The 71,771-nt window shown below is 43.1% G+C and overlaps 3 protein-coding genes and 3 long non-coding RNA genes across 9 annotated transcripts; all 6 read left to right on the top strand.

Moving 5' to 3' along the window:
- Window positions 1–8,367: 8,367 nt before the first annotated feature.
- Window positions 8,368–12,949, top strand: LOC309714773 (uncharacterized protein; the record flags this gene model as incomplete). The annotated part of the gene is made up of 2 exons (XM_082547472.1): window positions 8,368–8,453; window positions 12,226–12,949. Exon 2 carries the CDS (start codon window positions 12,317–12,319, stop codon window positions 12,947–12,949), a length of 633 nt encoding a protein of 210 aa, XP_082403598.1. The 5' UTR covers window positions 8,368–8,453; window positions 12,226–12,316.
- A 15,073-nt stretch (window positions 12,950–28,022) lies between these two features.
- Window positions 28,023–36,169, top strand: LOC309713908. 2 transcript variants are annotated; one of them, XR_014278732.1, is made up of 4 exons: window positions 28,023–29,073; window positions 30,844–30,968; window positions 32,721–34,415; window positions 34,494–36,169. It is a non-coding gene; the product is annotated as an uncharacterized lncRNA (long non-coding RNA). The 2 variants fall into 2 exon arrangements; XR_014278733.1 differs by having other exon boundaries at window positions 30,844–30,973.
- A 43-nt stretch (window positions 36,170–36,212) lies between these two features.
- Window positions 36,213–39,248, top strand: LOC309713894 (uncharacterized protein). 2 transcript variants are annotated; one of them, XR_014278723.1, is made up of 3 exons: window positions 36,213–36,454; window positions 36,588–38,162; window positions 39,085–39,248. XR_014278723.1 is itself a non-coding variant. In XM_082545826.1 (2 exons), exons 1-2 carry the CDS (start codon window positions 36,248–36,250, stop codon window positions 37,155–37,157), a joined length of 777 nt encoding a protein of 258 aa, XP_082401952.1. In that variant the 5' UTR covers window positions 36,213–36,247; the 3' UTR covers window positions 37,158–39,064. The 2 variants fall into 2 exon arrangements, 1 of the variants encoding a protein (XP_082401952.1); XM_082545826.1 differs by lacking the exon at window positions 39,085–39,248 and having other exon boundaries at window positions 36,588–39,064.
- Window positions 39,249–39,589: 341 nt separating this feature from the next.
- LOC309713910 lies at window positions 39,590–40,437 on the top strand. The gene is made up of 3 exons (XR_014278735.1): window positions 39,590–39,830; window positions 39,959–40,067; window positions 40,187–40,437. It is a non-coding gene; the product is annotated as an uncharacterized lncRNA (long non-coding RNA).
- Window positions 40,438–63,227: 22,790 nt separating this feature from the next.
- LOC309714536 (piggyBac transposable element-derived protein 4-like) lies at window positions 63,228–65,313 on the top strand. Its single transcript, XM_082547083.1, has 2 exons — window positions 63,228–64,708; window positions 64,820–65,313. Exon 1 carries the CDS (start codon window positions 63,439–63,441, stop codon window positions 64,474–64,476), a length of 1,038 nt encoding a protein of 345 aa, XP_082403209.1. The 5' UTR covers window positions 63,228–63,438; the 3' UTR covers window positions 64,477–64,708; window positions 64,820–65,313.
- Window positions 65,314–67,986: 2,673 nt separating this feature from the next.
- Window positions 67,987–70,407, top strand: LOC309714834. 2 transcript variants are annotated; one of them, XR_014279047.1, is made up of 3 exons: window positions 67,987–68,699; window positions 68,836–68,941; window positions 69,007–70,407. It is a non-coding gene; the product is annotated as an uncharacterized lncRNA (long non-coding RNA). The 2 variants fall into 2 exon arrangements; XR_014279048.1 differs by having other exon boundaries at window positions 68,836–69,295; window positions 69,372–70,407.
- Window positions 70,408–71,771: the final 1,364 nt, after the last annotated feature.

Below are 71,771 nucleotides of genomic sequence, written 5' to 3'. Positions count from 1 at the left end.
TTCTGTTGTAGCTTGATAGCTGATGTTTCCTCAGTTAGAAAGTCCAATGACTTTTTGATGTCCTCAATTTCATCGGCGTTCGGTGTTCTCTTAGGCCCCATTGAGCTTGTTGTGCTAACGTTAGCTGCTCGCCGACGCCGCAGAATCGCCTTCCGAACAAATGTTCAAAATGTCCCGTGATTAGGAGGTCTGAAGAACGGACAGACTTTTACAGACACAGCTGGAGGTGACCATAAGTCTCCTTGCTACTGCGCTGAGTGGTTAAGGGCTCCATTATGAAGCTTGAGGTAACTATTTATTTTCTACTGTTCTGTGATTGTAAATCCAGGCCTTCCTGGTTTCAGTCAGTGGGCTCTATGCTTCAAGTTCTCGTAACATCGTTATGGTTCACCAAAGGGTTTTCCACAGCAGCTGAGAGGTATTGTAAAAGGTGTCTCATTTGTGCGACCAACAATGTGGGACGCCTAGTACAGGTAAACACTGCAGCACACCCCCCACCAGACATGCCTTTCGACCATCTAATGATGGATTTCATTGAATTGACACCAGCCGAGGGAAAGAAGTATTGTCTGGTAGTAGTGGACATGTTCTCTAAGTGGGTAGAAGCTTTCCCCACTAAAAGTGCAGAGAGCAGTGCAGTGGCAAAAGCCCTCCTGTCAGAAATCATTCCCAGGTGGGGCATCCCGGGAAAAATCACAAGTTATAATGGTACTCACTTTGTGAACCAGGCATTGAAGGAGATTAGCGAGCAACTAGGTTTCAAATTGCAAACACACTGTGCATATCACCTACAATCTGGAGGTGCTGTGGAGAGAATGAACGGCACCTTAAAATCCAAGCTGGTAAAGTGCTGTGAAGAAACTGGCCTCACATGGCCAAAAGCACTTCCCCTCGTGCCATAGTGCGCATGCGCCAACCAGCGTGCAGCCTGTTACAGTTGCTCCTGCTTTTCTCTTCGTTTAGCTCTTTTTTCTTACGTATTCTTTTTTTTTCTGACTTGTATTTTCCTCCGTTTTCTATCTCTTACTCAATCATGTGGATTGAGAGAGTTTTTGTTCTTCTGGTGGCCGTGGAACTGTTACTTTTATCATGGAACGGGACCGCGGCACATCTCCTACACGCACGGACTGTTTACTCCAGAGATCAGCTGATCGCCCTGATGCCGGCCGGCTCGCTGGCCAGGCCCGCAGAAGTACCAGCTGAAATTTGGAGGAAAACACATCGGGGATGCAGAGGTCAAGGACAGAAGAGAAGAAAAAAGGTGACGGTGAGACAGCGGAGGCTCAAAGCGAGGAGGAGGTTTAAACCGTGTCTGCCGTCTATCGTGATGGGAAATGTGCGATCGTTGGCAATTAAAATCGATGAGCTCTCAGCACTGGTACGGAGTCAGAGGGAATACCGAGAGTGTAGCATGATGTGTTTCACCGAATCATGGCTGCACCAGGTCATTCCCGATGAGAATGCTTCCGTGGAAGGCTTCCACACTGTTCGGGCGGACAGGGACAGCATCGCTAGCGGTAAGCGTAAAGGAGGTGGGCTTGCTGTTTTAGTTAACAACCGGTGGTGTAACCCTGCCAACATAACAATCAAAGAAAGGATTTGTTGCCCGGACACTGAACTGTGTGCTGTTGGACTCAGGCCGTATTATTTACCCAGGGAATTCTCTCACGTCATTTTGGTGGCTGTCTATGTTCCCCCCTCTGCTAACCCCACAGCTGCATGTGACACTATCCACTCTGCCATAGCTCGGCTACAGACTCAGCACCCGAGTGCCTTTATTGTGATCTCGGGTGACTTCAACCATGTATCACTGGACAATACACTACCAACATTCAAACAATATGTGGACTGTCCCACCAGGGGAGAGAAAACTTTAGACTTACTGTATGCTAACGTCAAGGATGCATACAGCTCCTCCTCCCTCCCCCCACTTGGTAGGTCAGATCATAACCTGATTCACCTCACCCCCCGCTATGTGCCAATTGTGAGGAGGGAACCTGTGACCACCAGGACTGTCAGGAGGTGGTCAGAGGAGGCAATAGCGGAACTACAGGGCTGTTTCGAGGTGACCGACTGGGAAACACTCTGTGAGCCTCACGCCGAGGACATCAATGGGCTTACTGAGTGTATCACAGGCTACATAACTTTCTGCACCGACTCCATTGTTCCAGCTCAGACTGTTCATTGTTACCCAAATAACAAGCCGTGGGTGACTAAGGACATCAAAGCCCTCCTCAACAACAAGAAGAGGGCTTTCAGAGGGGGCAACAAAGAGGAGGTGAGGAAGGTCCAGGTGTTACTAAAGGACAAGATCAGAGAGGCTAAGGACAATTACAGGAGGAAGCTGGAGTGGAAACTCCAGCAGAACAGCATGAGAGAGGTGTGGAGGGGCATGAAGACCATCACTGGATTCAGGCCAACCAACAGCAGGGGAACTGAGGGAGGTGAGAATAGAGCCAATGAGTTGAATCTGTTTTTCAATAGATTCGACACCACAGTGTCTGCTCCCACCCCCACAACCTCACCTGCAGTCAGCCTGGAATCCAGAGCCACACCACTGTGCCAGCCTCTCTCTTCACATGTTGCCTCCTGTGAGATTCCTGACACCCCTCCCCCACCCATCACCTTCACTCAATACCAGGTTGAGATGCAAATGAGGAGACTTCACTCAGGCAAGTCTGTTGGACCAGACGGAGTGAGTCCCCTTGTCCTCAAGACCTGTGCCCCCCAGCTGTGTGGAGTCTTTCATAAACTGTTTATGCTGAGTCTGAGTCTGCAGAGGGTCCCGGTGATGTGGAAGACATCATGCCTCGTCCCTGTACCAAAGACGCCTCGTCCCAGTGGCCCCCAGGATTACAGGCCCGTGGCACTGACCTCCCACATCATGAAGACCCTGGAAAGGCTCATCCTGGACCAGCTGCGACCACATCTGGATCCCCTTCGCTTATCAGCCTCGTCTCGGAACAGAGGACGCCATCATCTACCTGCTCAATCGTGTCTACACCCAACTGGACCAGCCGGCGAGCACTGTGAGGGTCATGTTTTTTGACTTTTCCAGTGCTTTCAACACCATCAGGCCGACCCTCCTGGGTGATAAGTTAGCAGCGATGCAGGTGGATGCTTCTCTGGTGTCCTGGATTGTTGATTACCTGACAGGAAGACCACAATATGTACGTCTCCCACAGTGTGTGTCTGACAAGGTGATTAGCAACACAGGGGCACCACAGGGGACTGTCCTCTCCCCCTTCCTCTTCACCCTCTACACCACAGACTTCAGCCACTGCACAGAGACCTCCATCTTCAGAAGTTCTCTGATGACTCTGCGGTGGTTGGATGCATCAGCAGGGATGATGAGACAGAGTACCGGGCTGTGGTTGACTCCTTTGTCACGTGGTGTGAGCAGAATCATCTGCAGCTCAACGTGGCAAAGACCAAGGAACTGATCGTGGACTTCAGGAAGACCAGGAAACACTTGACCCCTGTTTCAATCCAGGGGGTCAGTGTTGACATTGTGGAGGACTATAAATACCTTGGAGTACACATTGACAATAAACTGGACTGGGCTAAAAACACCACAGCACTTTACAGGAAGGGCCAGAGTCGTCTCTATTTTTCTCCCTGTACAACGCATCCACTTAACACACTGTTTGCTGCTACAGCTACACATGTTTCTTTTCCAAATATTTATTTATAAGTGACTTACAGTGGGGCAAAAAAGTATTTAGTCAGCCACCGATTGTGCAAGTTCCCCCACCTAAAATGATGACAGAGGTCAGTAATTTGCACCAGAGGTACACTTCAACTGTGAGAGACAAAATGTGAAAAAAAAATCCATGAATCCACATGGTAGGATTTGTAAAGAATTTATTCGTAAATCAGGGTGGAAAATAAGTATTTGGTCAATAACAAAAATACAACTCAATACTTTGTAACATAACCTTTGTTGGCAATAACAGAGATCAAACGTTTACTATAGGTCTTTACCAGGTTTGCACACACAGTAGCTGGTATTTTGGCCCATTCCTCCATGCAGATCTTCTCGAGAGCAGTGATGTTTTGGGGCTGTCGCCGAGCAACACGGACTTTCAACTCCCGCCACAGATTTTCTATGGGGTTGAGGTCTGGAGACTGGCTAGGCCACTCCAGGACTTTCAAATGCTTCTTACGGAGCCACTCCTTTGTTGCCCGGGCGGTGTGTTTTGGATCATTGTCATGTTGGAAGACCCAGCCTCGTTTCATCTTCAAAGTTCTCACCGATGGAAGGAGGTTTTGGCTCAAAATCTCACGATACATGGCCCCATTCATTCTGTCCTTAACACGGATCAGTCGTCCTGTCCCCTTGGCAGAAAAACAGCCCCATAGCATGATGTTTCCACCCCCATGCTTCACAGTAGGTATGGTGTTCTTGGGATGCAACTCAGTATTCTTCTTCCTCCAAACACGACGAGTTGAGTTTATACCAAAAAGTTCTACTTTGGTTTCATCTGACCACATGACATTCTCCCAATCCTCTGCTGTATCATCCATGTGCTCTCTGGCAAACTTCAGACGGGCCTGGACATGCACTGGCTTCAGCAGCGGAACACGTCTGGCACTGCGGGATTTGATTCCCTGCCGTTGTAGTGTGTTACTGATGGTGACCTTTGTTACTTTGGTCCCAGCTCTCTGCAGGTCATTCACCAGGTCCCCCCGTGTGGTTCTGGGATCTTTGCTCACCGTTCTCATGATCATTTTGACCCCACGGGATGAGATCTTGCGTGGAGCCCCAGATCGAGGGAGATTATCAGTGGTCTTGTATGTCTTCCATTTTCTGATGATTGCTCCCACAGTTGATTTTTTCACACCAAGCTGCTTGCCTATTGTAGATTCACTCTTCCCAGTCTGGTGCAGGTCTACAATACTTTTCCTGGTGTCCTTCGAAAGCTCTTTGGTCTTGGCCATGGCGGAGTTTGGAGTCTGACTGTTTGCGGCTGTGGACAGGTGTCTTTTATACAGATGATGAGTTCAAACAGGTGCCATTCATACAGGTAACGAGTGGGGGACAGAAAAGCTTCTTACAGAAGACGTTACAGGTCTGTGAGAGCCAGAGATTTTCCTTGTTTGAGGTGACCAAATACTTATTTTCCACCCTAATTTACGAATAAATTCTTTACAAATCCTACCATGTGGATTCATGGATTTTTTTTTCACATTCTGTCTCTCACAGTTGAAGTGTACCTCTGGTGCAAATTACTGACCTCTGTCATCATTTTAGGTGGGGGAACTTGCACAATCGGTGGCTGACTAAATACTTTTTTGCCCCACTGTATGTATGTATGTATGTATGTATGTATATATATTTATATATTGTACTATTCTTAGTTAGCGTATTGTCTGTCTTGTCTTAATGTTGATTTAAAATGGAGCACTGTAACAAAAAATAATTTCCCCCAGGGATCAATAAAGTATTCTGATTCTGATGTATGTGCGCACGCGAACCAGACCTCCAGCACACCTCAGCCCTTATGAGGTGTTGTATGGACGACCGGCCAGAGTGGGGGCAGAACCTCCGAAATGGACTGGCATGTCCACAGAGTTGTGCAACAGCGACATGATTGTGTACTGTCAAAATCTTTCCAGGACTCTCTCGCAGGTACACAGAGCAGTGAAAGCAGCCCTACCCAGGCCAGCAGAAGGACCCCTCCACCTGTTCAACCCAGGGAACTGGGTGCTAGTGAAGGATTTCAGGAGGAGACACTGGAAGGCGAAGCGGTGGCTGGGCCCATTCCAAGTTCTACTGACCACACAAACAGCGGTAAAGGTTGGAGAACAAGTTACTTGGATCCACGCCAGCCACTGTAAGGTGTTTGGAGGAGAACCACCCGGAACGGAGAAACAACCAGAAAAGACAAATGGGTCAGAATAATCCCCGCACCTCATTCAGGTAGTAGGCAGTCTACCCTCTACCTGCAACAATGCAACAAGCCAGGAAGCAGCTCATCACTGGGGTAGCTCTGATGCCCTTTAGTGGGCTGATGATCGCCCTCTGGTGGAGCCTCTGGAGAGATCAGCAGCTGAGCACCATGCCAACATCCAAGGAGGTTCATGCAACAGAAGGAGCAACCCACAAGCTATGGTGGGTCCTCTGTGCTGCATTTTCATTCCAAACAACACAGCCTCAGATGACACTGTAACCAGAGCCTTGGAAGGTTTGCGAACACTGTCATCCCAAATGACAGAGGACTCCAGCATTACTAACCCCTTAGACGGGTGGTTCAACAGACAGTTTGGGAAGTATAAGGCCATAGTAATGTCGTTGCTAATGTCCATAGCCACTTTTATTGCCATTCTCACATGCTGCGGTTGTTGTCTGATCCCATGCCTCCGTACCCTATTGAGTAGATTAATCACAGTGGCACTGACAAGAGAAAGCGAGTCTCCCAAGTTGCAGCTTCCCCTATTGCAGGCTGAAGATTACATTGATGATAGCAAAAGCGAGGATGATTGTGATGAGTGAAATTATTTTCCTGACACTGTAAGAATGATGCATATTGTGAAACCTTTTGAGTGTGCCATAACAGGTAACACAGTTAAGGTTTCAGAAAAAGCATTCTGTCGTTTGTTTGCTTGATCATGCTTTAAACACATCAAAATGCATAGTGGGATTATAATACAAGTGAATACTGTGACAAGCACTGGTACTTTTTTTTTTACTTTTTTCTTTTTTTTTTTTTTTACAAGCACTGGTACTGAATAGGCAATCACTTAGCAGCAAGATGAATCGGTGATGCATTAGTGTGGTCTGCACTTCCTCTTCTTTGATTGGGTGAAATGAGTTGAAAGAAATTGGATGAGGGAACCATGGGGTGTGCCCTGCATAATTTCAATAAAACACAGTTTTAAACGCTGTTACAGCTGACACAGAACGCCGTAAAAAACACAGTTTTTGTGTGTCTTTGAACGGCGTTTTCTGCCGAGTGACGTAAAAAGCGGCGTTCAAAGACAGACGATAACGCCGTTTTTTCCACCACTCGGATGGTGCATTCAAGGCGCCATGTAAGTGGCGGAAAAAAACGGCATTTGTCCCAATAGAACGCCGTTTTTTCCGCCATGGCGTTTTAAATAATTAAACGGCGTTTTTTTTAACCAAACGGGTTAGAAAAGGGGTGCTATTTGGCACTAATGGCTTGCCATAAAAAAAACGCCCCAGACACCCCTAATTTCACGCGTGCACATTCGCACCTTGAGGTGTGTCCAACACAAATCAATCGCGCCTCAAAATTGCATATGTTGACGCGCGTGAACTGGAAATGTGGTAGGAATGTGGGAGGAAGTTGTGCCTGACGGTATCTTTGCAAGATGGTAGCTGTCGAGCTAACGCTTGAAGAGAGAGTCTCCCATTCTCTATTTACTGTGGAGAGCAGAGCAGCGGTGTTAAGGACGTCCTCGCCGTACCTGGGTCCATCAGGTCCTCCAGAGGCGTGAGCAGTTTGGTGAGTTTCACCATTTGCTCCAGGAGCTGCACCTGGACGACGGCTGCTTTCAGCGGTACCACCGTCTGTCCCTCACCCAGTTTGAGGTGCTGCTGTCCCGCGTTGGTCCCAGCATCGCCCGCCTAGACACCAACTACAGGCGCTCAATCCCACCTGCAGAGCGCCTGTCCATATGCATGCAGTTAGTAAAAGTGTTTAATACGGTAGTCCTTTATTGATACCTGTGCTAATATATGCTAAACCATCCATTTATACACTGCTAACATGGATGTGGTATGCTAACAGTGAATCCCGTCGGTGTTTACTGAAAGCAAACTGTGGTATGGAGACGACTGTTTATAATATTTCCAGTGATACTTGAAAGATCTCATCAAGTCCAGATTTAATTTGATTTATGGTGAAAGTTGAAAGTAATTGGATGAGGGAACCATAGGGAGTGCCCTGCATAATTTCAATAAAATGCCTTTTTAAACGCCGTTACAGCTGACACAGGACGCCGTAAAAAACAGTTTTTATGTGTCTTTGAACGGCGTTTTCTGCCGAGTGACGTAAAAAGCGGTGTTCGAAGACAGACAATAACGCAGTTTTTTCCGCCACTCGGATGGTGCGTTCAAGGCGGGGTTTTTTTGGCGTTTTAAATAATTAAACGGCATTTTTTTATGCCATTTCTTAACCAAACAGGTTAGAAAAGGAGCAATATTTGGCACTAATGGCTTGTCACACATTTTCGCTCGCGTCGTTAGAGCCGGATGTTTGACGTGAACGACGCGAGCCGGCTCCTTATCACGAGCCGTGGGTTGTTGTTTTTTTTTTCCTCTCACCCTCTCGCACTTTTTTTCCGCTTCACTCCGCACACGAGCCTTGTGCTTTGCGCTGGGAAGAGGTTGGAGGGGTGGTAGTTACACTCTCAGTAGCACAGGAACAGAGTGGGAGAGAGGGACAGAGAAAAAGAGCCAGGGACAACAACGTCACATTACAAAGGTATAGTAATCATCCACAACTATTTTCAATTGCGGATGATAAAGGATTCAGAAAGTTTATTCATGCAGGCCCATATGACAGAGAATGTGGATCTTCTTTTTGTTTTCATATTTTAATTTATATTTAATTGTGTTGTGGTTTGCAGTGTTTTGTGTTGCTTTCACTTTAAATTTGTTTAAAAGGAAAAAGCTGAAAATTTAAATAGTTAAAAGTTGAAATGTGAATAGTTGTTTTTTGTATTATATGATTTATTTATTACATTTTATGTGGGGTGAGTAAATAAAAGTATATTTACGGTGGCCCCTAGAGACAAAGCATGTACAAACTCCAAAACACGTAAAAACTCCAAAACACGTACAAAAGACAACAGAAGTGCTCCAGGATGCTGGGCGCAGTGTTGAGCTTTTGTTACCTAGTGGCTACACAAGCCAGGAAGTACCAACGACCGGATTCTGTGTGTGGTAGTAACAGGTAAATGAACTTGTGTAATTTAAGTGATCTGCTCCGTTTTGGATGTTCAGTTAATGCTAGAAATGTGTTTTGGAGTTTGTACATGCTTTGTCTCTAGGGGCCACCACATATATTTATATATAAACATATATAAATAAAACCACTTTTTTTTTTACATTAGTAATTCCTTCTGTGCATAATTTTATATTATTGTTAATAATAAATTAATTAAAGCAACAAAACAACCCGAAGAGCCGGTTGGGAGCCGAAAGAGCTGGCTCTTTTTTTGGGTTCGGTACGCATATGTATCGAACAATACAACATTTTTAATTTATTTTATCAACTTTTCTTCTGACGATGCTGTCTGTGTTGAGAGCTCAGTGGATCTGCGTTCGACTACTCTGCCTAGGCTGCACTGTCGAGTGCAGATCCACTGAGCGCAGCGCAAGCTAGCGAGTTAGAAGCTAAGCTCGTTGCAACATGGCAACTGCCTCAACACTACCCGAAATTGAACCTCCCCCACCCTCATTCAGATCTGGCGTTTCGAACTATCTTGGTTTTCATGTGAAGCATGACCCTGAAGGTAAGCGCGTCATGGACAAAAGAAAAACAGTATGTCGGATGTGCCACGCAATGCTCACTTACATTGGTGAGAACTAGTGCGTTAGCGCAGTTAGCTTGTTAACGTGTTGACAGCGTCGAGCCCCACACACGGGGCGATCTGCGGTAACTCGTTAACGGAGATTTGCCGTGTTGTGGCGTTAACGTCATTTTAACGAGATTAACGCTGACAGCACTAGTGGGAACACAACGAATATGACTGCACATTTACGTCGACATCATCCTAGTGCAGGGGTCAGCAAACTGCGGCTCTTTAGTTCTTATACTGCGGCTCCGCGTGGTTTGGGAAAATAAATTAGAAGTATTTAGCTGAAGTGTATTTTATTTATGTTAGTTCTTTAACTTGTAGTTCTAAATTGGAAGATTATTGTGATATTGAAATACAAAAATAAAATGATCTTCTATTAATTTTTCATCGCTCAAAATAAGCGTCACACTCGCGGAAGTGCATTTATCGAGACTTTCAACCCCAGGTAGGCCAGTTATGGATCTTCGGATCCACATTATGTCAGCAGCTGTTCTCAACCGTGAACCATGTTAAAAACAAATGCCGCTCACGCCTCACAGAAAACAGCTTACAGTCCTGCATAAAGATGAAAGTGACTTCGTACAGCCCCGATTTTCAGACGCTGTGCGCAGAGGTTCAGGAGCAGAAGTCCCGTTGTAAACATACCACGGCAGACCCGAGGATGTTTGCATGAACACGCTTTTCAGCATCTCTTTATTGACCACTTCTCACACATGGTTGCTGTACGCATACAGCCGGCTGTAGCTTTTCAGCTCACAGCCCGACATATACCAACAACAACAGCATAGATGGCACAGACGTTAAGGCGGCGAGGTGTGATTGCGGGTGCGGCTCAGGTGCGTCCACCTCCCCTGCAGCGGCACTGCAGACCACGCCCCGCCACACACATTAACCTGGTAAAATACATATTTAGGCAGAATTTTGCAAATATCTATTTTTCATTTTTCAGCAGCATCGTGCTTTTTTTCCAATTATTTTTTAAAAGTCAGAGGTAAGTGGTGAGAGGTAACCGGACTAACTAAATGAAACCATATCCCACTTTTAAAGACAGTAGAAGGCGCTCTGGCTAGATGGAAATGTCTACCCATATCACTCATGGGAAGGGTTGCCGCTATAAAAATGATGGTCTTACCGAAAATAAATTACACTACAAAATACACTACAAAAGACCAAGGATAAAGGAAGATTAGAACTACCTAACTTTCAGCACTACGTCTTAGCCAACAGGCTTCAGTTTATCTCAGGATGGCTAAAACATACACTGTAAAAAAAATATCCTGTTGATTGTACAGAAAGAATCTGGCAGCTGTGGTTGCCAGAATAATTCTGTAGAAAAAACTAGAAACTAGAACTAGAAAGAAGAATACTTAAAAAGCTGTAAAAATTACAGTTTAAAACAGTTATAATTTCTCCCAAAAATACATTTCAAGCCAGTACATTCAACAGCCCTTTTATGTCAAGTTAGCATGGCCAAACTGCTATTAAACACATTTTCCTGTAAGATTTACAGAAAGTTGCTGCTTGTTGTACACTAAATCTCAGTTTTGCAGAAAAAAATAAAAAATACAACAGTATTTTATTGTGAAAGCTTCATTATAAAACTGCTATTTAACAGAATTTTTCTGGTCTTTTCTGGTTTACTCAAAAGAGGTCTCTGATGTTCTGTACTTCTAGCAGGTCTGCAACTTTAATGCGTCACGATAACATCTAATTTATTTTTAAATTTTCATTGTAAGTTGAGTTAGAACCCTGTTCTGACTTCTAACAAAGTGAAAATAGAAATAACACTATGAATTTATTGCTTTAAAATGTTATTGGTCTAAAAATCCAAATGAATATATTAAAGGCAGTAACCCAATGGACAAAATTGGAAACCAAACCCAGATATAAGTTTAAGATTTAATATATTAAAAAGCTTAGGCCAAGACAATTTACAATTTAATTATTTATTGATCTAAAAGAACAGTGAACTGTTACATCAGTCTGAAACACAGATTGTTTTTTTATGAACACATTTCATTGAAACAAAACCACAATGACAGAACCCCTGGCACTACTTTTAATTAATAAATGTAAGAATTGTTAAACAGCCAATAAGAATTACTGTATTGCCTTTTCAAAATAGAACAGTTGTACTAATATAAATATTTCTTTTTCAAATTAAGGCACAGGAATGCAAACAAGGAACTACATAACCAACAATCATACAGAACCGAATAACATTGTCTTTAACTTTTCTGTTCCTCTTAGGCTATGTTAACTCTGCAGGTCTTAATGCTCAATTCCGATTTTTTGATCAAATCCGATTTTTTTTGTCTGCTCGTTCACACTACAAATAAAATGCGACAGCAAACGCGCTCTAGTATGAACGCTCAAAGCGGCCGCATGCACAAAAGAAGACGTCACACACAACGCGCTCTGTTTAGACCCAGAGCAAACAATATTGTTTGACTGATGGCCTTAATATAAAGACTTCGGATTTCATGTTTCCCAATTTTTGCTTTAAGTTATTTTGTTATTTACATAATAATGCAGATAACCTAATAATGATCCTTATTGCTGTTTTAGAGTGGAGCGGTGCTTCAAAGGATAGTTGCAGATTTCTGTCAGAATCTGCAGATTATACAGTACAAATAAAATGTTCACGTTTCTCCAACGTTGTCTTCCCAACAGTTTCACCGGATGGCCAGGAAGCGTTCGCGATGTCTTATCGGCGCTGATAATTGGCGTCTGTCTTGTGTCAGTGACGTAAAAGACGGATTTAATGCGACTTAACCATTCAAACAGCAGTCGCTTTCTGAACGTCCTTCTAAACGTCAGTAAGACAAAGGAGCTGATAGTGGACTTCAGCACTAAGCAGGAGAGGAACTACCAGACCCCCGTCATCAACGAGTGCCCAGTGGAGAGAGTGGACAGCTTCAAATACCTCGGAGTTCACATCACGCAGGACCTGTCATGGTCCTGTCACATCAACACCGTGGTAAAAAAGGCCCGTCAGCGTCTCTACCACCTCAGACGCTTGAGAGACTTCCAACTGCCCTCCAAGGTGCTCAGGAACTTTTACTCGTGCACCATAGAGAGCATCCTGACGGGAAACATCTTAACCTGGTTCGGGAACAGCACCATGCAGGACAGACGAGCTCTACAGAGGGTTGTGCGGTCAGCTGAGCGCACCATCTGCTCCGAGCTCCCTGACCTGCACTCAATCTACAGCAGGCGGTGCTGGACCAAGGCCAGGAAGATGGTGAAGGACCTCAGCCATCCCAACAACAGACTGTTCTCTCTGTTGAGGTCAGGAAAGCGATTCCGCTCCCTGAAGACCAACACAGAGAGACTGAGGAGGAGCTTCTTCCCGCAGGCGATACGGTCTCTCAATCACACCCCCACACAGTACTGACCCACACATATGGTTCTTACACACACACTGGACTTTCTGGACTTTGTTTTCACTTCATCACTTAAATCACTTTAAGCATATTTGCACTGCAGAAGACATAATGTGGATCGCACAACACTGGACATTATATTCTTCATTTCCAGTTAATACTTGTACAGCTGCTGTTATTGTGTATATATTTATTTATATTTCTTCATACATTCTTATATAGTTCTATATTGTGTATTTTGTTGTACAGTTATTTTATTTTCAACTTTAATTTATATATTTTATCTTATTCTTTCCCAGTTAAATTTACCCTTCATTCTAATTTGTGTTGTACAGTTATTTCATTTTTAACCTTAATTTATATTTTATTCCTTCCTAGTTAAATTTACCCTTTTTAATTTTTCATATTTATTTCCTATCTTATTCATAGCCTTTTCCTTTTTTGTTTTCTTTAGGTCACGAGCAGTTGTCCAAGCATTTCACTACATATCGTACTGTGTATGACTGTGTACATGACAAATAAAATTTGAATTTGAAACATCGGATATGTATCTGATTCAGTACCACTACGAAAGTGACCCAGATCGGATTTGAAAATATCGGATTTGTGCCGTTCACACTGTCACACCATGATCGGATATGGGTCGCATAGGGTCAAAAAAAATCGGATTGTATGCGCTTTCGCCTGCAGTGTGAACGTAGCTTTTAGCTTGAAGAACTGACCTGATAAAGGGCTGAAATAAACCTTCATGCTGTGAGTGTGGCCCCTTACATAACTCTTAGTGTGTTTAGACATCACGCCATTCATAATCTGAAAGTTCCTGTATCATGGTAAGGACTCTTGGCTTCACCTGAAGATGGGATGTGTTCGTTTTCTCCACTTTAGTGCCCTTCTCTCTGGATTGATGGAGAAAAACATCTTGGAAAAAAGAAAAAACAGATTAGTTGAATTTTATCAAGACCATCTTCACATCAATAACATTATATAATATATACAATAATAACTCTTTATTCCAACAATTACTTTAAAGGTATTTAAATGGCAAAATGAAGTCCCCTAAACTCAAAGTCACTTCAACTACTATTTTTTCCAGTTAAGTGCTGGCTAAACTAATCCAAAAGAAGTACCTCTGCAGAAACTCCAGGGTTGATGCCAGCTGTGATGGGAACTGAAAATCATTATTTGTCTATACCCCAATTGATTGTAAGGTTTCTTCAAGAATATCCTTTGTCACTTCTGGAAGGTCAGGCAGGACCTCATTGATTGCAGTCCTTAGCAACATTGGTTCAAAGTCAGTCATTCCTGGAATCAACGAAGAATGACGCACTGACAAAAGGCAAAAGTAATATTATATTTAGTTAAGTAACACGGTGCATATATAAGTTATCAGTTACTTCCGGCGCCGCTCCGAGCTGGCAGCCAGCATCAACAGCTCCGACCTGACCGAGTCCTTTTTTCTCTTTAATATATGTTTCTCTGTACAATACTCTGTATATAGTAACCATTGTCCTTAATGTAAATATGTAAGAAAGATTGTGTATGTTTCTGTTCCGTGTCCTGCATACTGTTTGTTTGTATATGTGTCTTTTTAGCTGCTGTTACAACCAAATTTCCCCTTGTGGGACAATTAAAGGATTATTCTATTCTAAATAAGATGAATTTCTGCTTTCGTGGCATAATACGAGGGATGGTTTACACCTTTTATTTTCTGCATATATAAAAGGTATTTCACTTTCATTTTTCCCCTCCCATCACAACATTTTCTTTTTAAATCATTGTAGCACACATGCATTTTAATATGGTTTCCCAACAACAGTGGTGACATAAAAAAAAGAAGCTTATTTTGACAACACACGGTGTTTAAGAGGAATGACTTGGTGGCTGTGAAGTAGTCAGACTCGAACGTCAAGGAAGGTGGTAGGGAAGCAGACTATGCAGACATTTCAGGTTTCCAAGGTGAGCAATTTATTTACACTGAACTTAATTTAATGTAACTTAACAAAACTTCCCCCCAAATAAACTCTATTAACTAGTGATGGGACGTTCTGTATCGAGGCTTCGGAGCGTGTGTCGAGTAATGGAGGGGGCGTTTCCGCGATGCGCGTATCGAGGCTTGCTTCATTTATGGGAGGAGCTGAAAATGATGACGTCCGAAGCCTCGCTGCCCGGCTGTACCACGTGACTGGTTCATGAAGTGGTTCGAACTTTGCCGCGAGATATGACAGCGATATAAACCCCTCAGACTTCATTCAAAAATGTGGGTGTTTGATGGAGAGTTGCGGTTAGTGAGAGTTTGGAGACCGTTTGGAGGTTTATGAGAGTGAGGAGAGAAAGTCAGGAGAGAATGGAGCCAGCTAAGAAGAGGAGGATGTCCTCCCCTGTGTGGGAACATTTTGATCTTATTCCTCCCAACAAGGTATGTAAATTTCTACAGAAGATGTATTTTCATGATACTGATGGTGCAATACAATTTATGTTAAGCTGTCTTGACTTTTGTACAAGGTGAAGTGTTTGCTATGTGCCAGGGAGCTGGGATATAACAACAACACCTCATCCATGCTTAGGCACTACAGAGCTTTGCATGAGAATAAGGGGGACACCGATTGTGGAGCAAGACCAGGTGAGCCATCAAATGCAATGATAATATAGGATGCAGTAATGTTACTAAATGATATAACAATATTATACAACTGTTATAAGTTACGTGTGTGATATTTATATTTGTGCTTTGTCTTTATTGTCTTTCCTCAGGAGAACAATCTCAAATAGATGAAGACCTGGTCAGCATGGTGATTGAGGACTCCCAGCCATTTAGCATTGTGGAGGACAAAGGATTCAAAAGATTTGTTAAATCATTAAATCCTAGCTATGTTCTCCCCACTAAAAAGGCCATAAAAGCAGTGAAAATTTAGTTTTTACAGAATAAAATGTGAACAGGCAGGACTGAGGCTCAAAGCCTCAGTGTGTAGCTGTCCATACCTCAACGTTACAAAAGCACAACTACTGTCCACACCCCAACCACACCTCACCTCACAGTAAATGATCATTTCCATTTCAAGCATTTCCAAATAATCATTTTCCATACTGCCAGTATAAATATACACAGTATACTGCCATCACTACAATATACATGTTTTACACACTCCTTTTGTTGTTGACATTTACAGGCTGTGTGCAAAATGCCACACTCTTCAAATTCATGCCAGCTATTATTTTTACGTCCAGTAGGTGTCCTACTAGAGCAAATGAAGCTTCATGAAGCTTCATGTTGGGGTGAACCAATTGGATGAAAAGCTTCAGTGCTTCATGGGGCTTCATCTGCCCATCACTACTATTAACAAAACTCAACATAACATGGACGTGGTAACACGACTCACCTCTCCTCTCTCCTGCATCTTGTAGAGACTGGCTTTAAATAGGGCCATCAATTTCCCTCCAATTGCCCAGCCAGTACCACTCACTCAACTGAGGGATCTAAAACTCTACACAGATGATCCAAAAACACAAAACCTCTACATACTTCTAATATGCACATTTACACAACTAAATGGCGGTATTAACGAAAGAAAAAACATTCAACAAATCCCTTTAAACCTTAAAACAAACAAAAGGAAGCATCTCTATGGACAAAGAAACCCCTCCACTTGGTTTGACCTGATGATGTCATGTGTGACATCATCAGGACTTTAAAATGAGGAAATGCCAGGCGGGCGTTTCCCCACACCTGACCCTCATGAAGACTGAAAAGACAAACAAAGTATGAACAAATGACTTAATCTGTAACATAATAAAATATAAAGAAACATCTACCTGAGTATTTGCCTTAATTTGCAGAATGTTTGATTTGCCAGCAACAGAACGCTTACACAAACAAACCCGGGATAGTGAGTGAAGCAATGTTACATGACAAACAGCAAATCATAGCAAATACATAGAAACAGAATAATGTGTACAATGTGCAAAAAAAAAGGTAAACGCATATGGGACAAATTGAGCATTGCAACTGCTCCTCCACTTTGTCACAGTGGCCATTAACAAAGTATGATGGTAATGGCTAAAAGTCAACCAAGTCAGTGATGTTAAGACATCGCAGCCTTGTACTGTCCTTTGTCACGTGGTATTCAGAAAGATACTCAGCTTGGTGTGCATCCAACACAAAATACACTGCTGCATCATTTTTGATTAAAATAATAAGAAGCTCTCCAAACTCAATGGGCTCCTCATTTTTTGACACAAGGAAATTCCCCTTTTTATATGATGTACCTTTATACTGTATCTCTGTGCAAACACTAGTATCATTTCCTGTAAAGCCAAACTGTCTCACTGCATATTTGATGGCATCACTGTAGAGGTCGGGGTAAAAGGTGCAACTGTCTTTCACTTGCAGAAACTGACTGCATCCTGGCCCAGCTGAAAGATATGCCTGAAACATCTGATGTCTTTCAGATAAGGTTTGGCAGATGTTTTTAAAGTTTTTCAAACTCCTGGCACATCTTTTGAAGTAACTATGTTTACTTTCAAAACTCATAGTCCATAACCTAATCAAGGGGCAAAATAAGTGCAGGATAGTGACGGAGGAAATGGTGTTTAGGTTTTAGTACACTCTCTGGAAATAAACACTTTCTTGAATCCAAATATTCATGGATTATAATGTCAAGATAGGCCACCTGTCACAGTGACATGTTTTGTACACAAATCATTTCAACTGTGTCTTTAAGCTGGAGCATTAGCTGCCGTACATAATCCTTTGGATTTTGGACTTTATCACCAATTAAAACAGGTAGCAACCTTAAGAAATTCCAGTTCTGAATGGCTTGACCTGAAAGCTTGGTTAAATCTGGGTTGACAGCACATGGCTTTGTTACCGCATCAGCTCCTTTGTACTTGAACTGTTTCAAAAGTGCACATGTAAACCATTTCTTTGTCTTAATAAAATACTTCAAGTAGAGTGCACTATCATAGGCTAAGACTCCCTCAAATATGTCAGGGCCAAGACAAGGTGGTAAACCAGGTTGGCAAACATGAAAAGATTTCAAGGTATTAAAAACAGAGTTTACCTTTATCCCTTTGATTCCTTGACTACCTTCAGCTTGAAGATCGCCCACAGCAGAATTGTAGCTTTCAGGTGTGCGCTGTGGACCACAGACATTTGGATCATTACTCTGAATACTTTTGCAGATACTGTGAAATCACACGAAGTGAGTTTCAGAGTGACTGAAGTTCTCAGTAAACCCACCAATGTTGTGTGAACCCAAATTATCACCAGCAATGCTGTACAAAGCTGCTTTGACTATTTCATCACCAGAAATTATACCATTTTCCACATTTTTTAAGGTCATTCTCTCCACATAGTAAGACAAGGGACATGTGATCAGTATTGGACTGCAGATGAGCAGGCAAATTTGCCACTGACAGAGACTGCAACCACTTTGTGTTTTTTCTTAGCGGAGCCAAGAGGATTAACGATTTCAAATGCATCCTGGTACAGAATTAGCTTCAGGCATCCTGGATTTTCAATAAAAAACTTGTTGGACTTAAAGCTTTGTCCATCACTTATGTCTCCCACAGCCTCAGAGTCAGTTTCACAAGACTGCTGTGACACTGAATTCTTCCATAATTCAGATTCTAATAAGCTGCTTAATGTTTGTTTCACCGGTATATAGTAGGCAAACCGTGGTGTCATATTTTCATCATTTCCTAATGTTAATTTTTCAGGCTCTACGTATTTAAATATCTTTTTGAATGTCTGAGTTCTTGTGTATGTTGTTCTCAGTGGGCCCTTATGACAGGTAGAAAACAGATCTGACTCCTTAATACAATCAGATTTTAACAATAGTGTCATCTGTTAGGCACAAGTCATTTGCATCTCTTCAACAATTGTCTGTATTGTTGAAGCTGGAAGAAGGAGGTGGCCTCGCAGTTTTAGGTAAAACAAACACACATTCCTAAGGAAGGCCTCACTGAAATTATGTGGCAGTTCGGTGCCTTCATTTGTTGTTGCCTCATTTAAGCTCTGGGGAGCATCCTCACCTGCAAATACAGCAGAAGACTGCTTTACATGTTGCTTATGCTTTCAACAGAGCATTCTCTATGTTTTCTGGACATATGCGCAGTAAATGACGATTTCACAGAGAACATACTTTTCCACCAGTTACTGAACATGTCACAGGTCGCCCCTCCACTATATGCTGTTGTAAGTGCGATATAAGTTCTTTCACTGTGTGAAATTGGCGCTCACAGAGTGTAGTGGCACATTTTAAGTCTGTAAAAATGGCGCTACCAGCAATAGGGGGTGCAGGTACATTGTGAACCCGATAGAAACGGGCTTTAAAGGCTACGTAAGCATAAAATGTACGCCTGCATTCACTACCGACGCATTTGAAAGAATGATGGGGGTCGTTCCTGTGAACTCTACAATGCAGCACATAACCCCTCAACGTCTTCAGCGTTTTGTTGCAAAAAGAGCAGGAAATCATTGCAGCTGTCGACAGCACATTTGTTTTAGGTTACTAACTATGACCTTTCAATAACCACTGCTTGAAAACAGCAAGGAAAAAATAGGACTAGCCTATCGCTCGGTCAGACGCCATTAATACTATTACTGGAAAACATACTCTCATGTATTTAAAGAAAACAGAAAATGCAATGTTAGCTTACCAAAACTTTTGCTCGTGTTAAAATAGCTGAATATCTCAACGTATACACATCTCCACCACTCTGCTCGCAGACTGAGCACGTAATGACACGGGCCGCCAAGCTTGCTACTCCCGCAATAATTTAAGTAGTCCAATCAAAGAACAGAAACAAACTCTCACGCTCAGTGATTTGCCAAGGTAGAGCTCGTGTAGTTTTAAATACTAACACACTTTGGGCATTAAAAAAAAATAAACATTTGAGCAAATGATTAATTTAACTTTTACTAAATCTGGCTAAAATTGATTGAACGTGGTGCAAAATTAAAGAAATGACTAACACGGAGGAGATGACCAGCTGTCTATTTGAAAGATTTTATAATTACATCACAGTCTGGCCAGTGGGCTGCCATAACTTTTAGGTCATTTTTAACATTTATTTATTACAATTTAAGACTAAAGACTTATGCTGAAGGATTTCATTTATTTACTACAGCAGTTTGTCTTTAAAATGTAGAAAAACTGACAAGTACTGTTGAAATTGTACTGTCATATAAAGATATCTCTGAGAACATCTTTACACTGACAGAATTTGTACTGGTCTGATCCACTTAAAAAGTGGTCTGTATGTGACCAACGTTGTAAATGAGTTTGAATGAATTTGTAAAATGTAATACAGATACTTTCTGAATTTTTAAAAACCCCCAAAAAACATTATTTTGTTACCGTTTCAGTTGTACGTGTTGACTTTTAAATTACCATTTTTCAGTGTTTTTAAAACAGTAAACTGTAAATTCAACAAGGACATTTGACATTTAAAACGTATTCCTACTGTAAAATTAACACTTTACAGGTATATATGTATTATTTACAAAATGTTGATGTAAATTAATGTCACAGTCTGGCGAGGGCAGACTGTATGAATTGAAAAAGGACCCAAAACGCAGACGCCAAGGAACAGGGAACAGAACTTGAAATGTTAACAAAAGGCGAGCCGTTTAATAAGGCTAGTAGAAGAGGTACAAACAAAGGGCAAGGCAAACTGAAGCAAAATTAACACAAATCTAAACTGGGGAATCTAAACAAGCAATAAGAAAAACCTAGGCAAGAAACTTGGAAGCATGGCATGGGAAACATGGCGTGGACAACAGACGACCTGACAATCACACACTGAAAACAGAGGACTTAAATACACAGGAGGTGATTAGGGGAAGTGGGAACACATGGAGGAACAGCTGAGGGTAATAAAGCAGGACGAGGCAAGGGAAGCAAAACTAGAAACACTCACATGAGACATGGACCTTCAAAGTAAAACAGGAAACACACTGACTGAATTCTAAACATGCAAACTTAACAGCAACTGGGGAGACAGAATATAGGAACCTGAAATATGGTACAAAACCATCACAGTGGACATAACATGGAACACAGGGAAGCCATATGACGAAGCCAAAGAGCAAAACCTAAGATAACCATAACTGAGATCTAGGGAAACACGAAACAGTACCACAAAGGACTCAAAACATAATCCATAATATAAAAACACGAGATCTCTCCAAAATGAAACAGGAACATGAGAGGCAGACATAACAACATAAGACAACAGACATGAAACACACGAAGGGCAAGGGAGATTTAACATAGTTGGAACACGAGGGGGAAATAATAAGAACTAGAAACACTTAGGCATGATAACAAATAAACTTAGGAAACCTGATAAGCTTAAACATACACTATGAACATCAAAAGAACTGAAACTCAAAACACTGGGTCATAAGACCCAGGACCGTGACAATTAAACATTGCTTTTTTGTTTTTCTATTTACACATTTTTGATGTCACGATTTTTCACAAACATTTTTTACAGTGTGGTAGAGCAGATCAACTAGTTATTGAAACTTTGGTGGTTTCATTCCTGGCTCCCCCAGTCTGCATGCCAAATATCCTTGGGCAAGATTATTACCGTCGTGGTTTTCGGTAGGGAAAGAGACGACACCTTGTAGAGCAAACAACTTCCACCTTTATTATCTCTCACTTCCGGTACCCAACACACTTTTCACCATAAAACCGGATATACTTAAACAGATAACACCACATCCTCCTTTTGCAGAAAACAACAACTTATTGAAACATTTACTGCAAATGGGAAACTGTACTTCCGTTACTTCTTAGAACCTATTGCAGAAACATAGCTACTCTATTTTTAACTCGAGATGCTTTTCTTTATTTAATCTCACAAGTTCAACCTTTGTGGTTTTATGACAACTCTGCCAGCTCTAGTTCTGACAAGACCTGGGACTTCTGTCTTGGGAGTCAGAGTTGTAGACGTCGATAGGTTGGGAGCTGGCAGGGTATTTTCTCTGGGACTGACGGGGGTAGATGGGGTCTGTAACTTTGGTGTGGACTCTGGTAATGGCTGGAGGTGACGTCTATTTCTCCTGATGGCTCCTGAAGGAGTCTCAACCATATAGGAGCGGGGTGTGGAGTGAGAGGAGATGACAGTCCCTTCACGCCTAGTGTCTGTAATCCACACTGGTTGCCCCGGTGCGAGTGGGGGAAGTTCAGTCGCCCGATGTCTCCTGTTGTACGCATCACTGTCCCTCGCCCTTCTCTCTCGCTTTTGCCAACACTGTATTCTTATTGGGCAGGCTGGGATTGAGTAGGGAAGGAAGCTGGGGAACTGGCGTGCGCAGTCTCCGTCCCATCAGTAGTTGCGCCGGGCTATATCCGTTAGCCAATGGTGTTGCTCTGTAAGCTAGAAGTGCAAGATATGGGTCTTTTGCCTTCTTTAGCAGGTTTTTCACAGTTTGGACATGACGCTCAGCCTCGCCATTGCTCTGTGCAAATCTAGGACTGCTTGTTACATGTCTGAACCCATAAGTTGCTGCAAAGTCTTTGAACTGTTGTCCTGAAAACTGAGGTCCGTTGTCAGTGTAGAAAAGCTCTGGAATTCCATGTCTGGAAAAGACAGATTTTAGGTGTACTATAACATCTTCCGATCTGGTGGGGGTAAGTTTGGCTACTTCCACAAATTTCGAGTAGTAGTCCACCAAAAGCACATAGTTGCTGTCATTGAGTGTAAAAAGGTCTGCACCAACTTTTTGCCATGGCCTCTCCGGGAGTTGGCTTGGCATTAAAGGTTGTACTGGGTTAGTACGCTCTTTGATGATGGTGCAGTTTTTCACAAGTTCGTTTATTTGCCCACTCAGACCAGGCCACCACACTGCCTCTCTGGCTCTCTCTCTCTGCATCTAGACATTCCCTGGTGCCCCTCATGTAGGGCACTTAGGACAGAGTGGCGCATAGCAGTGGGGATTACTAGTCTGGTGCCTTTCAGTAGCAGATTGTCATGTACAGTTAAGGTCTCTCTGTGTGGCCAATATGCTTTAATTGGGCCTATGAGATGGCTGTATTCTGGCCAGCTGCTCTGACAAAAAGTCATGACCTCTGAACATATGCTGTCGGTTTTTAGCTGTTCTTTTACCTGTGTGATGTATGTCGAGGTAGCAGGCATGCATTTGACAATTTCATCCACATAAATATTTGTGTCTTCCAGAAATTCAGCTGTAGCTTTTGAATCAGGGTCTTGGTTAAGGGGTGCACGTGACAGTGCATCTGCTGTGAGGAGTGCTTTACCAGGAGTGTGTGAGATGGTGTAGCTGTACCTCATAAGCCTTAGGCGGAATCGTTGGATCCTGGGTGGAAGCTCGGTTAGAGCTTGCTGTCCTAGCAGGCTGATGAGTGGCTTGTGGTCAGTCTCTAAGGAGAAGTGTCTCCCGATGAGGAAATCTTTGAATCTTTCACAACCCCATGTTAGTCCAAGCGCCTCCTTCTCCACCTGTGCATACCTCTGTTCTGTTTCCGTTAAAGAACGAGACGCATATGCAACAGGTCTCCATTGCTCTCCCTCTTTTTGAAATAGGACTGCTCCCAGTCCATAGGAGGAAGCATCTGCAGACAGTTTTAACTCTTTGTTTGGGTCATAGAGTGCAAGAATGGGAGTTGACGTCAGATCGCCTTTCAGCTGCCTGAATGCTTTTTGCTGTGCGCAGCTCCAAACCCACTGATTTTTCTTCGAGAGCAGGTCTCTTAGGGGCTTATCTTTTTCAGCAAGTCCTGGGATAAATTTGCCTAATTGGTTTACCATCCCAAGAAAGCTGCGCATTTCACTGACGTTTGATGGCTCTTTCATTTCTGAGATTGCTCTAATTTTGTCTGGGTCTGGCTGTACTCCTTCCGCAGACAAGATGCGTCCAAGAAACTTCACTTCCTGTTTGCTCAGTGTGACACCGGCCTCTTGTAGTTTATTGAGCACTGTGTGCAGTCTGGCGTTGTGCTCCTGCTGATCCTGTCCCCAAATGAGAATATCATCCATGTGACAGACCACGCCTGGCAGCCCATTAAGGATTACTGACATTCTACGCTGAAAATGTTCTGGGGCAGACGCTATTCCAAAAGGAAGTCTGTTGAAGTAGAAGCGCCCAAAGGGTGTAATGAATGTCGTGTAGTGTGCTGACTCTGGTGACAATGGGACCTGCCAGAAGCCTCTGTTTGCATCCAACTTGCTGAAGACTTTAGCTCCCGCCAGAGAACCTAGAGTCTGTTCAACCGAAGGCAGGATGTACTTTTCTCTGCACACTGCTTCATTGAGGTGAGTGAGGTCAACACAAATACGTACTGAGTCGTTTTTTGCTGGCACCGGGACCATTCCTGCGCACCACTCCGTTGGTTCTTCTACTCTGCTGATTACTCCCATGGACTCCATTCTTTCCAGTTCCTGTTTCACTTTTCCTAACAGTGGAATGGGGACCCGTCTTGGTGTGGCCAGGGAAAAAGGCACAGCCTCAGGCTTCAACTTAATTGAATAAGGTTGTTGCATTAAGCCTAAACCCTGACACAGTTTCGGGTATTTTTCGTGCAGCACATTCATGTCAATACTGTCGGCTCTACACACTAGGTTCAGCTTGACGCTTGCCGGCCTGCTTAACAGTGCTACGTGCAAATCTTTGATAATGTACACATTTTCCTGTATTCCCTGTTCACCTTTGCAAAGTGTTTCTCTGCTCATACCCAACATGTCAAGTGGGGAACCACTCGGACCAAACAACGGTCTATCTGGTTTGCATAACCCTGTCTCGTTCTGGTTTATGCTGTAAAACGTCTGGGCAGGGATAACAGATACGTCAGCTCCTGTGTCTATCTTAAATCTGACTTTGTGGTTTCTGATAGTGAGATCTGCATACCAAGGATCTGAGCCTACGTCTACAGAACCAAGAAACACGGGTGTAACATCGCTTTCTTCGGCTTCTATCACATGCACAGATTTAACAGATTTACACACTTTACTGAAATGACCTCTTTTACCACATGAGTGACAAGATACATCTTTCGCTCGGCATTGATCTTTACCATGTACAGGGGTTTTCCCACACCTGTAGCATGATCTCCCATTAGATGTTTTGTCCTTTGATGTGTATTTGCGATCTCCACGGGGTTTGAACATTGAATGCCTTTGTTCCTTGTGCTTAGCTGACACAGCGTCTATTTCCATTTTATTTTCCCCTCTGATGTCTGTCTGTTGTTTTTTGATGACTTCAGACTGCCTGGCTTGGTTAACCGCTTTCTCCAACGTCAAATCTTTGTCCAATTGAAGTCTCTCCGCTAAGCTGATGTCCCTCAGACCCACAACGAGGCGATCTCTTATTAACTCATCGTGCAGCGCACCATAACTGCAGTTTTCAGCTAAAGCGTAAAGTGCAGTGACAAACGAGTCTACAGTTTCATTAGCTTGCTGTGTTCTCTGATTAAAGCAGGCTCTCTCGTAGATAATGTTTTTCCTGGGAACAAAGTACATCTCCAAAGTGTCTCTTACTGCTTGATACTGCTGTCTCTGTATGTCAGATAACGCGTGTCCTCGGAGGATATCATCTGCTTCATCCCCCATGCAGTAGATGAGAGTGTTCACCTGGTTAGCCTCGGAGCTAAGGTGTAGGTTGCTTGCGAGTCGAAACCTTTCAAACCTCCGTATCCATTTTTCCCAATGCTGTGGCTTCGAGAAATCGAACAGCTCGGGGGGCTGGATGGTGAAAGTGGCATTCGGGGGTAGGTTAGCGTTAGCATTGTAGCCGCCGTTAGCTCGCTGGTGGGGCGGTGGCGTGCGAGGCCGCGTAACTGTTGCGCTAGCTCCCGCTTCTTCGTCCGACATCTTTCGTCTCGAGAAAACTCTTTACCACTCCCAAAGTCGCTTGCTGTCCTCCCCGATGATAAGGCACTTATAACTATCCCACTCCTGACACCATGTCGTGGTTTTCGGTAGGGAAAGAGACGACACCTTGTAGAGCAAACAACTTCCACCTTTATTATCTCTCACTTCCGGTACCCAACACACTTTTCACCATAAAACCGGATATACTTAAACAGATAACACCACAACCCAGTTCCCATGCCTTTTTGCATAGGTTATAACAACTCCAATAATGAAAGATTATAATGAATCATTTTCAATGATTTCAGATATGTCATATGTAATTTGTGAGCATAAGTTATGAATTATGCCTTAACTGTTATAACTGCTTTAAATGTGGTAAGAATGATCTTGCTTGTGTGGGAACAGCAACAACAAAATACATAAAAATATAATTTAAACATCTATTATATTTGTAATATAGAGTAAGCGCTTTGTAAACTTTTTAAACTAAAACATGTAGTTCTTGATTTACCATACTATACTCATAAGTTAATAATTTCACTCAGAGATTCTTTCCCTTCCTTTGGATACATGTTCAAGTCGCCACTGTTTCCTTGATCCTATTTCCTCAAACAGGTTGGATTTATTTTTTACATTACTTTGAACTACTTTCACTCGATTAAAACAATGTCTCTGTTTAAAAATTATCTTTATTTGACAAATCAAATGTTATTCAAAGGATGTTTGGGAGGCCAGTGATGATAATGGCATTGTCCAAAATGTTTCTTCTGAATCGAAACAGCCACAAACTGACGTGTCTCCATCACGATCGTCTTCATCCCTCAAAAAAGGTAAAGTATTTTTCACATAAAATAATAACTATTGATTATGTTGCCTTCATAAAATTACATCGCCTATTATTAATCACATTTTTTTTTTACGTTACAGGAGTGTAGTACAAATTCATCCAACAAAAGTGACAGTAGTAATGCTACAAAAACTCTTTACCACAGCAGCCATTTTTTCCCCCATTGACCAGAAAGACTGGCAAGACCTTAAAAAAAAAAAAAAGAAAAAAAACCACACAGAAAGGGAGGCTTTTCAAAGGTATGCAGTGGACTAATGTGGTAGCCACTGGCATTAAGTCAGTACACCCATTTTGCAGTTTTGGATTTAAGAGGCATACCATCAACACCAGTCAGTCAAGGTCTAAAACGGCTGTATTCTCATGTAAGGCATACTGCCGTTTTAAGGATTGTCCAGTGACTGTGAAAGTGCAGGTTAAAGACGAAAAAACCCTGAAGGCTGATGTGCGCCACAAGACCTGTGCATGGACAGTCCAGAGATGTAATAACGGAAAAACTTGAAACAAAAGTCCTTAGCTGGATTCTCTAAATCAAATACCAGAACAAGTTTTCCAAGCAGGGTGTCAGGATGAGGCACCATCTAAAGATGTCTTGAAAAATATTGCCTGGTTCCACAGAAAATAAAAAACAGAGACCTCATTTAAATGAGATGGTCAGTCTGCAAATGTTAGTAGACAGACAGCGAGGACTTCCAAATGAAGTCCTTCAGAGAGTGCTCCTGCATCCAAAAGGGGATAATGCTGTGGTCCAAAAAAAACCAACCCCTTTCAGTGTTTTACCAGCGGTGCAAAGACGATGTAGTATATTTTGATGCAACAGGAAGCATTATCTCTAAAGATAATGCTTCTGCTACTCCGTACTATGTGTATGAAGTTATAGTGAGAAGTCCCTTCAAGCGATCATCACTTCTACCAACAGCAACATATGTAACGCGTGACCATACCACTGCTTCTGTTACATATTTTCTTCAAGCATTTCAAACAGAGCTTACCAGAATGGAAGCAGGGCAAACAAAAGGCCAGTAATGATCATATGTGGCTCACTGGTGCTTCTCCAGTCCATTGCTATTATATTCTGCAGAGCAAGTTTGGAAGACCTTTTGGAGCAATACTTCCAGGTTATCACAGGACAGTTAGACACAGACAACTTCAACATACACTGTAAAAAAAGTCAGTAAAATATACAGCAAAACACCGTCAAATTCCAACGGTAATGGAGCGTAAAACCAAAAACTTCCTTTTACTGTATTAAATAGATTGAATAACCGTTAATTGTGAGACTGGATAAAACTTTGTTTTTTACTGTAATAAAATGTTGAAATTATAAATATTTTCTGTGAAAACAAATAAATATGCATACATTTTACAATTACATATTGTAATGTTGAAAATGTCTGAAAAACTTAGATTTTACAGTATTATTTGAGTAAAACTACATCTTTTGGGGTTGTGCACATTGGAATTCACAGTATAAAGCTGTAGATTTTTAAGCAAACAAAAACATTCATTTTTACAGAAGCAAGATGTTAAAAAATAGGGTCCACCGTAATAATACAACCAGTAAATACCATTAAAAAAAAAAAGAAGCAAATATCAGCAGTGAAAGACAATAAAACTGATAGTAGAGCTGTGCGATAGAACGATAACGATATGTATCGCGATATAACTTTTTCGCGATAGACCTCGCCGCTCTTGTCCTCTTAAAAAAAAAAAAAAAAAAAAAAAAAAAAAGAACAGCCAATCCAAATTAAGTAGCGCAGAGCCGAACTAATCACAGCCGCAGCGTCACGTCACGTGACTTGTTACGTACAGCACAAGTGCCAATCCGCACATGTGTATTCAGAGCGTTCTCACTCCCGAGGCGTAACATGTCGACGTTTTGTCACGTCCCGCGGCGTTCCTGAGGAACGCGAAAGGAGACCTTCGGCGTTCTTATGGTACGCGGCGGGTTATGGCTGGAATCCAGTGCAATGACGCTCCCGCGGTAATAGACGTTCCAGCCCTGTATTCCAGCCCTAAACCTAACCTTATCCCTAGCCCTGACCATAACCTTATTCCTGACCTTAACCAGGACTTTAATGATGTTAAATAGCGTGTTTCTAAGCGATTTGAAGAAAAAGAGCGAACATGTGTAGGTTCAGTCCAGACGGTTCTCATATTCCCTCTTTTTCCGAGGTCGTCATTTAGGAACGTGGTGGGTAGCCGAAAACGTAGTATGGTGACGATTTGTCACCTAGCGTAAAATGTTACGCTTTGGGAGTGAGAACGGGTTGGTGTATTTGTTTGGGAAGCAGCCAGCCACCGTACCACCCGGGTAATGGAGGAAATGAGTGTGCCGACTAGAAAAATCAACCGAGCGTGACCGAAGGTTACCGAAGAGAAAACAGATGATGGTTCCAATGCCGGAGAGATTGTCGAACGGAAGAGCCAAAGAAGTTCCGTAGTGTGAAGGTATTTCGGCTATTTCAAGTCTGACAAAAAACAGAGTAGCGTGCACTGTAAATTGTGCCGAAAGCAAGTCTGGAAATACAATAAACTGGTGCATGCGCTACGTCCACACGTACCCGGGCATTCTTGAAAACGCAGATCTTTCTATGCGTTTGCACCTTTCGTCCACACGTAAACGCCGTTTTTGGTCACTGAAAACAAAGATTTTTAAAAACTCAGTTTTTGCAATTACGTGTGGACTAGAAAAACGGAGAAAACGCAGCATCAAAGGTGTGCGCATTTTTTGACGTCACACTGTGCGCCACGTTATTGTTTCGGTGAAATGAATTTTTACAATACTGTTACTGTTAATTCTACTCTCTGCAGTGTTTAAATGCTTACATATACACACAGTTACTGTCCCTCCACACATACGACTCGGTTCTGCTTCTATGCCCCAGCTTTGTTTACTTTTTCCCACCGAGGCTTCTAGACTTCTGATTGGCCAACATTTCTGCACGGTTAGGAATCTAGCGCCACCTGCTGCTTTGGCATGTTCATAGCAGCGTTTTCCTTCATTTCTCCCTTTATGTGTGGACGGGATTATTTTTTAAAACGAAAACGGAAAATCTCCGTTTTCAAAAATACCCGTGTACGTGTGGACGTAGCCTCAGTGTCTGACTGGAAGCGCTAATTCGTCATTCGGCTTTTGTCAGACTAAAGTAACTGTTAAAACTGTTTGAAAAGCTCAGCTATACAACAAGGAGAGATCGAGAATTTCCTTTTAGTTCTCAGTTTATTTGATATTGACAAAAGTTAGTCAGTTTTGTCTGTTCTTCTGTAAAACAAACTAAGATTTATTTTTAGAATTAATATTTTGTTTCTAAGTGGAATTGACAGTTTAGTCTGTTTCGTTTGTTCTATTTTGAAACTTAAACGCTTTAGCGGCTGCCTTTTGGGTAGTTTGCAATATTTGCCTTTATTTATCTGAAAAAGTCTCATGTTCCTTAAGTACATCTACCCTGTTGAACTTATTATGGGAAATAAATATTTAAAAACAAGCTGCTGATAATTTCACATTTTACTTGTGAGCAACGGCACATTTAAATCTTACAAAAATAGTTATTTGGCTTATATCGTGATAGATATCGTTATCGCCTGAAATGAAAAAAAAACATATCGTGATATGAAAAAATCTTGTATCGCCCAGCTATAACTGATAGTATTTTTTTATTTTAAAATTCAGATACTGATATACAGATTAAAAGTTAGGCCTGCAGTATATCATTGTTAACCTTCTGATAAAAAAAAAAAATCAACAGCAAAAGAAGATGTTAAAAATAAAGTTCATGGTTGTGAATAAAATTGATTTCAATAATCTTTTTTAATTATTATTTTAAAACAACTTTATGTTGTTGTGTTTCACGCCATATTATCAGACCACCTTAAGTGGGTCCGCCTTAAATTTTGAGTTTGTGTGATTGCTGTTGATTGCTGTTGATTGGTAGCTAAACTGCTGGTAAACTGTGTACAGACGTTTTATGTTTGAATTGCAGAGAAAAAAAAAATCTGGTAGCAACATTGTGCAGTATGAGCGAACCATTTCACCAAAAAAAGGGGAAGCAAGGCAAGACGTGGCTGCAGCGGTCTGCAGACATGACTTCTGATCAAATTCGAACCTCCTCCTAAAGAAACAAAGAGCGACGTTACATTGCGGGATGACGTCACCTGAAAATGACCAATAGCGCGGCGCGCTGCTGAGCTGTGTGCCAACCGCTCTTTTTTTCCATGCAGGAGACTCAAGTTGGCTTCGCTAACGGACACAGTTTTGAACTCGTATATTAGCGCCATTTATTGCTGCTTGGACCACAGCATCTTTGGAATTTGTAGACATCCTGGCAGCTTACAATTAGTTCGAGGTGAGGTGAGTACATGCAACTTCAAGTTATCTCTGTTATAAAAATCCACCAGCCCAGCGTTTATAGATAATTTTAGCAGTTCGTTTTTTTATGAGTGAGGTTGTGAATTTAGTTAGCATTACTGTCGCGAGGGAAGCATTGCTCTGGATTAGTTTCTGTATTTGGCGTGCTTAATTCGCTAGGGAGGAATTACCAAAGTACATGGAGTTATGTTAACCTGTAATTTCTGTGGTAAGGTAGTTCAGTCATCAAGGGGCTACGTGCTTCATTGTAAACTGCATCGGAATGAGCCACGTTGTTTCTTTCGGTGTATTGAAGCAGGCTGCAAGCAGACATACACCAGGTACGGCGCGTTTAAGGCTCATTTTTACCGAAGACACTCTGCCCCCACCCATGTCACTGGTGTGGCGGTGGTTTCTTCGTTTACATGTGCAATGGCGATGTGTGAACGTCAGTGTCGGAACTCTAAAGAGTTAATAGCTCATCTGAAGAGCCATATTGTGGAAGGACACGTGGTCACTTGTCCAGTAAGAGGATGCACAAATACCTTTAGAGTTAAATCATCTTTTACTGCTCACATGTCACGTAAACACAGAGAGTTTTCAGACAGCAGCATTGGTGATTTATATAGAGAGTCTGCATGTCAATCATCATCTGTTCCAACCACATCAGATGACTTTGTACCCTTGATTTCCGAGCCTGCTGCACAGTCTATTACAGATGAAGATAACATGGAAATGCCCCCTGAATTCTGTGATCTTTTTCTGAGAAACGTTTCACTATTCTACTTAAAATTGCAGGGTCAGTTTCTACTGCCTGCTTCAACCATACAGAACATTGTGGAGGAAATGCAGAACATACAGTTTGGGTAAACTTGCATCACTGTTAAAAGATGACATCATTATCAGAGGAGGACATCTGTCAAAAGCTATGATCTTTTTTCTGCATGTCATACCGGGCCATTGAGGACAGTGCACTCCAGAGCTCAGATCTTTAAAAAAGCCTTCAACTATGTGGAACCAAAGAAAATATTTTTAGGGAGAGATGAAAACAGAAAAGATAGGTTTGCCTATTATGTGCCTTTAAGAGAGACTTTGAGATGTCTGCTAGAGTCTGATCTGTGGCAGAAATCAGAAGAGCCCTCTACTGAGCCTCCTGCTGATGTTCTGTGTGACATAAGTGATAGTAAGCTGTTTAAATCAAATGATTTTTTTGGTCAAAACCCATCATGTCTCAAGCTAGTACTCTACCAGGATGCCTTTGAAGTCGCTAACCCTTTAGGCTCTGCAAGGACAAAACACAAGGTATTAGCTGTATATGCATCAGTGGCAAACTTGCCACTTCATGTACGCTCAGACACAGATCACATGTTTCTTGTCTTACTGTGCAGGGAGAAAGATTTTAAAGAGTTTGGTCATGCTAATGTGTTCTCTGAATTACTGGCAGACTTGATCGGTCTGACTGGAGAGTCCGACTCGGTCGGACTCTCCGGGGAAGCTCCAGCCGTGCGCTTTCTTTTCACGCCGTCTCACCCCTTCTGAAAAGAACTACGATGTGGGAGATAAGGAATTATTGGCCATCAAACTAGCCTTGGAAGAGTGGCGCCACTGGCTGGAGGGAGCTGAGCAACCATTTCTCATTTTAACAGACCATAAGAACTTAATCTCAGAACAGCCAAAAGGTTAAACTCCCGCCAGGCTCGCTGGTCTCTATTCTTCACCCGGTTTAACTTTACTCTCTCCTACCGCCTAGGCTCCCGCAACATCAAACCCGACGCTCTCTCCCATCAATACTCCCTGGATGCGGAATCATCGCCGCCAGCAACTGTCCTGCCCACTGCCTGTGGTGGGGGCCCTCACCTGGGAGATCCCGATCCAGGTACCGGGCCTCCTGGGCGACGTTTTGTTCCTGCCACCGCCCGTTGAGCCGTCATTCACTGGGGTCACACCACGCGATTTTCTTGCCACCCTGGCGTGAGTAGAACTATTAACCTTCTAAAACAGTTCTGGTGGAAATCTTTAATAAAAGATGTAAAAGACTGTGTCGACCTGCTCCACCTGTGCCCATAATAAACAGTCCACCAAACACCCAGCGGGCCTGCTCCACGCTCTCCCAACGCCACACCGTCCCTGGTCCCACATTTCTTTGGATTTCATAACCGGCCTCCCCAGCTCCTCAGGGAAGAGTGTAATTCTTACAATCTCTGATAGGTTTTCTAAAGCCGCACACTTCGTCCCTCTGGCAAAATTACCCTCTGCCGCTGAAACTGCTCAAGCCCTAGTGGATAATGTTTTCAGGCTCCACGGCATTCCCTCCGATATCGTTTCTGATCGGGGGCCACAGTTCACCTCGTGCATCTGGACAAACTTTTGTTCACACTTAGGAGCCAAGGTTAGCTTGAGCTCCGGCTTCCACCCACAGTCAAATGGCCAAGCTGAGTGGCTTAATCAAGAGCTGGAAGTTGCGCTGCATCACCTCGCGTAATCCCTCCACTTGGGCGTCCTATCTCTCCTGGGCAGAATACACCCACAACTCCCTTACCTCCTCCGCTACAGGACTGTCACCGTTTGAAGCCTCCCTCGGATACCAGCCACCGCTTTTTCCCGAGAATGAGCGGAGAATGAGCGGAGCCAACTTGCGTCCCGCAAGTTGGCTCCGCGCTTCATCGGTCTATATAGAATAGAGGCTGTCATCAATCTGGCTGCTGTTAGTCTGAAACTTCCTGACTCCTGGCGCATACATCCCACGTTCCATGTCTCCCAGGTCAAACCGGTTCGACGTAGTCCTCTGTCTGTTTCTGTTGCAGTTTCCCCACGGTCCCGATTACGGTGCTCCTGGGCTCCACGCTCCTCGTTTCCCCCCCCCCCATGGCATGAGCCTTAATTTTTCGTTTCCTTAACGTTGTTAAAAGATTCTTCAGTTCAATAAAAACTTGTACATAGTTCTGAGCTGCGGTGTGCTGAGTCTGCTTTGGGGTCCTGTTACCTGAATGCAATGCAATGAATACTTATAAGCCTCTACACTAACATGGTGGGTATTACCACTGTGTGTTTTTAACACAAAGATCTTCTTTAGTAATAAAAAGGTTGTACTTAGATGATATTTAACTTTATTTCAGACAGATATAGGTCATTCATCACTTAAACAGCACTTTGCTGAAGTAATTGCCAGTGCCCCCCTTGATGTGACTGGACCACCGAATGTGTACCATGCACCAGCATTCATTTCAAGTATTTCAAAATACTTTCTACCACATGCTACCTTGTGGTCAGGAATGCTGCTTGGTAGGTCTTGTTCTGATCAATCAACACGTATATGTAGTTCTTGAAGTGCTTTATTGATTAAAAATTCTGTTTTTCTTCAAGAGACCTTGGACGGCATGGGAAAGGCCCAGCGTACAGCTTTCTCAGTAAACTGTACAACCATGTGTCGCAGTTGATGAAGCAGGTAGAATAAGTTAACACACTAAATGAAACATTAAGCTGTATTGGGACAAAGTCTAAATGATGTAATTACCATTTTCAGAACTACACTGAAGACAATCAAACGCAAGGGATCATGGAAAAAAGTCAATGGGACCTGAAAATGATTTGTTTTGCACGAAGGCGTCTCACTAGACTAGATGACTTTGTGCAGATATATCAAAAGAAACATGATGCTCTTCTCCGAGAATATGGCGATGTAGGGAAACAAAGGAAGGAGGTGAGGTTTAAATAGGAGAAGTAAAAGTTCGGGACAGATTTTGTGCGTTTTTTTTTTTCACAACGAAAGTCATTCGTACATATTTCTCAAATATGTAATGCATATTCTCATTCCCATTTGAAATTGTCAGTTTTTTGTGCATACTTACTCTAAAATGTCTTTGTTACTGTCGTTGTGACTGTGTGTTATTTAAAAAAAACCTTTTCAGAACTGCATTGCAAGTGGTCAGAATGACATTTCTGATGTGATAAATCAAGGAGATTGTTTGAGTAACAACTGTAATTCAACAAAAGACAGGAAGCATTAAGCATTTTATGGTCCAATAAATGTGGGATTACAGTCAATGTCCTTGACATTTTGCATGTTTGTAATCTTTTGTAAATGAATATCTGATCTATAAATTATTTGTATTTATATCAAAATGATACTTTTCAGTCTTACTGAGTGGAGGCCGAGAAGTGGAAGAAAAAAAAGTAGAAAGCAAGCACACCATTGTTTTTCTTGTGACATTACCAATAAGTTTGATGTGTCACATGGCCCTCTTCCTATTGAAGAAAAAGTTGTATCCAAGATGGCCGACTTCTAAATGGCCGCCATGGTCACCACCCATCTTGAGGAGTTTGCCCCCTCACATATACTAATGTGCCACAAACAGGACTTTACAGTTTTTCTCAAATGTTAAAACACAAAAGCCAATCCTGTAACCCAAATGACCAGTAGTCTAAACACATTTACTAAATGTAGCCACCATATTCCAGTACCATAAACACGTCACATGAAGACACAATTCACAAAACACAACCCTCTGTACTCATAAATCCAAACACATTTTTCCTTGCTAAAACACATGTTGCAAAACAACTCTGCTCATATTCTCAAATGAAAGCCCATGTGATGCAAAATGCTTGCCACAGTCACCAATCTTTGAACACAGGGAACACACCTGGCGTCAGTCACTACACACAACGACTCAAAATTGAAGACACCTGTTGCTAATGATGTGACCCCACCTATAAAAGCATAGTTTGGTGAAGATGCCAAACAATCACAATGGATGAAGGCATTTGAGCGTGTGGAAGGAGAAGAGCTGCAGGCCAAAGAGGAAGAGGGGTTGAGATCAGAGGAGGAAGAGGTGAAGGCCTAAGAAGAAGAGGAGTTCGGAGTAGAGGAGGAAGAGAAGGAGGCCAACAAGAGAGAGGAGAAGGTCCAGGTGGGAGAAGAAGACAACCTCGCACCATCATAACAGATGATATGCGAGCAACAGTAATTGATCATGTCATTGTCCATGGCATGACAATGGCTGAAGCGGGACGAAGAGTACATCCAAACCTGAGTAGGTTCACCGTGGCCACCATTATCAAGGCATTTAGACAACACAACAGGTATAGTACGCTATTGCTTTCTTTGTCACACTACAGTTTTACAGGCCTGTGAAAGTGGTCTGTTACTTTACATGTAGTTTTACATATAAATCAGTCAATTGACAACACATGTTTCTTTCTTTAGAGCTGAAAGAATGCCACAGAGGTGGGAGGGTTGCCATATTCACAGCGGCACAAGAAACCCTCATTGCAGATATGGTCCATGAGAACAACTGCATTAGACTCCGAGAGATCAGAGACAAAGTCATTGCAGATAATGTAAACTTTGAGAACATTGATGCTGTCAGCGTGTCCACAATAGACCGAGTTCTCCGGCACCAACAGATGAGGATGAAACAGGTCTACAGGGTTCCCTTTGAGCGCAACTCTGCGCGACACATAGAACGTTACGAGTATGTGCAAGTACGTATACATCCATGTCCACAGTACAGTTCGTGGACATACTGTGTTGCTTAGTGGCCTACATTACTTCTGGACAATACTGCGCTACCTGATTGACCGTTCTGAACACCTGTACGCTTTTCCATGTTCACAGAGGATAATGCAGTTGGACGCGATGGCCAGACCTCATGAGTACCTCTTCCTGGATGAGGCTGGCTTCAACCTCCAGAAACGAAGGCGAAGAGGCCGTAACATCATTGGCCAAAGAGCCATCACTGAGGTTCCTGGCCAACGGGGGGGTAATATTACTCTTTGTGCAGCTATGGGTACGGAGGGGCTTGTCCACCGGCATGCTGTCCTTGGGTCTTACAACACCCAACGTCTCCTCACCTTCCTAGAGGAGCTAAAAGACATCCTCCTGGACCGTCAACAACACCATCCTAGGCTAGCACATCACATGTATGTGATCATTTGGGACAACGTCCGCTTCCACAAAACACACCAAATCAGAGAGTGGTTCACCACCAACAGTGACCACTTTTTAAACATCTGTCTGCCACCCTACTCCCCTTTCCTGAACCCTATAGAGGAGTTCTTCTCACCATGGAGATGGAAGGTGTATGACAGACAGCCATACACAAGAGAGAACCTCGTACGGGCAATCCGGTTGTTCAGTGATGACGCGACGAATCCTACTTCCGGGTCTAAAGTAGTCTGCGTTTAATATGGCTTTTGTGTTGTTAACATGTTTAATGTTATGTATTTTCTTCTATTTGATCTCAAAAAGCTCCTAAAACAGTCAGTGATCACTGTTGACCTCCCTCGGCTTTTATTACCGCTAATCATTTATTTAAGCTCAGTTTTTAAAACCTTAGGATGTAACTACAGCCCAGCCCATGCAGCAGTATATGAATGACTAACCTCGTATTGTGGATGGATTATCTCAGTTGTTCTCCTGGCTGAAGTTTGGTCCCTTTACAGCATCCTGCCATGCGATTACATTTGTTCCTGACCACCGAGAACACTCACGGTAACTTTTATCCAGTGGAAAAAAAGTTAGCTTGTTTATATTATGCTAACATAGCTGTGTCGCTAGCGATCACGTAGCACATCATTATATACCAGCTAGCCAAACTTCAGTAATCCTACAAACGTCACTGCTGTTTAGTTTTCTGTCTTCATTTATGTTGGAAGTGATAACAGAGCTGTACGTTTTAATTTGTTTCCAAAACCCCGCAGTCAGGACATGCTATATTGTATTTAGATAGAAGCTAGCGAGCTAACTTCTAACTCCGTTAAATGTCATAAATTCCGTTTTCATGGATGCCTGGATGTTAAACTCAATTGTTACACCTGGTAGAGCAGAAGGCTGATCATTTTATTAAAGATGAAAGACTTTAGACAGTTTTTCAACTCTCAGTAATGCCACAGTGATCGTTTGATATATGGACCTGCAGCAGAGTTTAGACCCAGACACGGCTAGTGATGTCAGACTGAACAACCGGATGGAGCTGGCCTGTGCTGACATCCCAGTGGAGAAGGGTCTGGCTGCAGCCACTGTGGAGCTCCACACTAACCGGAAACACGTGACCTCCACACTAACCGGAAACACGTGACCTCCACACTAACCGGAAACACGTGACCTCCACACTAACCGGAAACACGTGACCTCCACAGTAACCGTAAACACGCATGGATACCGTGGAAGTCTTGCAAGTTGATCGCAAAGGTTGGTTAAGTCTTTCTTAAATAAATTTGCCGTTAGTGATTTCATAATTCTAGGAATCGTCTAGTTTTCTTACAATGATCATGTTGCCACTTTTTTTGCGTTACAACAACATTCCTCCTTATTTTAATGTTTTTCATCGTGCTCCATGGCAGAGAAACACACAGATATGCTTTTTCCTGGGCCTGGTTTAAGTAAGAGAGCTGGATTAACGGCTTCTGTGGGCGAGAAGAAGCAAAAACCACATTTTGCATTAGAGTATGATTTATTGTTGGCGTCAGAGATGCAAAATAACGAATACTTCAATACTGTACTTAAGTAGAATTTTCTGGTATCTTTACTTTACTGCTGTACTTTTTTGTGCCTACTGTATACTTCTTTATACTTCTACTTCTCACATTTTAGCACGCGTATCTGTACTTTGTAATCCGTACATTTGTAAATCAGCCCCCCGCACGCGTGCTTTGGACGTAAGATTACTTCAAAATTTTGTACATAAATTATATTTTAGACCCTGTACTTCTTACTTCCACTTGACTAAAAAGTCGAGTCACCTCTGTTTAAAAAGCACTATCTAAACTGTAGTAAGGAACGTGTGTACTTGTGACACCTTTGGTTAGCGTCAACACTGTAAATTTCGTCACAAACAGATTTATATATTTATCAATACTTCTATTCGCCATTCTTTTCTGTACAGCTTTTTTTTTATTGCCCAGATTTTAGTTAGCCTCTGTTCAATTGACTGTTATATGTCAATAGAAACATGTCTCACAAATTAAAGTGTCTTGTAAAATATTTGTGGGGTTTTCTTTTCAATAATTTTCTTCCCAAATCTATTACATGCCAACTGTAAATTGTTATTTCTGCTAAAACCTTAACTTAAATGTATATATGGTGTTTATCTGTTTCTCTCTCTCTGTTTTAGATGCACACATCAATCTGGAATTCGGGCTTAAAGCCAGAACTGCAGGAATGCAACACGTGTTGCAGAGGACTCTTTCACTGCCCTCTGTGCCCCACTTTCAGCCCTACTGTCAGGGCAAAGATTGAGGAGCATCTAAGTGTGCATATAAAAAAATGCTTTGACTTTCAAAGGTATGTTTGTATTAAATATACTTTATAGTTATAAATATGCACTTTTTTAAGCACTTCTGCAGTATCTTTGTTGACTTAAAAGTTGCTGTTGATATTGTACAGTTCAGTGCATTCATCTGCAACAAAAATAGTGTTTTTATAAAATATTTTTATTTACTTTTCACCACTTTTCTTGACATAACTTTTGTGATCCATACCATTTTGCTTTCATTATTGAGGTTGGCTTGGATGTTTTTGTTAACATGTACAATCTGATTGTTAGACAAATTGATTGCATTCTATACAACTACATTTAAATTACATCTGTTTGTTTGTTTTTTTTCTCTTATAGATAAAATGATATGCCGGTGCAGGCTGCCTTGTAGGACAACAGGACACTTTCACTGCCCTGTCTGTAAGATTACAATCATACGGCGTGGGGATATGGCAAGGCATTTATTGTCTTGTCAGCATTCTTCAATGCCAAGTCAGCCACCATTATCAGGACTGCTCCCCGCTGAACTCTCCGAGGAGACCCGTATTCCTCTGGCAGTACTCTTCGAGGAGCCCCGTCTCCCCCCCAAGGTTTTGTCTTCGGTATCTGAACCATTTTCTGAGTCTTTGTTAGAACATTCATATGCGCTACCCTCTGTGTTCAATAAAACTGCAGCTGATGGAAAGTCCATGAAAATGACATGCCCTCACTGTGGCCTTACTCTTCGTAGCTCTGGCAAGCTATTTGCACACTGGAGAGAGGAAGCCAAAGCTGTGCTTGAAGGACAACACGTGCCCATTTTCAGACTGAAAAAGCGCAAGTTCCAGGAAGTCAGTCAGGTCAGTATTCACTCTAAACAGTAGTGTAATTACATGGTTAGTGAAATTTGAATAACTGTTAAAAAACTGTTCTGCAACAGAGAAATAACTATGTTTTTATCCCCGTTTGCCTGACACAGGAGCCAGCAGTTGTTGAAGATCTGCGTCCTTCTGTGGACATGTAACAATGCCCAAATATCTGTCCTTAAATCAAGGGGACCAGCAGAGGGTCTTAATAGACATGTCAGAGGAAGAAGACACTGGAGCAAGGGACTTGTTCCTCTTTGTTTTTCAGTTTGCAAAGGACATGGAGCTCTTTTTGAAAGCATGTGCTGATGAGCAGGGACTAAGGGTCAGTGCTATGTCTGACATGTAATGGACAAATGAAGGCACTGGCTGTGTTTAATATGTTTTTTGTTTTGTTTTTGCATAGTACAAAATTCCAATTAAACTTATTTCAAAATGTTGTTCACTTGATTCTGTGTCCATACTTATAATAAAGGATTACAGTGAAACAGCATTAAATGTAACAGCATTTTTTTTTTAAACTTGTAATTTCAAAATAAAAAGCTTATTGTTGATATTAATAGTAAAGAATTGTAATCAATAATATTATACATTTTAAACATTAACACTCTGGGCTCTATCCTGGCCATTTGTGGACACTTCACTTATTCTTTTTTTTTTTTTTTGACTACTGCAGTGGACCAAAAGAATGACACGGGTTTGATCTTAAGGATCTAATAGTTGTGCATGACATTGCCACACAAATATGTATTTGCAAGATAGAGTAGAATAAATTATGACGCATGAAATATTACACAGGCTGCAGTGAATTTCTGTTGATACAGACTGAGCTTTGAGTTTCCCAGTCAAACTTAGCTTTGAAGCACCTGCTAAAAACACTTTTACTCTTGTACATTTCATAACAAGACACCATAGCGGAAATATTAACAAAATATATATTATTAAAAAATTCAAAGCTGCACATACAGCAACAAACACAGTTAGTAAATGTGTCCTGGAGTTTATGCAGGTGCAGAAAGTGCTGCTGCTGTAAGTCAGCCTAACAGCTTCCAGATCACTTATTTTTCTGGAAAGATGGTAGGAAGGGCATCACTGCTCATTTCTACAATCTCCCAGATCTTGGAATACAATCCCTTTGTACCATGAAACCACTTCGCAGTACTAGGAGTCCACTAAAACCTATAAAGAGAGTGATCCTGGAAGAAATGGGGCACACACTAGTAGTATGTAGTAGTAGTAGTAGTAGTATTTATTTATTGTCATTGTCAAGAACAATGAAATTGCGTTTGGGGCTTCCATACAACCCAAAAAAAGAAAATAAATATGTACACTTGGGTTTTAAGGGGTATTTATTAACCCAGTGTGACTCCAATGCAATAAGACAATCCTTAGCAATAATGTTCGTAGAAATTCAGACAAAGACCTGAGAAACATGACAAAATACAACAATGCAACCCATTCAATATTATTGTACTGTGAGATATGATATCAGATATGATAGTTATCTATTTAAGAAAGAGGGGGGGGCAGGAGGGGGAAGAGAATAAAGATATGATGCACCAATGCAGACCAGTTCATTGCTATTAAGAAGTTGGATATGGTTATTGTCCGTGAGAGGGGGGCAGAGAGTTCAGGAGCCTCACAGCCTGTGGATACAGGCTGTTGGCCAGTCTGGATGTTCTGGCCTGTATAGACCTGTACCTTCTCCCTGAGGGCAGCAGATGGAAAAGGTGGCGCGCAGGGTGATGTTGGTCCCGCAGGATACTGTGCACCCTCCTCAGACAGCGAGTGGGGAAGATATTACTAATCTCTGGCAGACTTGTTCCAATAATTCTGCCAGCTTCTTTCACCACCCGCTGGAGTGCTTGCTGATCGGCCTTGGTGCAGCTGGGGAACCACACTAGAAATCCATACGTCAGAACGCTGCTGATGGCACAGTTGTAGAAGTTCAACATCAGAGATCTGGGAATGTGTGCGCTCCGCAGTCTCCTCAGGTAGTAGAGGCGCTGTTGGGCCTTCCGTGCAACTGAGGTGATATGGTTGCCCCAGGACAGGTCCTCGGTCACAGTTACCCCCAAGAATTTAAAACTGCTCACCCTCTCCACCGCCTCACTGCCAATGAAGAGAGGCAGATGGTTGTTATGACCCCTCTTCCGGAAATCTACAATGATCTCCTTGGTCTTTTTGGTGTTTAAGACCAAGTTATTGTCGTGGCACCATGACTCTAGTTGTTGCACCTCTGTCCTATAGTTTGTCTCATCATTGTTGGATATAAGTCCGAGCACTGTAGTGTCATCTGCAAACTTAACAATGAGATTGGACGCGCAGGAGGAAATACAGTCATGGGTGAAGAGAGTGTATAGCAGAGGGCTCAGAACACACCCCTGAGGGGCACCGGTGTTGACCACAAGGGTGGAGGAGGTGTTCTTACCCACTCTGACACTGTCTACGGTTAGTGAGGAAGTCCACAATCCAGTTGCACAGAGAGGAGTTAAGTCCCAGTTGGTGGAGTTTGGGACGGAGTTTGTATGGCCGGATGGTATTAAAAGCCGAGCTGTAGTCTACAAAGAGGAGCCGTGCATAGGTGTTCCTGTGTTCCAAGTGCTTCAGTAATGTGTGCAGCACTGTGGCGATCGCATCCTCGGTTGACCGGTTCTCCCTGTATGCAAACTGGTGCGAGTCCAGGGATGGTGGAAAAGCAGCTCTGATGTGTTTAATGACCAGTCTCTCCAGGCATTTGGCGGGAATGGGGGTGAGTGCCACAGGTCTGAAATCGTTCAGACATGTGACATTTGACTGTTTTGGGATGGGAACGATGGTTGCTGCTTTGAAACAGGATGGTACCAGTGAACAGGACAACGAGGTGTTATATATAGAGGTGAAGACGTCCGCCAGGTCCGCAGCACAGTCTTTTAGCACCCGGCCCAGCACTCCATCTGGCCCGGCCGCCTTCCTGGTGTTAATGCTCCGGAACACACGCCTCAGCTCATGAGTGCTCAGGACCGGAGCAGGGTCGGTTGAGGGGAGAGGGGACAGGACAGGGTCGGTGTTCTCCCTATCAAAACGGGCATAAAAGAGATTTAGATCCTCAGCCAGAGTAGAACTGTCGGCTGAGGGTGATGGTGTTCTTCTTTTGTAGTCCGTGATAGCCCTGATGCCCTCCCAGACCTGCCTTGGGTTTGTGTTGTTCTCAAACCTGGCCTCGATACGCCTCCTGTGCTGCTGCTTGGCAGTCTTGATGCCTCTTCTCAGGTTGGCCCTGGCAGCACTGTATGCCTCCTGGTCCCCGGATTTGAAAGCGTTGTTCCTTGTTCGAATAAGTTGTTGAACTCCGTGTGTCATCCAGGGTGGATTATTAGGGAACACACGGAATCGTTTCCAAGTTGTTACATTGTCCACACAGAAACAGATGTAGTCCAAGACAGTGGAGGTGTAACTGTCCAATGCGACACGATTGTCAGTGTCCTGCACCTTGAATACATCCCAGTCTGTGCAGTGGAAACAGTCCTGAAGCATCAGAATAGCATCCTGCGGCCATGTTCTCACGGTTTTAGTGACCTCAACAATTGCAAGACAGCCTTTTCCCCGATGCTCAGATGGGGGAAAAAAGGAAGTTTCATGAAAACATTAGTACTTTATCACCGTTTTATCTGAAAAGTTAATGGTAATATATAACCTAACTGGCTATAAAGAGTAAAAAATTTAGATACAATTTTGATTTTGATGAAAAGGACTGGTGCTATTTTAAAGAGTCACGTCGGTAAAAGTAGAATTTTTTTTTAAGAAATATACATTTTATAGCATTTTGTGAACATACACAAAAAGTGGCCATTTTTGGCAACAAACAAGCTGAGAGTTTTATATTTTTTGCTCTCCTTGAACAAAAATAATAGTGCATAATGTAACCAACACAACCATTTGATGTCACCAAGATGGCGCCGCGGATGGTCGCCCTGGTGCTCCAGTGCGTTACTTTTGTTTTGTTTTTGTGCATTTCTTCTGTGTCTGGGCACTCCTCTGGATATTCGTACACCAGAGAAGAGCTCCTTAACTACAGGACTACAACGCCTGTGGATTTATTTCCAATATTTGTCGCATCTGCGGCAGATTTACTGCTGTCTCTGACCAGGAAAGCGAGACGGCGCACTCGTGCGTTTGAGGAGACGCGGACTGCGAACCGCTCTTCCTGGGATCTTCCTTTCTAATGTACGCTCACTCGGGAATAAGATTGACGAACTGGCCCTGATGAGAAGCATGAACAGAGACTTTGCCTCCTCCTGTGTCTTATGTTTTACGGAGTCGTGGCTCAGTGAGAACATCCCAGACTGCGCGCTCAAACTGGAGGGCTTCCATCTGCTGCGCGCGGACCGGCAGGCCGCTCTCTCCGGTAAGTCCAAAGGTGGAGGTCTCTGCTTCTACATCAATAGTGGCTGGTGCACAGATGTGACAGTGATTGCTCAGCACTGCTCTTCCTCTCTGGAATATCTTTTTATCCACTGCAAAACCGTTTTATTCTCCGCGGGAGTTTGCTTCATTCATCCTGGCCGCTGTTTACATCCCGCCAGACGCAGATGCGCAGGCAGCTCAGTGCGCACTCGCGGAGCAGATTCTCCACACGGAGCGGACATTCCCGGACTCTCTCATCATTGCTCTTGGGGACTTTAACAAAGCCAATCTGAGCCATGAGCTTCCAAAATACAAGCAGTATATTAAATGCCCGACCAGAGAGGAGAGGACATTGGACCACTGTTACAGCACGATCAGCGGGGCCTATCGCGCGGTGCCCCGCGCTTCACTCGGACTTTCTGACCACGTCATGATCCACCTAATCCCCGCGTACAGACAGAGGCTGAAGCTCTCCAAACCTGTCGTGAGGACTAAAAAACTGTGGAGCAACGAGGCTGTGGAGGAGCTTCGCACGTGTTTGGAGTCTACAGACTGGGACACAATGAAGGCTGCTTCTAACAGCTTGGACGAGTTTACGGACACTGTCACCTCCTATATCCACTTCTGTGAGGACAGCATTGTGCCATCACGCACCAGGGTGAGTTATAACAATGACAAACCCTGGTTTACTCCTAAACTCAAAAAGCTGTGGCTGGAAAAGAGAAAGGCGTTCAGAAGCGGAGACAGGGACTGCTACAGAGAGGCCAAGTACAGGTTCACTAAAGAAGTGGACATTGCTAAACATCAGCACTCTGAGAAGATGCAGCAGCAGATCTCAGAGAATGACTCGGCCTCTGTGTGGAAAGGTTTTAGGAATATCACCAACTACAAGCCTAAAACCCCCACTCCACTGATGACTTGCTCTTGGCCAACACCCTTAACGACTTCTACTGTCGTTTTGACGAGCCATCAGGCAGCCTTCACACCTCCAACGGCCCCAACAATAGAGACACTTTGGACACTAATTCCCCCACCTCTCCCCCCTCCATAGAGCCATCACCACCTTCAAACCGTTCACCTACAACACCCTCCTCCCACCACAACTCTTCATATTCATGAAGCAGATGTGAGGAAGCAGTTTAAGAACCTGAATGCTCGGAAAGCTCCCGGCCCAGACGGCGTGTCTCCTGCCACCCTCAGACACTGTGCAAACGAGCTGGCCCCAGTGTTTTCTGGCATTTTCAACTCCTCACTGCAGGCATGTCATGTGCCTGCCTGCTTCAAGTCCTCCACCATAATCCCTGTCCCCAAGAAACCTAGGATCACTAGACTAAATGACTACAGACCCGTGGCTCTGACATCTGTGGTCATGAAGTCCTTTGAGCGCCTAGTTCTCTCCCATCTCAGGACCCTCACGGCCCCCCTCCTGGACCCCCTGCAGTTTGCATATAGAGCCAACAGGTCTGTAGACGACGCCATCAACATGGCCCTACACTTCATCCTGCAGCATCTGGACTCCCCAGGAACCTACGCCAGGATCCTGTTTGTGGACTTCAGCTCTGCCTTCAACACCATCCTTCCAGACCATCTCCGAGACAAGCTTTCCCAGATGAATGTGCCTGATCCCATCTGCCGGTGGATCACTGACTTCCTGACGGACAGGAAGCAGCATGTGAGGCTGGGAAAGAATGTCTCGGACTCCCGGACCATCAGCACCGGCTCCCCTCAGGGCTGTGTTCTTTCTCCTCTGCTCTTCTCCCTGTACACCAACTGCTGCACCTCCACCCACCAGTCTGTCAAGCTAATCAAGTTTGCAGATGACACCACCGTTATTGGACTCATCTCGGACGGGGACGAGTCTGCCTACAGGAGGGAGGTTGAACGTCTGGTGTCCTGGTGCAGCCACAACAACCTGGTGCTGAATGCCCAGAAGACAGTGGAGATTATTGTGGACTTCAGGAAGCACACAGCCCCACTCCCCCCCATCATCCTGACTGACACCCCCATCACCTCTGTGGACTCATTCCGCTTCCTGGGTACCACCATCACCCAGGACCTGAAGTGGGAGCCCACCATCACCTCCGTCATCAAGAAAGCCCAGCAGAGGATGTACTTCCTGAGGCAGCTGAAGAAATTCAATCTGCCAACACGGACGATGATGCAGTTCTACACTGCAATCATTGAGTCCATCCTCACCTCCTCCATCACCGTGTGGTACGCTGGAGCCACTATCAGGGACAAACAGAGACTGCAGCGTGTTGTGCGCTCTGCTGAGAAGGTGATTGGCTGCAGACTCCCATCTTTGCAGGACCTGTACACCTCCAGGACATTGCGGCGTGCAGCTCGGATCTCAGCTGACCCTTCTCACCCTGGACACAGTCTGTTTGACCTGCTCCCCTCAGGCAGGAGGCTCCGGTCCATCCGCACCAGAACCTCTCGCCATAAGAACAGTTTCTTCCCCTCTGCTGTTGGACACATGAACAATAACCATATGACTGTCCCCGCCACTAACACATGACCCTACGCTGTGTTCACTGCATCATTCCATGTTTGGCACTGATCACCACCTGCACTCATGTATATATCTTTCAACGTAGCACTCTTAATTCTTACTCTCATGTATATATCTCATGTATATCTCATGCACATATCTTTCCACGTAGCACTTTTAATTCTTATCCCTACTTTTATTTTTTCCATGTCTATTTAAGTGTTATTTATGACACCATGTTTGCACTGAAGCACCGCAGCAATTTCCTAATGTTGTAAACCTGCTCAACATTTGGCAATAAACCCCATTCTGATTCTGATTCTCTGATTCTGATAATAATCAATGTTGATGTTAATCAATTAGATGTCCCAGACACTACTATTAATAATACAGCAGCCCCTCGTTTATCGCTGGTGTTAAGTTCTAAAAATAACCCGCGGTAGGTGAAATCCATGAAGTAGCCAACTTTATTTTTTACAATTATTATAGATGTTAAGACTGTAAAACCCCTCACTACTTGCTTTATACACTTTTCTCAGACAGGCATGAACATTTTCACACTTTTCTCTTTTGTTTAAACACTCTTAGAGTTCAAACCTTCGTAGAAACATAAGTCCAGTATTATGGAATGAAACCTAAAGGTGCATTTGAGGGTGCAAAACGTTTCGTCGGCATTGTTGTGTTTGTTTGGGAGAACACTTCCAAACATACAGTACAGCACTTCAGAGTTACACTGCTAGCGATCAAAGATTTATGTAAATTCGACAAGCTAAACGCATTCTGTACTGTACAGCAGGAGTCCCCAACCGTTTTGCACCACTAGGGTTGCCAACTCCCTGAAAAAAAAAAAATAAGGGACACCTAGTGGCCAGGGCCGGGCGACCCAATTGTCTTCACCCTTCCCTGTGTGGTGAATTTTTTTAGCTCTTTTTTTTGAGTGTGAAATTTTTCTTTTTTAACCATTTGACTTGAAGTTGATTTAAGTAGATGCATATTCTTTGTGATATGAACACATGGGAAACAAATGATCATTTATCCATTTATTTTTAACGCAAAATGACAACATTAACACAATAAAATAGGTCTCTTTCCTAAACGAAAGACTGATACGCTTCACTTTTTGTGCAAAATGACAAAATTAACACAAAGAACTCTGTCCTGCTTAACCTAAAATTATATAAATTAATAGAAAACAATAGAAAGAAAAACATTCTTGTAACAGTGCACATTTAGTGCAATTAGAAAAGTGCAAAAAAAGTCTGTGGAACACCTGTAAACACAACATTTGTGCCTCAAAGGCCTTGACTGTAGCTGAAAGTTGAAGTAAAAAAAACCAACAAACTCATGAACTCAAGCTCAATGCTACATTATGTGGAAACAGACTACTTTTTCCATTTGTATTTTTTTTTGAGCTCTTGCTGCAGTTAGGAGTTGTTTGTCTTTCAGTACTGCAGAGTAAAACTCTGAGCAAGACATATCATAATTTAGACTGACAATGAGCTCACTTCTAATTAATTCAGTAGAACATTTGTTCCGCACATCAGTCCACTTATTCTTCATAAGAGAGAAAATCCTCTCCTCAAACCCAGTGGAAGATGGGATGCTGAGTACAAAGGATACAACAGCCTGCATATTGGGGAGGTCAGCTGCCTGAAGAGTTTCCATCCACTTCTCTGCTGTTCCCTTGGACTGCCACTTTTCCTTCTCCTGGTGTTCTTTGGTGAGGTGCTTCAGAAGGCTGGTTGCAGTGACACACTCTTCATAAAGCTCATCCATAGAGATGTTTAACCTGCCAATAGAGATGAGAAGTTGACCTAAATCCTAAGTGGTACATAGAACATTTACAGTGGTAAATAAATGGAAAAAATGTATTGTATATGTTTGTAACGTTGTATAGCATTTAAACAATACAATAAGTATAGTTTATTTATTATGTATTTATCCATCCTTATATTAAGTATATGAACTCCTTGAATTTGTAAAATAGTGTATAAAAGATTGCATGCGTGTGTATATACACTCCAAACAAAGTTAATGATTATGGTTTTATTTATATATGTTATCTATCAATTGTATTTGTTTATTTTTAACCATCAATACTATTAAAACATGGTTTATCATTTCACTGCTAAATGTTTTCTTCTTACCTGCCAGCCAGGTGAAGCCGTTCAATGATCTTCTCCATGTCATCAAAGGAAATCTTCCCAGATGCTAGAGAGAGGGGCTGCAGGTGGAAAAGCCAGTTTTCTTCTGAAAAGTCAAACCACTTCTGGACATAACTGATGGCAGTGTCTAGGAAGGCTGTAAACTCCTGCCTGGCACCATCAGCATCAGATGGCGAGAGACGCTGGAGCTTTTGTCTTGTTAGGTACCCGTAGAACCCATCATCTCTTCTCTGAATAAGTCTTGTCAGGAAACACTCCATGATGGAATAGAGGTCAACAGACGTGGTTACATTCTTCTCCAGTTTTTTCACCACTTCTTCAAACAGACACATGACATTATTACAGAAGAGGAGGTAGACTTCCACAATGTCTGCCTCTCCCTCAACTCCAGCAGCATCTTCTGTCAACTTCAGCAATTCCTTCAGGCGCCTTGGACATTCCTCACCAATGCTGATGAGATATGACTTCAGCGGGTCCCAGTTCTGCAGCAGGCGGGTGATTGCAGGGTTGAGTGACAGCCATCTTGTCACAACATGGCGCAGGATATCATGGAATTCAACGTCACAAAATTCACAGAACTCTTTCAGGGACTCTCTCCTTTTGGCAGAGGTGGAAAAGAAGCTGTATATCTTCAGGACAATATTTTCCACATCTACTGAGAGCTTGTCCAGGGTTTTTTTTCCACAGTGTTATTAACAATATGTGCATGGCAGTTGCCACGAAGGATCTCACTGTTGTGTTAACCATTCCTCGCCGTCAGTCCCCTGACCGTGGTCGGGAGACACGAGGGGAGATGCTTCCTCCAGGGCCGAAGTTTGTCCTCCTTCGGGGTTAACTCCCTTCACTTTTGTGGAGTAGTGAGGCAGACAGAAATCAGCCGAGGCACCGGAGAGTACTGAAGAGATGAGGCTTTAATAACAGTACTGCACACTTTGGAAACACACTGCATAGCCTGTAGCCCGTTAGAACGCTGCTCCCGGTCGCCCTCTACCCATGACACACTCTCTCACTCTCTTTTTCCTCTTTCGCTCCCCGCGTTTTTCTTCACGCGCATGCTCACACACACATTACATACACTCCTTACTGCACCCAGTCACACACAAGACAGCAATTCCTGCAACACTACCCCCACTCTGGATGGCAATTAAACAATAATTCCACTCCAGCATTGTAATGCATAAAACTGGTACACAATCCCCTTTACCACTTGGAGCCCACAGGAGATAAAAGTGTTAGCCATTACCGCTTATAAGGTGAGGTATAGTATCAACGAGTGCACTTCAGTGACAAAGAGGTTGGCTCAAGTAAGGTGTACATACATGTGCAAAATAAAGCATTTCAAGTGCTGTTAAGTAGAAAAGAAATTACACAATTGTAACTATTACATGGCGACCGGGAATAACCAACTTATCCTAGCATCTAGGAAGGCACAAATACAAATGGATAAGTGCATGTAGATAACCCCGTAGGTCCTTCAGATACCTTTTTAAAAAAAAATGTAAACACTGGAACAATGAAAAAAAATATATAACTCTTTTAAACCATTGTAGCTAACAGTATAGGAGGCTGAAACGATTTAAACTTGAACCGAATCTTCAGTCCTACTTGGAACTGTCCATGGTAGGTAAACCAAGTTAAGTGATCCACACTCCATACCGGTCTGGAGCTCTGCGCCGACGAGTTGGTCGCTGAAACTGCTGGCCCGGGTGGTCTGGCTCACCCACCACACCCCCACCATTCTCATGGTCTACATGGGAAGGGGAAGATGGGACAACCACAACCAGAGCGGGATCAGCTGCAACTGAGACAGAAGGCTGAGAGGAGCTGGGGCCATTGCCAGTTGCAGTAGAGAACAGACTGTGCAGACCCAGATCACGGTCTGCTGGGTCATCTTCTAAAGCTGGTGGTGGGACCTCTGTAGGGGACCACTGATGAGCCTGATCAAGGACCCAGGTATTGTCCAGTGGCTCGCGGCAGCGATAATGCTTTAGCTGGTCATGGTGGACAACTTTCACTTTAGACCTTGGGTTCTTCTGGATCCGATAAACTAGGTCATCCAATTGTCCCAGGACAAATAATGGTCCTTCATACGATGGGAGGAACTTTCTGACCTTGTTCTTGACGTGACGTGTTCCTTTGATGAGATACCACACAGGATCTCCAGTCTTATACTGTGTGTGGCAACAGTTCTTGTCATATTGCCTTTTTGCGCGCTTGACTGACTCACCCAGGGCTTCCCTGGCGATGAGGTGGGCCAGCTCCAGCCGCTCACGCATTTGCTGCACATACTCTGGAACTGAGGGTTGGTTGCCTGGATCAGGAGGTAGACCTGCGACAAGGTCCACTGGCTCACTCAGTTCTCGGCCAAACATCATGAAGTTCGGGGTGAAACCTGTAGCACTGTGTTTGGTCGCCCTGTAGGCCATAACAGCGTACGGGATCATCAGGTCCCAGTCCCAATGACAACGCTCTGCTGTGGAGGCCAGGATCTTCTGGAGAGTGGCATTGAAACGTTCAACCTGGCCATCTGACTGGGGTCGGAATGGCGTTGTATGAGTCTTATCTATGCCAAACAAACTGCACACCCCTTGGAACACATCAGATTCAAAATTGCGTCCCTGATCACTGTGTAGTGCTTGAGGTATCCCGTAGCGGCACACCCACTCAGACGCAACGACCTCGGCAACGGTTGCAGCCCGTTCATCTGGGATAGGAAAGGCTTCAGTCCACTTTGTAAAGTAGTCTTGTATCACAAGCACATATCGGTTTCTGCGCTCTGTCTCATTCAGTGGTCCCATAATGTCCAGCGCAACGCGCTCCATTGGGGCTCCTACCCGGACAGTTCCCATCGGAGCTTGCGGTGTCTTCTGGGGTCGGGCCCTGGATGCACAGCTGGTACAAGTACGGCACCAAAGAGCGACGTCTTCCCTCATGTGATACCAATAGAATCGGGTTCGTAGTCTGGCCACAGTCCTCTCGACACCAAAATGTCCACCCACTGGCCCTTCGTGCATCTGGCCCATCACTTCTGGTTGTAGCTTACGTGGCAGTACGATTTGGGGATAGAACTGGGTCTCGTCAAGGCAGTAGAAGCGACGGACCAGAACTCCATCTCTGAAGTAGAGCCGTTTCCATTGAGCCCAGTATGTCTTAGTTGCTGGGCTGCATGGTGAAACAATAGTCCATGGGGGGCGCTCACTGCTGGCCTCCATCCAGGCGCGTATGGGTGCAATGTCTGCATCAGCGTCCTGGGCTTGGCTCAGCTCCCCCATGGTCCAACCATGAAACAGAGAAGCAGTATCAAGGGTTTTAGCCACATATACTTTCTCAGTCAGCTTTACAGTGTGTGTATTAGTGGACATGTTCTGGTGTGATATGTCTGTTCTAGTGTGAATTGTCTGTTCTGAGATGTCTGTGTTGATAGAAGTGTTTTGACATAAAATGTCTGACTTTGTAAGAGCAGTTTGGTCTAAAGTCTTTGTTTCTGGTGTGGTGGTGTTATGACTTACCCCCACTAGACACACCGCTGTAGTAGCCGGTTGTCCCTCCACCCTCACCGGACTCAGCAACAGGGAGCTGGTGTCAGAGTCCAACTCGCATTGAACTGCCTGATGACTGGTCCCCCCGAGATGCTTGGGGGGGTCCTGCACTCTGCATGGACAAGACTGGCGACAGGGTCTTCTGGAGAGGCTATCAGCATTGGTGTGCACTCGACCTGGACGGTGGATGATCTCAAAGTTGTACTCGGCAAGCTTCTCGAGCCATCGAGCTAATTGTCCCTCTGGCTCTTTCATTTTTGTTAGCCACCGTAGACTGCTGTGGTCTGTGCGCACTTTGAAAGGCCGTCCAAGGAGATACTGGCGAAAGTGGGACGTGAAATCCACGACGGCTAGTAGTTCACGTCGTGTGGTGCAGTAGTTTTGTTCAGTTCTTGATAGCTTACGACTGCCATATGCCAGCACACGTTCCACGCCCTGTTGCATCTGTGACAGCACCGCGCCGATGCCAGTGTCGCTGGCATCAGTGTCTAGTGTCATTTCTCCATGGTCAAGTGGATAGCCAAGAACAGGGGCAGAGGTGAGTCGACACTTCAGCTTGTCGAAAGCTGCTTGGTGCTCAGCATGCCACTGAAAATGTGCATTCTTCTTGGTCAGGTTGTGCAGGGGTTCGGCTATAGAGGCAAAATCTTTCACAAACCGGCGGTAATATGAGGCCAGGCCGATGAAGCGTCTGACCTCCTGGATGGACGTAGGTGTGGGCCACATCTGAACCTTTTGAACTTTGCTGGGGTCGGTAGCCACACCATGCTCGGATACCACATGGCCAAGATAAGCAACTTCGCGGCGAAAGAGGCAGCATTTGGCAGGTTTCAGTTTCAAGTTAGCTTGTTGAAGTCTATAGAATACCTGGCCAAGCCGTTGCAGCATCCCCGACACGTCCTTAGCCAGCACGATGATGTCGTCCAAGTAGACCAGGCAGGTCTCCCACTGCATGCCAGCCAGGACGCGGTCCATCAGCCGCTGGAACGCTGCCGGGGCATTGCATAGTCCAAATGGCATGACGTTCCACTCAAAGAGGCCTGTCCTAGTGCAGAAAGCGGCGGCCCTGCGTGCTCTAGGCGTCAGCTCAACCTGCCAGTAGCCAGATGCGAGGTCTAATGTGCTGAACCATCTGGCAGTTGAGAGTGTGTCCAGCGTGTCCTGGATGCGGGGCAGCGGGTAGGCGTCTGTTATGGTGCGGTCGTTGAGAGCCCTGTAGTCAATGCAGAGACGGTATGTCCCATCTTTCTTACGCACCATAACGATGGGCGAGGCCCAGCTGCTGCAGCTGCGTTGGGCGAGACCGCTCTGTAGACTGTCGTAGATCTGCTGATCAGCATTTTGCTGCTTTTCCCCTGCCATTCTTCGTGGATTTTGTTTGACTGGGGCACCAGGACGGGTTATGATGTCATGCTGCACAAGGCTGGTTCGGCCCAGGTCAGCAGGCCCTGTAGAAAACACATGTCCATAAGTGCAAAGCAAGCGTTTCAGTTGGAGCTGTTCATAGTCATTGAGGTCTGTGGAGCTCTGGGCATAGAGCTCCTGCAGGTGCAGAGGAACCACAGGAGGGCTGGTCAGAGAGTCTGCAGCTGGGGAGACCATGGAGGGTTCCACGGCCTCAGCTGGCTGGAGGAGCCCGGCAATGGATCCCGCCTTAATTGTTACTGCTTTATTGCCAAGGTTAAAAAGGCGAAGTGGGACAGCTTTAGAAGGCTGTGCGTTGACTAGGACTCTGGCGATAAGTACTTTGTGCTTCTCAACAAAACCTTTGGTGGGACTAAGCATCATGTCACCTCGAGCTGCTGCACCAGGATGCACGTTGCCTTTCACCATATATTCTTGCCCCGGTTCCACCACCACAGTTCTAGCTATTCTCACTGCGTGTGACTTTGTACTGGCTTCGGTTTGGTAGTAGAGCACCTCTTCACCGAAAAGGATGATGCGGCGTTTGCCAAAATCAAGACGTGCTTCAGCTTGAGTGAGGAAGGGATGCCCAAGCAGCACCTCATTTCCTGCTATATCTGCCACCAAGAAATCAACATCCACCTGTCGATTGTTGATATTGACAGGTATCTGGGCTTCACCTAGCACCGGCACATCCCCAGGTCCCACACCAAGCAAGGTCTCAACAACTGAGGGCTGTAGTGGTGGTCTCACGTCTGGGTGGATGGAGTTGTAGTAGGGCAGCGGCAGCACGCTCCTCCGGGCTCCACTGTCCAAAACAGCACATACCTCCACTTCGTAGAGGCGCATGGGGATACTCATTTCTTGGCTTTGGCACTTAAGGTGGAGCACAGTGGGTTTTGGGCTGTCCCAAGGGCTACTGTTCAATGTTAAGGCCTTGGTGGTTTTGTGAGGAGAAGGGCACTGCTTTTGGACATGGCCCCAACCTTGACAGTTATGGCAGCGAACCCCACTCCTTTTAAAATTTCTGTGATTGTTCGGTGTTGTCGAGGGTGTGTGTGGGACAAAACGATTCGGTGAGGGGCTAGCTGCAGGTGCATGCTCAGCAACAGTCTCATCTCTGTCTTTTTCTCTGACGACGGCAGCTCGGGGCCGGCGTTCAGCTGCGTTACGGGCTCCTTGCTGCATGGCACTGGTTACATAAGATGCAGCCCTTTTAGTGGTTTCGTGTCGGTGGGCTATTTCGTATGCGCAGGCAAGTGTGGCTGGGTGCCTCTCTAGCAACTTCTGTACTATTTCTGCATCACCCAGCCCATTGGTGAAAACTTCAACAGCTATAGAGTCTTGTTCAATCTCTGCTCTATTACCATATGCAACAGCCACTTTCCCATAAATGTCATCTCTGAAAACATGCAGGGCCTCACCAGGTTTACGCACTCGCTGCCTCAGTTCTACAGCAACAGCAGCTGCATGGTCAGAAGAAGGGCCATATGCAGTTTCCAGTTCGTCCACCAGGCGGCGGTAATCCCATTTGGATGAGCGGGGATTTCTGTGGATAATGGCCCCTGCTGCTCCAACTAGGCAGAATTTAAGCTGAGTTGTCATTGTTTTTTCTGACCAATAGTTGGCTTCAGCGCAGCTCTCAAACCTGTGCAGAAATGCCTTCCACGGTGTGGTGCCGTCATATTGGCCCGGACGTAGGGTGGGGACTCTCTCTCTAGTGTCACCGTCCTCTTCACTGTCAGATAGGGGCTGACGGGGCACACAGCGGGTCTTGCCTGGTTTCGAGCGGGGTTTATGCTGTGCAGTGATTTCCCCATAGCTAATGGCTTCATTAAGGCTACTGGAAGGCATACATTGCATGGGTGTATTTAACATTGCGTTAAACTGAGCCGGTGTGCTGTGTACAAAACTGTCCATGTGAGCGGAGGAAAATGGGTTTGAGTCTGGATAGTGGATTTTCATTTGGGGAGTAGGAGCTGGATAATAGTTCATGCTGCTGCCTGTGTTTCTCTCACGGCCGTAGCTGCGGCATTCAGCATCAACGAAGGGATTAGTGCGGGAAAACTGCGGCCGGGCAGGACCATCGGGCGGCGCGAATACACACTCTCCATTAGCGTGTGTGTTAGCACAACTTTCGGCACACAGGAATGGGTTCATATGTTCACATTTAGTCACAGCTCTGTCTCTGTTAGCTTCCCTAATGCTCGCGGCACCCTCGGAGACACTGGTCAGCGATATGAACGGGTTGGAGTAATTGGTCTCAAGTCCGTACTTTTCACGAGAATGGCGAGCAGCGGCCATCGCGAGTTAGCTTAGCTGCGGGCTAATACACTTGTAATTACAGTCACTCGGCTTTATCGTTAGCCGCTTTAGCCTGTCGGTTTTTCTCTGTGCTCACCACTTCTTTAACAACGTGAGAGGGTCCCTTCGTGGTCGCCAGTGTTAACCATTCCTCGCCGTCAGTCCCCTGACCGTGGTCGGGAGACACGAGGGGAGATGCTTCCTCCAGGGCCGAAGTTTGTCCTCCTTCGGGGTTAACTCCCTTCACTTTTGTGGAGTAGTGAGGCAGACAGAAATCAGCCGAGGCACCGGAGAGTACTGAAGAGATGAGGCTTTAATAACAGTACTGCACACTTTGGAAACACACTGCATAGCCTGTAGCCCGTTAGAACGCTGCTCCCGGTCGCCCTCTACCCATGACACACTCTCTCACTCTCTTTTTCCTCTTTCGCTCCCCGCGTTTTTCTTCACGCGCATGCTCACACACACATTACATACACTCCTTACTGCACCCAGTCACACACAAGACAGCAATTCCTGCAACAGTTGGTATTCTGCCCTCACTAGGGTGTAAAGCTGGTTTCTAGCTTGGCAGATAGCTAACAGGTCCACAATAAACATCCAGGAGTCAGCGGATACGTTTTAGATGTTTACTGTTGAAGCACTGTAAAACTGGTACAGAAACAAAAATAAAATATTACATTTCTGCTGTAATTGCATTTTCTTTACAACATCAAACATTAAGCCATGCACTACAATGTATATAACACATAAACACAAACTTATCCAAACCCTTTCACTGGTTATCAGGCTCACGCATTTAGCGATTAGCTTAATGCTAACATTACATGGGAAATCCCATAGACTGGCTAACGTGTTAGCATCGCGGCCGTTTTTCTTCACAAAAGAAAGTTTTCCACACAAACCTCTAAACTGCTACACAAAACTATCGCGGGAAAGCTTACAAAACAGATAGCAACTACTTACAGGCATGTGCTCTCTCAGGCTCAGCAAGAAAAAGTGAACAAAAAGTGGAATAGACGACAGTTTGTCTAAAGGACTGTTTTTCACTGGTGAGGTACTACGGCAAGTCTGCTGGTACAAAAAACACACACCCAAATGATCATGCCTGCCACAGTTGGTCTCTTTCAATTTTGTGAAGACTGAGTTGTGGATGCCATAATTTACATTTGCATTGTCAGCACTGAATGCAGAAACCTGATCTAAGGATAGCCCCACGTTTTCAAGAGAGCTTTGTATTATTTTTACTATTCCCTCTGCAGACTCATCTGGATTTTCAACAAAATCCAATATCTTGTTGACAACTCCAGCCTCTGGTGTAAAAAACTGCAAGGCCAAGGGAAACATCTTCCGATTTCCCTTGTTTGAAGCATCAGTGTGAAGAGAGAATGGGAGTGGAGTTGCACCACTTTTCAATTTTTTGATCACCTCTTCTATTGCCTTTGGAGACAGGACATCTGTGACAACTGCTTCAGCTTTCGTCCTCCCACAGGACATCTTTTTGGCAATACTGGAGTCATTCAGCATTCGTACAGTCAGTTTGAGTGCACAGTCACCCGAGTTATAACTTAAACCGTGCTTTACAGTGTGGTAGACATGGGTCACCTCTGCAGCAGTCACCTATAAAATATATATATATATATATATATATATATATATATATATATATATATATATATATATATATATATATATATATATATATATATATATATATATATATATATATATATATATATATATATATATATATTTTTTTTTGTTTTATATATATATATATATATATATATATATATATATATAAAAAAACCACCCAGTACGCCCCTGCGGGCGGTTTATCCTTCAAGCTCGGGTCCTCTACCAGAGGCCTGGGAGCTTGAGGGTCCTGCGCAGTATCTTAGCTGTTCCCAGGACTGCGCTCTTCTGGACAGAGATCTCCGATGTTATTCCCGGGATCTGCTGGAGCCACTCGCCTAGCTTGGGAGTCACCGCACCTAGTGCTCCGATTACCACCGTTACCTTCACCCTCCACATCCTCTCGAGCTCTTCTCTGAGCCCTTGGTATTTCTCCAGCTTCTCGTGTTCCTTCTTCCTGATATTGCTGTCATTCGGAACCGCTACATCGATCACTACGGCCGTCTTCTTCTGTTTGTCTACCACCACTATGTCCGGTTGGTTAGCCACCACCATTTTGTCCGTCTGTATCTGGAAGTCCGACAGGATCTTAGCTCGGTCATTCTCCACCACCCTTGGGGGCATCTCCCATTTTGACCTCGGGACTTCCAGGTTATACTCGGCACAGATGTTCCTGTACACTATGCCGGCCACTTGGTTGTGGCGTTCCATGTATGCCTTGCCTGCTAGCATCTTGCACCCTGCTGTTATGTGCTGGATTGTCTCTGGGGCATCTTTACACAGCCTGCACCTGGGGTCTTGCCTGGTGTGATAGACCCCAGCCTCTATGGATCTTGTGCTCAGAGCTTGTTCTTGTGCTGCCATGATTAGTGCCTCTGTGCTGTCTTTCAGCACAGAGACCGGGACCGGTCCGTGGGCCTATTAGGGACTGCTCCTGTACAGGAGACACTGGACTAGATTGATTGACAATGGTCTACAGCAATCAGAACGCACAACACGATGTACTGTAAAAATAATAATAAATCAGCGAAACAGCAAGTGTCACTTTTGGCCACGAACAATTTAGAGGATGGTGAATTTTTTTTGAACAAACCCAGAGTGTTTAAAAAAAAAACAAAAAAAAAAAAAAAAAACACACCCCACTTAGAACCATTTTATAGTAACAAAAACGCAATTTAGTTTTCGCTGTCAAAGTCGATTTAACCGAAGTTACGTGTTTCTGGTTACTGTGGAGGTCATGTGTTTCCGGTTACTGTGGAGCTCCACAGTGGCTGCAGCCAGGTGCTCTTGTGCCAGTGGAGACCTTCCAGGGATGGATTCGCCATTCCAGGGCGTTTTTCCCGCGGTGCCTAGCAAGGGACAATATAGCCTGTGATGTGGCCCAATGCAGCTCGGCGACATGATGCCGCACAGTGACTGTGTGTAATACTGTAAAAAGACCGTGTAGACAATAAAAAAAAAAAAAAGACTTCACACCCTGATCATGTTTCCGAGAGTACTGTTGTGTGCGATAGATTCTCTTTTTGCATTGAGTTGTGTTACAGTAGTGTACGTACATGCAGGATGTTTTTATAGATTTATAGTCTTCATGTGAAACTCACAAATCTAAATGCCTAATCCTCTGCAGGGTTCTATGACGATCCGTTACTGTACAGTTTATAAAAATATGCATTGGCAGTTATGAACCAAAGAACCTTCTCACAAATTGAGCATTGTGTTTTCAGTTGTTTTGCTGTAGTGTGTAATGCTGTGTATAGTGTTTACAGTTTTGACAGCTTCGAGCTGCTCTCTTGGTGTGGGAGTTTGAGTTTTGCAGTGGGAAGGTGTGGTTGTGTTTATGTAGCTTTAGAGAAGGGTGTTGTGTTTGGACATTGGGGGACCTGGTGGTAACGTTTGTGACATGTGTTTTAGCATTTGAAAAAAAACTAATATCACCAACCATTCCCATTTTATTACAGTGTATCCATATAAATGGCCCACCCTGTACAGTGGAGTAGGTGGATAGGTGCACTGAAAAAAAAAAATGCAATAGGGTGGTTGTTGAATTTGCATAGAATTACTTCATATATCCAGCATGACTAATTTAAATTTCACATCTAAACATATTTGTCTTTTAATTTTCACATATTCTTTAAGAATATTCATTCTTTTAGAACAAATCATGTTGAAAAGAAACAAGTTAGTTTTGTTTTATCCTCAAGCTCCGTCCCCTGGAAAGAAAAAAATCGGCTGCACTGTCTGCCATTTTTGTCTCTTGCTTTGGAAAATCTACTACCATCTGGAGTTTTACACTTGAAGGTAAATAAGATTTTAAAGCTAACACACCAGTGAGAAAGAGTGTAGATCCTTTATATATGTGGACTTTTACTGGGGTGTTGTTATTTTACAGGTATGTGGGCTGTTTATCGAAAACCATGAAAGGCCAATGTTAGGCTCCAGTTACCTAATGGTAACCGAAATTATGCGATAAGCAAATTAGTAATTAACATATATAATGTGAGTTAATATTGTTTCTATATTCTTTCAGTCTAAATTAACAGACTATTACAAACTTGCATCGGTGTCTGTAGTAAGTGGTGGTACCTGCAGTGTCTTAACCATTAAACAAGCTAATGTAGGGCCGGGATATGACTAGTTTGTTGAAACATGTCTGCTGCCAATGTGACTGCTCACACGGTAACATTGCCAGCACATAGCCACAGCCGCTATAAACATGCTGAAAGGTCAATCTAGCTTCTGTAGTCAGCAGCTGGAAGACTCAACACAGACCCAAGATTCAGTGTAACGGTTATCTAAATGTTGTGTGTCCTGTTTGTAAGCCCAGAAAAAGAAATTAAATAAAATGACGACCTTGAGCTTCAAGCTAATGTAAGCGTAATGCTATAGCATAAAGCGACTAATGCAATGATGAGGTTGTTAAATTAGTAAAAATACAGTAAATATATCCAACATGAATCATTTATATTTTTGGTCTAAACATAAGTCTCACGCCTTTCACTTGTTTTAGAAGGATGTTCAGTCTTTTAAAACCAGTCATATCAAAATAACAGAAAATAGTTGTGTTTTCTGTTGAAATTCCACCCCCCCCCCCCGGGTGTGCTCTACGAGGGAAAATTCACTGTGGCGGTCCGCCATTTTTTGTCGTTGCTTCGTTTACGTTTGGTGCTGAGCTTTACTTTGTTGAGGTAAACTGAAAACTACATGTTTGAGAAGAAACGAAGAAAACATCCATTAGATGGGGAAGTTTTTCTCATGAATTGCTGTTGAGCAACATAATGGAAAAAAACAAGTCATTCCTTAAGTTAACTAACGATAATGCTAGCTTAAGCTGCGAGACAATATTATGTGCATTAGCTTTTTTTTCAGTGTGTGCCCAGTCACATTCGCTTGTTTTTTCTCAGTGAATACAGACTAACAAACTTGTGTCCATTTAGTTAACTGGTTGTACCTAAAATGTTTTAGTTAAACAGTTAAATAAGCTAGTTTGCCATGGGGTGTGCTCTGTGTGTGTGTGTTGGGGGGGGGGGGGGGGGGGGTGTCTTCACTAAAGTCGGTTTATTTAGGGCATGACACCTATGCAGTACTCATTAGGAGAGGAACTGCATGACGTGGGGCTTTATTTCATGTTCTGGGGCAGTGAATGTAATGTACTGATAACATGTTAAAGACACACAAAAACCCAACAAATTATTTTAACTGATTTATAGAGAGACTGAGAGGAGGGCTTAAAGAGATAAAAATAATGACAATATAAACATGTTAAATTAATTTTTTCTGTATCGATATATGGTGCTTATCCCTGCTGAAGGGCAGATTGGTGTTGCTTCAGAACAATTCTCTAGCGCTGTTACGTAGAGGTGTTACAGTTAAGGTTTTAATAACATTATTTTATTTACTAGTGAAGATTTGCATATGTTATCTCTCATTCTGTAAGGTAAATTTTCTGGAAAGGTCAAATTAAATAATTTAACTAAGTATTAATGAAGGACCTTGATGTATTTATGACTATAATAGATGTAGTTTCTGGGTCATTTTGCAGAACTGCAAAATGGCCAGAAGGAGGCAACTGCTGTGGTTGCAAACAGGCTTTGGGTGGTATGGAAGTAAGGGCAACTATGGAACTGCTCAGCAACATGGGACCCATAGCTAATAAATAGTAATATGACAAAAAATAACAACTTTGTGTGGATGTAACCTTGTGAGATTTGAGATTTTGACAGCATTTTTATGTGACAACTTCTCTTTTTAGATAAATGCAGAGTTTAAGCGCATTACCACCATGCCACTGCAGTCCAGATTACTCTCGCAGATAGATGTGCTATCTGACAAACTAATAAAAGGTCTTCAAAAGGCGAGGAGGACAAATAGGAAGAAGACTTCAGAACATTCTGGAGCCCACGGCCCAGGTAAGAAAAAAATTAATTTGTGTATACACTTTAGGGAAAATAATAATTTAAACAAAATGCTGCTTGTCACTCTATGCCAGGAGTATGTTGAAAATCACCTGGGATTTTCACAATTTACCATGGGTGCGGTTTTTTTTGTTGTTTTTTTTAACCTGCATTAGAGCTATGTGTGGAGTTCATAGTTGAACACCTCTCTATGCTCTGACAGTATTCTGCTTCTTTGCATGGAGATTTCACTTCATGCATTACCTTTTTAAGCATTCTGAGGACTCAAGTCACATGCTGTAATGAATCCATTTTTGTTCACCTAATGTTTTAATGTTAACATTTTTTGGAATAGTGACACAGACCCTCAGAGGTCCTTAGGGACATTTATTGTTTTTTGCATTTTTAATTTTAAACCATTTTCACTGTGTTGAGTGGAATATAGCCAAATTTGTCAAAGAATTTTCTTTTTAATTATATTTTATAATTGTGGTGTAAATTCATTGAATTAGCCTAAAATGGCTAAGCTACAGAAATGCATCCACCTTAGTCCCTTTGGACAAAAATGTCCCCATTGAAAACCATTATAAACGCTATTTTTTACCCCTAATTTATATTAACATTAACAAATGCAATTCTGGACTTAAGGGTTTTTCTGGGTAGTGGGGGGCTTAAATTTATAATTTTTTTATTTGACCAGTAGGTGGCGCCATTTTTTCACATTTAAAGCGTGCATCACTTTTCACCCTTTTTGCAATGGCTTATGCGTCACTTTTAATGCTGGATAATTGCAGGTGTGCTTTTTTAAAAAAAAATAAAATAAAGGTCTTTTTGCCTAGAAAAAGAAAAAAACTAATGTCTGTGTCTTTTTCTAACTTTATAAAGAGTATTTCTATGTCTGAAGTCAGAAGTCTTTTCTCTCTGAAGTCCACACTTCAATATAAACAAATCAGACTTTTTCTTTTCTTCAAGCTCCGGTTGTTTACACAGGTGCACTCCAGCAGAGGCTATAAGAATAAACTTTAGCGGGGGTGGGTAGGCATTTTAGCGATGGCAGGCCGTTACAACACGCAAGAAGTTATCGACATCCTAATGCACTCTGATAGCGAGGATCTCCCCTCGCCACCGGCCGACTCCTCATCACCCGCCACCCTTTCCGGGGATGACACGGATAATACCTCCGTGCACACGGATCAGCTGGAGTCCTCCTCTTCCTCTTCCTCTGACAGCGAAGAGGAGACGCACGACGAAGCAGGATGGACCACGAAAAACGGGAAGCTTGTTTGGTCCCCCACGAATGAAGAGACGCTGCGCTACTTGCCAGCAGCCACGGGGCTAATTCCCGGACCTACACACTACGCCGTCGCCCGGATAAGTGACCCGATCTCGAGCTTTATGTTGTTTTTGACAGACGAGATCGTGCAGCATATTGTTGTTATGACTAACCAACACGGCAGACGGACACTGGACGCCTGGCGGGATTTGGATGCGGACGAAATCCGGGCTTATGTGGGGCTCATCGTTTTGGCCGGAGTTTACCGGTCAAAACATGAATCTACCGTCAGCCTGTGGAGCGAAAAATCGGGACGCAGCATTTTCCGGGCAACGATGTCACACAAACGGTTTCGTCAGATCTCCAGGGCAATGAGATTTGACGACAAGCTCTCCCGACCAAGACGCCAAGATGACAGGTTGGCTGCATTCCGCCAGGTATGGGACCTCTGGACTTCACGCCTGAGCATGCTGTTCAACCCCGACCGCAACCTCACTGTAGACGAGCAGCTGGTCCCCTTCAAAGGCAGGTGCCGCTTTAGGCAGTACATGCCGAAAAAACCAGCCAAATATGGCATCAAAATTTGGGCAGCATGTGATGCGAAAACTTCATACGCCTGGCGGCTACAGGTGTATACGGGGAAAGCAGCTGGCTGTCCACCCGAAGTCAACCAGGGGATGAGAGTTGTGCTGCAAATGACCGAGGGGCTCCAGGGTCACGTTATCACTTGTGATAATTTTTTTCACCTCGTATGCACTGGCGGAGGAACTGCTGAAAAGGAAACTGGCACTTGTGGGCACGATTCGCCAGAATAAGCCCGAGATTCCACCTGCTTTGCGCCAGGCAAGAGGAAGGGAGATTTATTCATCCACCTTTGCCTTTTCAAAGAAGCACACGCTGGTCTCGTACATTCCACGACGGGGCAAGAATGTGCTCCTGCTCAGCACGAAGCATCGCAGTCCGGACGTCACCGACGAAGAGAAAAGCAAGCCCGTGATCATTGAGGATTATAACCGATGTAAAGGAGGTGTAGACAACCTGGATAAGGTGGGTGTCATTACGCATCAGTTGCGCACAGTTTAATTCTTGCTATTATTATTATTATTATTATTATTATTATTATTATTATTATTATATTCTTGTGTAAAATATACATAGGTTGTTGGCACGTACACATGCAGGAGGAGGACAAATCGCTGGCCAATGGCCCTGTTCCACAACATGGTAGACGTGTCACTGTATAACGCCTATGTGCTGTGGATATCAGTGGATCCATCTTGGGAGCAGCAGAAATCCCACAGGAGGAGGCTTTACATTGAAGAGGTGGGCGAAAGTTTGGTCAAGCCACATATGATCAAAAGAGGGCGCCTTCCCCGCACACCAGCCGCTGCAGAAATGGTTACAGCTGAGCGGGCTGCTGCCGCAGGCCCGTCTGTATCGACAGAAAGCAGCAGGGATAGGAAGCAGTGCGAGTTTTGCTGTGACAGAAGACGAAGAATTGGGAACACCTGCTACAAATGTGGGAGGTTTATCTGCAGAGACCACAGCCAGTTTATCTGCGGCCTCTGCTCCAGCTGAGCAGGACTTTTTCACCCAGCCACACACCCCTCTCTCTCCCTCGTTCTCTCATACATTTCCCCATTCCCAACAACAGGTTCTGGTTCATCTTTGGAAAATAAATGGTTATCTGTTTCAAACTGATCTTGTATTTTTATTTACATCACGTTTATTTTATTTTAGAAGGCAACAAGGTAAAACGTATTTATGGGCAAGAGTGAAAAACATGATATATGATCACATTATATTTACTGTGGTCCTGCAAAAAAAAAAAAAAAAAAAAAAAAAAAAAAAAAAAAAATGGCAGGTCAAAATGAATGTTGGTGCCAATCTTTTGTCCATCTAAAGGCCTAATTATAATAACAATCAAATATTACTTCAAATGTTATTTTTGGAAAATATTGAGTTTTTGTTTTTTGGGGCTAAAAAAAAAAAAACAGTGCGCTCATGAAGTAAAACTGGGATTTAAAGGGTTAAAACAACGAAAATATAATTAAAACTTTACATGAATATTTCAGGGAGAAGTAGTTTTAAAAGACTGACCAATTTAAAGTGGAAAAAAATATTAATACATAATATTTTTATTGCACTTTTTGGGGAATGGACATTTATGTCCATTAGGGACCAAGGTGGATGCATTTTTTAAGGATCTCCAAGGGATAAAATAAGATTTGGTATAATGTTCTTTAACCAGTGTTCTGTTTAATTAAATTTTGGAATTCTGCATTTTCTAGGCCACAGATGAAGCCATTATCCAACGATTTAATAAGGAAACAACCATGGGAATTTACATCATAAAGTCATAAGCCAGCACTGGTAAAGTTGCAGTACATAGTGAAACTTATTTTTCTGGCACTTTTCAACTTGGGGCCTTTATTACTGCAGTTTTCACTTTTCAAGCCATGGCTCTTTAAAAAAAAAAAAAAAAAAAAAAAAAAAAATTCAAACTTTGAATGTCCATTTTTCCTCAATGGAAATGGTGCCTTGCACCAATTTCACCAGTTTGCAATTTTTTTCCCAAGGTGCACCACTACAAACAGATTGCATCGTCTAGTATTAGAGATTGTGATGTTTAATGATAGAAGCAAGCCAATACACAGCAAATTCAAAAGTGTTAAATGTTTTGGTGTTAATAGTCTTCTTGCAAAAGTAGAGTTAATTTTACTCTAAGCAGAGTCACATTCTTTTAATGTAACTCTGAGGTGTAAAATGATAGTAGTTAAAATCGAGTGTTAAAAATGAGTGTTTCTCTGTCAAATCTGGAGGTGTTACAATGGAAACATTAACTCTTGACCTCTTAACTCTGAACTCCTAGAGGGGTTATGACACCAACAGAGTAAATTCACAGACTCCGCCCCCAGCACGGCTCCAATCGAAGCTGAAGTGAAGCCGTTTCAGAACATTTTGCTCTACATATTTGAGTTGTTTGCCATGCTTGGTAAGTCATTTTTTCAAAGATTGTTTCAATTGTTATTAGCTTTTACTTCTGTGGCTCTTTGGAGTTGAGACAAAGCTGTGTGAAAGGCATTAGCCATGTTGCTCGCTGATAGCATAACATTCTGTTTTAGCTAGCTGAAAGGTATTGTTTGCGCGGACAAATACCACAGCCTTGAAAAAAGCTTGCATGTGAATTTTCAGTCAAACTTTTGGTCAAATACACCTAAAACAATGTCTAGAATGTGAAATGTTAGTATAATGGTGCTACTTGAAGCCTGAAAATGATCGCCCATAAAAAATAAAATAAAAAAAACACGAGCAAACAGCAGTAGCAGACGTCCTGACTGGATTCTACGGTAGCATTTAGATCCCTCCACACGGTTTAGGTAAAAATGAGAAAGGTTGAGGTTTTACATTTAGTTCAGTATTACCTGTTGCCTGTGTCCTTGTCTTTTGGGAAAATACTTTACACAAGTAATGGCTCAAAGAGGATTCCTTTTTTTTTTTTTTTTTACTGTGCTGCAATTGTTTACTGGATTATTTGTGCCATTAATTACTGTCAACTAATTTTTATTCGATCTCCACACAGGATATGCTTGTGAAGATGGAATATGGGGGAGAGCAGAAGTGCGTTGAAGTTCCACAAAGGGATGAATGAAGGACATGCATATTGTATTGAAGAAATAAGTGATGAGAATGCTGTTATTTGCATTTACCATGTCAGACCTTTTGATAAACAAAATTCTAATGAAAGTGAGAACATGTATACTGTTACATCTTTCAGAAAATGTTTTGAAATTGTGGTGCACAGTTCAGAATAAATGTTTTTCAAAAACCATTGCATCTTTTTAGTAAATGTTTATTTCCAAAAGAAATTTCTAGAAGTTCAGAACAGTAAAATTCCCGCTTTTTAGAATGAATTAGAAGATAACTCTTACGTAGTTAAACTAAAATACTCTTTGAGAGTTTATATATAAACTCTTAACACCAAGTGTTAAATTATCAACTCCAGACAGATTTGGTGTTTAACACTAAATCAGAGTTAACGTACTAACTCTCCAAAAAGAGTTAAATTAACACTCTCTGGTATAGACACTTTAATAGTGTTGAAATCAAATCCGACAGTGTTAATTTGGACATGCTGGATTTGCTGTGTACTAATCAGTTTAGGTCTCTTGGTTTTGTGCCTGTGGGTTATAATGTTATTTTAAGTCTCTTCTTTGTGTCATTTTAATAATTACACCCCTGTTGCCATATTACCTCATGGCTCTTACATTTAAAAAACTTTTTTTTTTTTTTTTTTTTTTTACACACATAAGCGCGATGTCATAAGGCCCCACAATGTTGAATTCAGGTTCCAGCAGATAACTTTGAGGAATGTTGTGGAATGTTTTTCAAGAGATGCATTGTACAAATATGACTCATGTATATTTTGGAAGCCTGAATTGAAAGTCCATTGTTACAACTGTGTAGTATTTTCAAAAATACAGGTCATTGTTCAAAAATGTTTTGCTTATTTCTTTGATTGAAGAGAAAGTGTACAGTACATACAGTAAGATCAGCCTTAATTTAGTTTTATTTATTGAACACTCAATTATATATTAGATTATATATTAGAAAGTTGTTATAAAATAAAATAAGCTTACCATAAAATAATCTTGTCAATATAACACATAGTAGTCCAATACAATTAACACAAAAAGTTCATGTCTGATAAACAAGTGGTTTCTATAAATATTTGACCGGAATGAAAAACATAACATAACAAAGTCATGTTCGTGTTACCAGAAAAATGTGTGCAGGGATAACGAAAAAAAAAAAAAAACTAAGGTTAACCAAACATAACTTAATTTCATGCAACAGATTACAATAATTTTTTTATGTTTATCCCACTGATTATTTTTTTCAGTGTGTAGGTGAGGGAAATGGACCAAAATTGTGAGTGAGCTCCTGGAGTTCAAACTCCACAATCGCCATCCTGAGGGGTCAACCAGCAGAGAAAGATTTACAATCAAGAGAAGAGCTGAGAGCTTCAGGATAAATGGTGAGTACAAAGGATAATGTCATGTACGTAACAAGGTGAGCAAAAAGGGTTAATGTTAACCACAGTCATTTCTATTAACATGAGGCTGTTGTAATGAGTGACGATCAGTAACTGTAGTACCTGTTGTTTTGTACAGAGCTCTGGTTAGGAGGAAATGTCCAGCCATTGGTAAATGGACATGCTCAATGGTCACCCATCCTAAACAACAGGACATTACATCCTGTTGTGTCTTTGTATGCAGGGTAGGTAAAATGCTCATGGTGTTTGTACCTGAATGAACAGATTCTAATGAATAGAAAATGGTCAGCTTGCAGAACAAATTCTATCGGGGACAACGAGACGCTACCCTGTTGATGAGGAGGGGGTTGCCAGGCTCAGACTGGACATAGCTCTCCGTGTTCCAACACTCAGGTATACTCGAGAAATGGCCTTTGGGTCTCCATTTAATATATTTGTGTATATCCTCATTGTGGCATAGATTTTCAGATGAGCTTTCCCAGCTATGCTGTGCCTGTGGTGAGAGAAGTTCTGGTGCAGAAACCGATGACTGACTAAGATAACCAAATCAAAGTGGTAGCAGAAAAATTATAGTTCAGGTAATCTGCATGCCTTTGCTTCGCTCAACAGCCTGACTTTAGATGAATGACTGTGACAATCTCATTTTTCTTGCAGATTGAATGCACCTTCTGCAGAAAGTGGTACCACACACACTGTGCGTGGACTTCCCCTGTACAGAAGGAGACTACAAATGTTGTGCATGCTAAACAAACAGAAAAAATGATCCCTGCTGTCTCAGGGCTGTGTGTGTTGCGACAGAGGAAAGTAATTAATGTTAGCACTTTAAACATTGTTGAGCTGGATATGGCCGTGTTGTTTGTGTTGAGCTTATTCCTTGGTCATTTGGTGACAACAGGATACAGAGTCAGAGGGCTCTGTGTGAACCTGTGATGGCACAAGTGCTGACAATAAATTGTGCATTTTTATTTTACTGTGAGGGAGAAACAGGAAGTTGGTACATGCAAGAATGAAATGTCCCCAGTAACTAGAATAGAATAGCTCTTTAGTCACTGTGCTGGGTGTGATGACCCAGTGTTTGTGTCTTTGGTTTAATATTCTTTGAATGTTTTCATTTAAGCTCTTATTGATCGTAGTTCTCCCTCCCTCGGTGTTTCATCTTAGCCTTTGTGTCGTCCGTCTCTGTGTTTTCTGTGTCGGTCCATGTCGGCTTGTCTCCTGTGTCTCCCCGTCACTGTTAGTTACTCTTGTCTCTGTCTCCCTGTCTGCAGCGTGTCCTTGTCCGTGCCTTTCACTTTGATAGTCTTGTGTGCTTCTTCCACACCTCATTATGTGCGATTGCTCCCAGCTGTGCTACATTTGTGGCCTGCTGGAGGTTAATGGCTGTGTCCAAAGGCCTTCCATTAGGCCTCATGTCCTAATTTCCTCTCTCCCTGTGGACACTCCAGGGCCAGTGGGTGACCAAAATGAAAGGGAATCGGACACTGATGAGGAAGAGGGTCGGCCACCCACAGCAGGGAGGAAGAGAAGGGATCGGGACGACGAGCTGCTCAATCTCAAAGAGGATATGCAGCATCAAAGGGAGGCCGAGGAGAGCCGGGAGCGGATGGACTGACTCCTCCCCCATTGTGGGACGTTTAGTCTGTAAATGAGAGATGCTTTCCTTCGAATCTTTTCGTTGCATTGTGATATTTGTATTGTAAGTTAAGAGTCTTGTGGTCTCAATAAATTGATTGAAACGAACAGTAATTATCACTGAACCCATTTTATTAACATGTATGAACACAATGCTAACTCTGGGTGAATGGAAAATGAGATTCAGTACATATCAGTAACAATAAAATAAGAATATTTCTAATGCACCAACAACATTTGAAGACAGAATAAAATATTTGCAGCCATTTCTGTCATGAAGCGGCTGTGGCAGGCAGGAAGTGCCCCATTCGGAAAAGATATATATAAATCTTATAAAGTTTGTATCCGTCTTGTGTGAAACTTGTATGCAAAGCATACAAGAGTGAAAACAGATATAAGATCCCTTGAAAAATTACATAAATGAAACTTGTATGTTTTGGATACTTCCTAAAACAATATATGAAAGTGGCCACTTCCATGAGTAAATCATAAGCCTTATATGATTCACTGTATTTAGTAGGCCACATCTGATGCAAATCTTCTATAAGTTTTTTCTATTTGTTTTTCATATGGTTCAGGACACTCAGTAAACTCAAAGAGGCTGCTTTACTGCAGTTACAGGACAAAGCTCCATAAACAATGAACTTGCAAAAACAAACCAAAACTTGAAACTAAACTTTAAGAATTCTGGGACCGAGGAGCAGAGAAGGGAAACAGACAGCACGAGGGGACAACACGACACTGACAGAGAGAAACACAGCGCTCAAAAACACTGAGGGATAACGAGGGGATGGGACACAGGAGGAGAGCACAGCTGGCACTGATCACACATGACAAGACTAAGGGGAGACAAGGCCAGAGACACAGACCTGACACAAGGGACCGCCAAAGTAAAATGACAAACATAAACATGACAAAAAAGAAAAATAATTTTAAAAAACCCAGAAAACTCAAAAACATTAACAAACACAAAACATAAACATGGAGTCACCAGACACACAGGATTAAGCTGAGTGACCTGTTCCTGCACTAGGGCTGCCACAAACGATTATTTTGACAGTCGACTAATCAGATCATCATCCATTGGACGTAAAACTACAGCTTATTGCACCAGCAGCGTCTGCTCTTATATAACTATCATTAGCTTACAGCTTTAAGTGTTTAAGGTATGTGCTAACTAAAAATAAAGACAAGATGATAGTGTATTAAATTTTAATGAAATTTGCAGATTGTTTCGGTGGAGTTTAATAAACTCCTTGCTATCTAAAATATAACAGGACACCGGAGTAAATTCTCGAGCATCTCACACTTCTCATAATCAGCTGTCTGCTTGACGTTTATTCAGCTGTGTAAAAACTATAACTTTAATCTCAGACAAACTGATTTACTCAGGAACAAATAAAACACTGAAAAAAGCCAAAA

Source organism: Aulonocara stuartgranti (genome assembly GCF_965226115.1).
Source record: "Aulonocara stuartgranti genome assembly, chromosome: 9".
NCBI lineage: Eukaryota > Metazoa > Chordata > Actinopteri > Cichliformes > Cichlidae > Aulonocara > Aulonocara stuartgranti.
This window is presented reverse-complemented; position numbering and strand designations above follow the sequence as displayed.

What these genes read in the sequence shown, in the direction of transcription:
- LOC309713894 (XM_082545826.1), top strand. Translation starts at nt 36,248, where the DNA reads ATGGTCCATGAGAACAACTGCATTAGACTCCGAGAGATCAGAGACAAA. An exon ending in AACGTTACGAGTATGTGCAA is followed by an intron (nt 36,455 to 36,587) that starts GTACGTATACAT and finishes CCATGTTCACAG; the next exon opens with AGGATAATGCAGTTGGACGC.
- LOC309714536 (XM_082547083.1), top strand. Translation starts at nt 63,439, where the DNA reads ATGGCAGGCCGTTACAACACGCAAGAAGTTATCGACATCCTAATGCAC.